The following is a 71106-nucleotide window of genomic DNA, read 5'->3' on the forward strand; positions in this document are numbered from 1 at the left end:
GCACTGGGAGCTTAACATGTGCCCAGGGTCTCTGTGGATCCAAGAGTGAGGATAGTAATCCTCCGCAGGATACTGTGACACAGGTAAGATGTGGAACACAAGCTCAGATCCATATCTTTACAGCCAAGCTACCCACCATTTGGGATATGTATCAGAGCCTTGGATATAGTGGGGGACCAGGTGGACCCTCACGTGTTGGGTAGATGGAGGCTGTTGGTATGGAGAGGGCAGAGCAGTGGGAGTGGAGGACAGTGAGCAGCTCCGAGACTTGGCAATTCATCACCTTCCAGCTGGGCAACTCGTTCCCACTTTACTGTTATCAGGACCACTGAAGAAGACATGAGCTTATCTTTAGACTTTTTTGGTCTAAGATGTCCAGATGAAAATGTCTAGGAAGTAGTTGCCTGTGTGGATGTGGAGGGAAAACCGGAGCTGGTGACAGAAACACAGGCTGAAGAGATTTGTCCTGGGTGGTTGGGTGCATGCAGGTCTGGTGAGGGGGGTTGGTGGGGGTCATTGGGGGTGAGGGGAAGTCCAGGGGCTGAGGGTGTGATGCTGTGATGGAAGGAAGCAACACTAGGTGGCAGAAACGAGGGTGAGACTTTATTCCCTTTGAGGATCAAGGCAAAGATTTACGGATGAGATTGAGTATAAAATACTGAGAAAATGGTAGAGACTGAGTGAGGGAGCTGGTGAAAGTCTGGCTTGCACAATGTTTCCACCTGCATCCCTTGGAAACCTGGCTCTTCAGGAGAATTTCTATCACATCTTTTCTGTCTCCTTCTGACACACACACACTTGTTTTATAATCAATTAATTATGAGGATTGCTGTTAAAATGAAATAGCTCTTTCAACAACATAACTTCTGAAAATATTTATTTAGCATGTCTTTGTTTAGTCACTAAGTCATGTCTGACTCTTTTGCTACCCCACCTGCCAGGCTCCTCTGCCTGTGGGATTCACCAGGCAAGGATACTGGGGTGAGTTGCCATTTTCTTCTCCAGGGATCCTCCCAAGCCAGGGATTGGACCCATGTCTCCTGCATTACAGGCGGATTCTTTACCACTGAGCCACCTGGGAAACCCCCTTATTACTATAGTATGTACCACCCAGCAATTCTTAATGAATCTCAGGACCCAATTCAGTGTTTCCTGGAACCCCACTTGAGAAACACTGGCTGAGCACTGTCAATAGACTTAGCCACAGAAAAGCACATGGTCTCTTTCAACAGCCTCCCCTCCCTCTGCGTACCTGCTCCCACACCTCTCCTCTCTGGGAGCTACAGTTTCTCTCAGGAGTTGGAAGAGCAGCCATCAGTTGCAGGATATGTTGGTTTAGGACTGTGGAGGTCAAAATACTTGGTGATTCCTGGCAGCCAAGAATTCTATCTATTCTGGCCAGTGGTTGAGTGAGAGTTGTGTCTGTGGTGTTAGGTGCCATGAGTCTTGGTGAGTAACAAAGTGAAAACTAGTGAAACTAGTGAGTAATTAGTGAAAGCTTCTAACTTAGCAGCAATAGGTCTAGTTCATCTTTAGGCAGATGGTAAATCATGGGAAAAAGAGATTCTGGTACAAACCTGCAGATAATTGGGGTGGGAGTGGGAAGGGGTATGCAGTCCCTGTGCTGGAGACTGAAACAATTTGGTCTCATGAGACTAGGAGAGGGAGGGCTTGTTATTTGAATGCTTGAAACTTGGAAATTCTTTTATGTGGTTAATTGATATGTGAATGTGTAGTTACATTGTCCATATGTTTGGCCATAAGAATCTATTTCAACAGAAACTGTGGAATGATAGTGAGCTCACTAGCACCTCCTTCATATATAGAAAGAGTTACATGCAGTTTTTTTTTGTTGTTGTTGTTGTTTTGGGGGGGGATTTTTTTCCTTTTATTTTTTTAATTTTAAAATCTTTAATTCTTACATGAGTTCCCAAACCTGAAACCCCCTCCCACCTCCCTCCCCATAACATCTCTGTGGGTCATCCCCATGCACCAGCCCCAAGAATGCTGCATCCTGCGTCAGACATAGACTGGCGATTCAATTCTTACATGATAGTATACATGTTAGAATGCCATTCTCCCAAATCATCCCACCCTCTCCCTCTCCCTCTGAGTCCAAAAGTCCGTTATACACATCTGTGTCTTTTTTGCTGTCTTGCATACAGGGTCGTCATTGCCATCTTTCTAAATTCCATATATATGTGTTAGTATACTGTATTGGTGTTTTTCTTTCTGGCTTACTTCACTCTGTATAATCGGCTCCAGTTTCATCCATCTCATCAGAACTGATTCAAATGAATTCTTTTTAACGGCTGAGTAATACTCCATTGTGTATATGTACCACAGCTTTCTTATCCATTCATCTGCTGATGGACATGCAGTTTTAAAAGCAGTGGAAGATCGCTGTAGCAGGGTTGAGCAAATAAGAATGGTGCTATGAGAAGCACGGAATATTGTGTGGTGGGATTTTCCTTGAACTTGAAGCCCAGTACACTGCTGCTGCTGCTGCTGCTGCTAAGTCACTTTAGTTGTGTCCGACTCTGTGCAACCCCATAGACGGCAGCCCACCAGGCTCCGCCATCCCTGGGATTCTCCAGGCAAGAACACTGGAGTGGGTTGCCATTTTCTTCTCCAATGCATGAAAGTGAAAATTGAAAGTGAGGTCACTGAGTTGTGTCCAACTCTCAGCGACCCCATGGACTGCAGCCCACCAGGCTCCTCCGTTCATGGGATTTTCCAGGCAAGAGTACTGGAGTGGGGTGCCATTGCCTTCTCTGATGCCCAGTATATATATTTATCTCCAGTATCTTGTGTAATGCTTAGTATTTGGTCGGCCTTTGATTGAATGGGTGGATGAATAAATCCCTAATACTCGTCCTTTTAATTTTTTTTTTATTTTTTAACTTTACAATACTGTATTGGTTTTGCCCTACATTGACATGAATCCGCCACAGGCGTACATAAACTGATGGACCAGCGAAGAACCCTTGATACTAACTTCACTTTGGGGGTCAAACAGAGTCAGAATTACCCGGATGGCCTTTAAGTTCTTGTACAGATTGGTAGTCACTAGTCTGACATAGTTGATGGTTGCCAATAAGAAAAAGAATTTGGGGCCTTAACAGGTAAAAAATAACTGACTCTTGTCTTGCAAGTTTTGCACAAGTTTTTCAAGGAGAAAACTAACATTATGGGCTAGAAGAAGCAGTTGGTCTTAGGGTAATGATGAATAGTAAAATTTGTAGATTTGATGAATACTGCTTAAAAATCTATGGTGTTTTAGTGTCGTGTGTGTGCGCGCACACGCGTGCACTCAGTCATGTCTGATTCTTTGCTGCACTGTGGACTGTAGCCTGCCAGGCTTCTTTGTCCATGGAATTTTCCAGGCAAGAACACTGGAGTCGGTTGCCATTTCCTACTTCAGGGGATCTTCCCAACCGAGAGATTGAACCCACGTCTCTTGCATCATCTGCATTGGCAAGCAGGTTCTTCACCACTGTGCCACCTGGGCATCCCTTTTAGTCCTACTCCTTACAGCTTTATACACATATTCCTGCATAACAGGTTGATGATTCCTGCATGAGAGGGTGATGTTGAATGAATATACAGATGAGTGAATTCACAGGTGCTTTTGCTGAGTGTAACTTTCTTGTTTCTTTATCTACTTGTTGGTGTCCTAACACTTGAAATAACTAGTTTTGTCTCATGCATGCTTAGGTGTATATTTTGGATTCACATTACCTCACATGGACTCTCACTGTGCTCTTAAGGTGATAGACAAACAGCTGGCATGTTCTGCATGTCATCGAGTCCCATTTCTTGTATCCAGTGTCCTGTCATTATCTTTCCTCCTTTTGCCTCTGTCTTCTCTCTGGACTTGGAGGCCTTCTTTCTTCTTGTTGGATAACTGATTTAATTTTTCAATGTTTTAAGAATTTACTAACTGCTAAGTAGTATGTCAAGGCTGTATATTGTCACCCTGCTTAGCAGAGTGCATGCATACATGCTAAGTCACTTTAGTCGTGTCCAACTCTGTGTGATCCTGTGGACCGCAGCTTGCCAGGCTTTTCTGTCCATGGGATTCTCCTCTGGCAAGAATACTGGAGTGGGATGCTATGCCCTCCTCCAGGGGATCTTCCCTACCCAGGGATCAAACCCATATCTCTTACATATAACCTGCATTGGCAGGCAGGTTCTTTACCACTAGCACCATCTGGGAAGCCCTCTATGCAGAGTACATCATTCGAAATGCTGGGCTGATTGAATCACAAGTTGGAATCAAGATTGCCAGGAGAAATTCAACAATCTCAAATATGCAGATGATACCACTTTAACGGCAGAAAGCCAAGAGGAACTAAAGAACCTCTTGATGAAGGTGAAAGAGGAGAGTGAAAAAGCTGGCTTAAAACTCAACCTTTAAAAAACAAATATCATGGCATCTGGTCCCATCACTTCATGGCAAATTGATGGGGAAAAAGTGGAAACTGTGACGGATATTCTCTCTTGGGCTCCAAAATCACTGTGGCCAGTGACTGTAGCCATGGAATTCAAAGATGCTTGCTCCTTGGAAGAAAAGCTGTGACAAACCTAGACAGCATATTAGAAAGCAGAGACATCACTTTGCCAACAAAGGTCCATCTAGTCAAAGCAATGGTTTTTCCAGTAGTCATGTATGGATGTGAGAGATGGACCATAAAGAAAGCTGAGTGCAAAAGAACTGAAGCTTTTGAATTGTGGTGCTAGAGAAGACTCTTGAAAATCCCTTGAAATGCAACGAGATCAAACCAGTCAATCATAAGGGAAATCAACCCTGAATATACATTGGAAGGACTGATGCTGAAGCTGAAGCTCTAATACTCTGACCGCTTGATGTGAAGAGCTGACTCTTTTGAAAAGACCCTGATGGTAGGAAAACCTAAGGGCCATAGGTGAAGAGGGTGACATATAATGAGATGGTTGGAAGGTATCACTGACTCAGTGGACATGAGTTTAAGCAAACTCGGGGTGATAGTGAAGGAAGCCTGGCATACTGCAGCCCATGGGTCACAGAGAGGTGGGGACAGTTTAGCAACTGAACAACAGCTTTATAGTCATCCCTGGATATCTGCAGGGAAGGGGACAGGAGGTAGGATTGATACAAAAAAGGTGATGAAGTCCCTTAAATAAAATGACACAGTTCTTGCATGGAACACCCCACCCCCACCCTCTTGTATACTTTTAATCACTTCAATTACTTATAATGCCTAATATGATGGAAATGCTGTGTAAATGATTACTGGAGTGCAGTGAATCCTAGGTTACTTTTGGGAACTTTATGGAATTTTTCCCCAAAATATTTTGGATCTGCATTTGGTTGAATCCTTGAATTCGGAGCCCAGATTGCAGAGGGCTGACCACATTATGAATCATACCGGTTACCAGGACCACAGAGATACACAGGACGTGGCCCTTCTCTTACAGAAATTGTAAACATGCCGGCACATCACCAATAAGACATGGTGGTATGTGTGGCACAATACAGAGCAAATATAAGGTTCTATGTTGGTCTAGAGAGAGACTGGTTAGAGTAGGGGTTGAGATGGGCAAGACAGGCTTTGCAGCAGATGTTGTATCTTTACTTGTCAGTATTCTTCTGTTGCATCATATTCCAAAAGCAAAATTTATCGAACCCTCAAGATTGACCAATCTGTCATCAAATCTTCTTTCCCTGCTAAAAGAAGTTTTCTTGGAGGAACTAGTCTTTGCTCGTTAATCCCATCAACAGAAATACCTGTCTTTCAGAATAATCACTGAGCTCAAAACAGAACCATCATTTCGCCTAAAAGTTGATCAGGTTCTGTCATGTACAGCTGCTATTCTGTGTAAACAACAAATAATCTTGAAGGGATTTTACCTTCTGAGGACTGGATTCAAACCCAAGATAGGGTGATCTACTTAAGTTTCTTCATAAACTTAGAAAATGAAGTATTTAGGCTATTTGAAACATCTTTGTGAATGATAGAGACATTAAAATAAAAAATAAAAATCATCCAGATTCTCCACAAGGCATAAGTTTGTGTTTTGGTCAGCCCATAAAATTATCTACCTTATGTTAAAATGTAGGAAATCCTATCCCATAAAGACACAAATTTAGAATTACAAATGTTTAGCTTGAGATTTTCAAGGGTAAGAAAAGACACTTGGGAAGAAAATAAGCCTGGACCTATTTTTGTATCAGAAAGAAAATTTAGGAGAATCAAAATCTTTTATTTTTGTTCCATGACTTAATAATTCAACTGTATTTTTATTTCTTCCAAAGCAGATAGGCATAGACAATGATTGCAATAGGGTAAATAGGTACTTTTTCTTTTAAAAATCTTATACCAATATTATGAAGTAATTAACATCCAGTTAAAATAAATTTTATATTAAAAATCTTATACCATCTTTAGGATCAAATTTCTTCCAAATTTATTTTTTTTTATTTTTAAAATCTTTAATTCTTACATGCATTCCTAAACATGAACCACCCTCTCACCTCCCTCCACATAACATCTCTCTGGGTCATCCCCATGCACCAGCCCCAAGAATGCTGTATCCTGCGATAGACATAGACTGGCGATTCGATTCTTACATGATAGTATACATGTTAGAATGCCATTCTCCCAAATCATCCCACCCTCTCCCTCTCCCTCTGAGTCCAAAAGTCCGTTATACACATCTGTGTCTTTTTTGCTGTCTTGCATACAGGGTCGTCATTGCCATCTTTCTAAATTCCATCTATATGTGTTAGTATACTGTATTGGTGTTTTTCTTTCTGGCTAACTTCACTCTGTGTAATCGGCTCCAGTTTCATCCATCTCATCAGAACTGATTCAAATGAATACTTTTTAATGGCTGAGTAATACTCCATTGTGTATATGTACCACAGCTTTCTTATCCATTCATCTGCTGATGGACATCTAGGTTGTTTCCATGCCCTGGCTATTATAAACAGTGCTGTGATGAACATTGGGGTACATGTGTCTCTTTCAATTCTGGTTTCCTCGGTGTGTATGCCCAGCAGTGGGATTGCTGGGTCATAAGGCAGTTCTATTTGCAATTTTTAAGGAATCTCCACACTGTTCTCCATAGTGGCTGTACTAGTTTGCATTCCCACCAACAGTGTAGGAGGGTTCCCTTTTCTCCACACTCTCTCCAGCATTTATTGCTTGCAGATTTTTGGATTGCAGCCATTTTGACTGGTGTGAAGTGGTACCTCATTGTGGTTTTGATTTGCATTTCTCTAATAATGAGTGATGTTGAGCATCTTTTCATGTGTTTGTTAGCCATCCGTATGTCTTCTTTGGAGAATTGTCTATTTAGTTCTTTGGCCCATTTTTTGATTGGGTCGTTTATTTTTCTGGAATTGAGCTGCATAAGTTGCTTGTATATTTTGGAGATTAGTTGTTTGTCAGTTGCTTCATTTGCTATTATTTTCTCCCATTCAGAAGGCTGTCTTTTCACCTTGCTTATATTTTCCTTGTTGTGCAGCAGCTTTTAATTTTAATTAGATACCATTTGTTTATTTTTGCTTTTATTTCCAGAATTCTAAGAGGTGGATCATAGAGGATCTTGCTGTGATTTATGTCTGAAAGTGTTTTGCCTATGTTCTCTTCTAGGAGTTTTATAGTTTCTGGTCTTACATTTAGATCTTTAATCCATTTTGAGTTTATTTTTGTGTGTGGTGTAAGAAAGTGATCTAGTTTCATTCTTTTACAAGTGGTTAACCAGTTTTCCCAGCACCACTTGTTAAAGAGATTGTCTTTACTTCATTGCATATTCTTGCCTCCTTTGTCAAAGATAAGGTGTCCATATGTGTGTGGATTTATCTCTGGGCTTTCTATTTTGTTCCATTGATCTATATTTCTGTCTTTGTGCCAGTACCATACTGTTTTGATGACTGTGGCTTTGTAGTAGAGCCTGAAGTCAGGCAAGTTGATTCCTCCAGTTCCATTCTTATTTTTCAAGATTGCTTTGGCAATTCGAGGTTTTTTGTATTTCCATACAAATCTTGAAATTATTTGTTCTAGTTCTATGAAAACTATGGCTGGTAGCTTTATAGGGATTGCATTGAATTTGTAAATTGCTTTGGGTAGTATACTCATTTTCACTATATTGCTTCTTCCGATCCATGAACATGGTATATTTCTCCATCTATTAGTATCCTCTTCGATGTCTTTCATCAGTGTTTTATAGTTTTCTATATATAAGTCTTTAGTTTCTTTAGGTAGATATATTCCTAAGTATTTTATTCTCTTCGTTGCAATGAAGAATTGTTGAATGGAATTGTTTCCTTAATTTCTTCTTCTACTTTCTCATTATTAGTGTATAGGAATGCAAGGGATTTCTGTGTGTTGATTTTATATCCTGCAACTTTACTGTATTCATTGATTAGCTCTAGTAATTTTCTGGTGGAGTATTTAGGGTTTTCTATGTAGAGGATCATGTCATCTGCAAACAGTGAAAGTTTTATTTCTTCTTTTCCAATTTGGATTCCTTTTATTTCTTTTTCTGCTCTGACTGCTGTGGCCAAAACTTCCAGAACTATGTTGAATAGTAGTGGTGAAAGTGGGCACCCTTGTCTTGTTCCTGACTTTAGGGGAAATGCTTTCAGTTTTTCACCATTGAGGATAATGTTTGCTGTGGGTTTGTCATAGATAGCTTTTATTATGTTGAGGTATGTTCCTTCTATTCCTACTTTCCGGAGAGTTTTTATCATAAATGGATGCTGATTTTGTCAAAGCCCTTCTCTGCATCTATTGAGATAATCATATGGTTTTTATTTTTCAATTTGTTAATTTGGTGAATTACATTGATTGATTTGTGGATATTGAGGAATCCTTGCATCCCTGGGATAAAGCCCACTTGGTCATGGTGTATGATCTTTTTAATGTGTTGTTGGATTCTGATTGCTAGAATTTTGTTGAGGATTTTTGCATCTATGTTTATCAGTGATATTGGCCTGTAGTTTTCTTTTTTTGTGACATCTTTGTGAGGTTTTGGTATTAGGGTGATGGTGGCCTCATGGAATGAGTTTGGAAGTTTACCTTCCTCTGCAATATTCTGGAAGAGCTTGAGTAGGATAGGTGTTAGCTCTTCTCAAAATTTTTGGTAGAATTCAGCTGTGAAGCCGTCTGGACCTGGGCTTTTGTTTGCTGGAAGATTTCTGATTACAGTTTCAATTTCCGTGCTTGTGATGGGTCTGTTCAGATTTTCTATTTCTTCCTGGCTCAGTTTTGGAAAATTGTACTTTTCTAAGGATTTGTCCATTTCTTCCACGTTGTCCATTTTATTGGCATACAACTGCTGATAGTAGTCTCATATGATCCTTTGTATTTCTGTGTTGTCTGTTGTGATCTCTCCATTTTCATTTCTAATTTTATTGATTTGATTTTTCTCTCTTTGCTTCTTGATGAGTCTGGCTAATGGTTTGTCAATTTTATTTATCCTTTCAAAGAACCAGCTTTTGGCTTTGTTGATTTTTGCTATGGTCTCTTTTGTTTCTTTTGCATTTATTTCTGCCCTAATTTTTAAGATTTCTTTCCTTCTACTAACTCTGGGGTTCTCCAATTCTTCCTTTTCTAGTTGCTTTAGTTGTAGAGTTAGGTTATTTATTTGACTTTTTTCTTGTTTCTTGAGGTATGCCTGTATTGCTATGAACTTTCTTCTTAGCACTGCTTTTATAGTGTCCCACAGGTTTTGGGTTGTTGTGTTTTCATTTTCATTAGTTTCTATGCATAATTTGATTTCTTTTTTGATTTCTTCTGTGATTTGTTGGTTATTCAGAAGTGTGTTGTTCAACCTCCATATGTTTGCATTTTTAATAGTTTTTCTCCTGTAATTGAGATCTAATCTTAATGCATTATGGTCAGAAAAGATGCTTGGAATGATTTCGATATTTTTGAATTTATCAAGTTTAGATTTATGGCCCAGGATGTGATCTATCCTGGAGAAGGTTCCATGAGCACTTGAAAAAAAGGTGAAATTCATTGTTTTGGGGTGAAATGTCCTATAGATATCAGTTAGGTCTAACTGATTTAATGTATCATTTAAATTTGCATTTCTTTGTTAATTTTCTGTTTAGTTGATCTGTCCATAGGTGTGAGTGGGGTATTAAAGTCTCCCACTCTTATTGTGTTATTGTTGATTTCCCCTTTCATACTTGTTAGCATTTGTCTTACATATTGCGGTGCTCCTATATTGGGTGCATATATATTTATAATTGTTATATCTTCTTCTTGGATTGATCCTTTGATCATTATGTAGTGGCCTTCTTTGTCTCTTTTCACAGCCTTTGTTTTAAAGTCTATTTTATCAGATATGAGTATTGCCACTCCTGCTTTCTTTTGGTCTCTATTTGCGTGATATATCTTTTTCCAGCCCTTCACTTTCAGTCTGTATGTGTCCCTTGCTTTGAGGTGGGTCTCTTGTAAGCAGCATGTAGAGGGGTCTTGTTTTTGTATCCATTCAGCCAGTCTTTGCCTTTTGGTTGGGGCATTCAACCCATTTACGTTTAAGGTAATTATTGATAACTATGATCTTGTTACCATTTACTTGATTGTTTTGGGTTCGGCTTTATACACCCTTTTTGTGTTTCCTGTCTAGAGAATATCCTTTAGCATTTGTTGGAGAGCTGGTTTGGTGGTGCTGAATTCTCTCAGCTTTTGCTTGTCTGTAAAGCTTGTGATTTCTCCTTCGTATTTGAATGAGATCCTTGCTGGGTACAGTAATCTGGGCTGTAGGTTATTTTCTTTCAGCACTTTAAGTATGTCTTGCCATTCCCTCCTGGCTTGAAGAGTTTCTATTGAAAGATCAGCTGTTATCCTTATGGGAATCCCCTTGTGTGTTATTTGTTGTTTTTCCCTCGCTGCTTTTAATATTTGTTCTTTGTGTTTGATCTTTGTTAATTTGATTAATATGTGTCTTGGGGTGTTTTGCCTTGGGTTTACCCTGTTTGGAACTCTGTGTTTCATGGACTTGGGTGATTATTTCCTTCCCATTTTAGGGAAGTTTTCAACTATTATCTCCTCAAGGATTTTCTCATGGTCTTTCTGTCTGTCTTCTTCTTCTGGGACTCCTATAATTCGAATGTTGGAACGTTTCATATTGTCCTGTAGGTCTCTGAGATTGTCCTCATTTCTTTCAATTCATTTTTTCTTGTTTCCTTTCTGATTCATTTATTTCTACCATTCTATCTTCTATTTCACTAATCCTATCTTCAGCCTCCGTTATTCTACTATTTGTTGCCTCCAGAGTGTTTCTGATCTCATTTATTGCGTTATTCATTATATTTTGACTCTTTTTTATTTCTTCTAGGTCCTTGTTAAACCTTTCTTGCATCTTCTCAATCCTTGTCTCTAGGCTATTTATCTGTGATTCCATTTTGATTTCAAGATTTTGGATCATTTTCACTATCAATATTCGGAATTCCTTCTCAGGTAGATTCCCTACTTCTTCCTCTTTTGTTTGGTTTGGTGGGCAACTCTCCTGTTCCTTTACCTGCTGAGTATTCCTCTGTCTCTTCATCTTGGTTATATTGCTGCGTTTGGGGTGGCCTTTTTATATTTTGGTAATTTTGGGGGTTCTCTTTATTATGGAGCTTCCTCACTGTGGGTGGGGTTCTATCAGTGGCTTGCCTAGGTTTCCTTGTTAGGGAGGCTTGTGTTGGAGTTCTGGTGGGTGGAGCTGGGTTTCTTCTCTCTGGAGTGCAATGGAGTGACCAGTAATGGGTTATGAGACATCAAAGGTTTTGGAATAATTTTGAGCTGCGTGTATATTGAAGCTCAGGGGAGTGTTCCTGTGTTGCTGCGAATTTGCGTGGTATGTCTCGTTTTGGAGCTTGTTGGCCCTTGGGTGGAGCTTGGTTTCGGTGTAGGTATGAAGACATTTGATGAGCTCCTATTGCTTAATGTTCCCTGAATTCAAGAGTTCTCTAATGTTTTCAGGCTTTGGATTTAAGCCTCCTGCTTTTGGTTTTCAGTTTTATTTTTACAGTAGCCTCTAGACTTCTCCATCAATACAGCACCAATGATAAAACTTCTAGGTTAAAGATGAAAAGTTTCTCCACATTGAGGGACACTCAGAGAGGTTCACTGAGTTACAAGGAGAAGAGAAGATGGAGGGGGTAGTTAGAGGTAACTGGAATGAGATGCGGTGAGATCAAAAGAGGAGAGAGCAAGCTAGCCAGTAGTCACTTCCTTATGTGCGCTCTATAGTCTGGACCACTCAGAGGTATTTACAGAGTTATACGGGGAAGAGGAGAGGGAGGAAGTAGACAGAGGTGGCCAGGAGGATGAGAGAGGAATGAGAAGGAGAGAGACAAATCCTGCCAGTAACCAGTTCCTTAGGTGTTCTCCACCGTCTGGAACACACAGAGATTCACAGAGTTGGATAGAGAAGAGATGGGGGAGAAAAGAGACAGAGGCCACCTGGTGGAGAAAAAGGAGAGTCCAAAGGAGGAGAGAGTGGTCAAGCCAGTAATCTCGCTCTCAGGTAAACTTGGGTAGTGAAGTTTGGGTTTTTAAATGTACAAAATTGACAACAAAAACCTAAGAGCAAAGATTAAAAATCTAGAGTAGAGGTTGGATTTTCAAAAATACAATATTAAAGAAAAGAAGCAGAAGGAAAAAGGAAGAAAGAAAAAAAAAGAGAGAGAGATAAAAAAGAAAAAACAAAACAAGGATTAATTAAAAATTAAAAAAAAAAAAACCACCATCAACCATCCAAAGACTATATATGGTGTTTGCCTTAAAAGAAAAAAGTCTTTTTTTAAATAGTAATAGTAGGTTATAGAAATAAAAATTAGAGGAGAAATAGAAGACTTAACAATTTAAAAAAAGTTAGAAAAAAAAAGGAATGATTTTAAAAATAGTAAAAATATATCTGGCCCTTCTTTGATGTTGTGGGCCATGTAGGATCACTTCCAAGGTGGTTCCCTCTGTTTAACTTCTCTTTGCTGGTTTTTTAGGCTCACTAGTTCAGTCGCGCTGTGGGGAGGGGGAATGCTGCAAACAAATAGCACTGTTGTGTGCACACAGTGTCTCAGCCCCGCTTGACCTGTCCCTTCTAGCGGCTCACAAACTGCTCCGGCTCTACGGTGTTCAGCCGGGAACCGTCTGGAGCCGGCCCTAAGCTGCGTTCACTTCCCGGGTCCAAGCCACTCAGGTTTGGCGCTCAGGCAGCCCTCAGAGGCACAGATTCAGCTGGGACTGCGCTTTGTGCCCTTCCCAGGTCCGAGTAGCTCAGGAGTTTGGGGAGCACGATCGCCACGACTTGTCACCTTTTTTGCCGCTGCTGCTCAGCTTTCTGGGTAGACCGCTGGCACCCCCCATGAGGCAGATGGTGACTGTCCAGCACCCCCAGAAGTCTTAGCAAAGGAGCCTGCTTGCAGTTAGGTAAGTAAAGTCTCTCCGGGTCTGCAATTGCCCCTTTCCAGTCCTTACGGCTCTGGCTGCCTGTCCCTGGCGGGGGATGGTCTGCAGCCGGCTTATTCCGTTCTGTCCTTTGTTCTGTGCTCGGTCCTGGTGGTGTCTTATGTTCGAGCTTTTCATGCGGTAACTATCCCACAGTCTGGTTTGCTAGCCCAAGTTAGATCGTTCTGGTTGTGCGTGGGGCGTTCCTGCCCGATTCTTACAAAGCACTGCAGCCCGCGACTCCCGCGCTTCCCTGCCCTGCAGCCACTAGGTTGTGGCGGATGCAGGCGTCTGTGCTGCTTTTCTGCTGGGGGAGTTACTGTTGGGCTTGTAATCTCTTGGTTTTAATTATTTCTTTATTTTTCCCTTCCTGTTATGTTGTCCTCTGTGTTTCCAAGGCTCGCCACAGACTCGGCAGGGAGAGTGTTTCCTGGTGTTTGGAAAGCTCTCTTCTTAAAATTCCCTTCCCAGGACGGGCTTCCCTTCCCGGGACAGAGCTCCCTCCCCACCTCCTTTGTCTCCTTTTTTGTCTTTTATATTTTTTCCTACCTGTTTTTGAAGACAATGGTCTGCTTTTCTGGTTGCCTGATGTTCTCTGCCAGCCTACAGAAGTTGTTTTGTGGAGTTTGTTCAGCGTTGAAATGTTCTTTTGAGGAATTTGTGAGGGAGAAAGTGGTCTTCCCATCCTATCCCTCCACCATCTTTACAGATCCCCCCAAATTTAATTTGATTAACTTCTGAATAAGAAATACCAGTTTTAAATAAAATTATTGCATTCCAGAGAGTATTATAGTTTAATTGTCATGTGGGATCTGAGTTCTCTGAGCAAGAATTGAACCTGTGCCCTGCTACAGTGGAAGCTCAGAATCCTAGCTACTGGATTGCCAGAGAAGTATTATAAATAGCTAAAAAACAAGAAAGGGAAATCATATCGATTTAAACCATGCTAGAATAAATATTTTGCACATCACCAATACCCAATAATGGTTTCCCTGATAGCTCAGTTGGTAAAGAATCTGCCTACAATTCAGGAGACCCCGGTTCGATTCCTGGGTCAGGAAGATCGCCTGGAGAAGGGAAAGGCTACCCACTGCAGTATTCTGGCCTAGAGAATTCCATGGACTGTATAGGCCATGGGGTCACAAAGAGTCAGACACGACTGAGAGAGTTTCACTTTCACTTTTGATAGCCAATAATATTTGGAAGATCTGGAGATGATGTGGTTTGCATTACACATATGCACTTTAAAATACCTCATGAATAAAGTCAAGCTTTACCTCAAACAGATGCTAAGAAATATGAAAATATGTAGAGTTTTGCTGTATTTAAGATCATTATCTAAAAACTGCTTGGTTTTTGTTTTTCCAGAGAGCACAGTCAGTTGAACTGGAAAAAACTGAAAATCATATTCAGTCCTCCAAAGACAAGGAAAATGCCAAGTCTCTGGACAAACTTGAGGAGTAAGCGCACTGTTGGCCCCATGGGCAACGTGCAGGCCATAGGGGGCCCTTTCCATTGGAAAATGAAGCATCTTCTGTGCATCAGTGTCATGAATGGTGTGAGGATGAATGTGTTTATGTGCATCATCTTTTTCCTCTTAGATCAGTTCAGTTCAGTTGCTCAGTTGTGTCCAACTCTTTGCGACCCCATGAACCACAGTATGCCAGGCTTCCCTGTCCATCACCAACTCCCAGAGTCCACCCAAACCCATGTCCATTGTGTCTGTGATGCCATCCAACCATCTCATCCTCTGTTGTCCCCTTCTTCTCCTTCCCTCAATCTTTCCCACCATCAGGGTCTTTTCAAATGAGTCAGCACTGCATCAGGTGGCCAAAATATTGGAGTTTCAGCTTCAACATCAGTCCTTCCAATGAACACGCAAGACTGAGCTCCTTTAGGATGGACTGGTTGGACATCCTTGCAGTCCAAGGGACTCTCAAGAGTCTTCCCCAACACCACAGTTCAAAAGCATCAATTCTTCAGCACTCAACTTTCTTCACAGTCCAATCTCATATCCATACATAACCACTGGAAAAACCATAGCCTCGACTAGACGGACCTCTGTTGACAATGTAATGTCTCTGCTTTTTAATATGCTGTCTAGGTTGGTCATAAATTCCAAGGAGCAAGCATCTTTTAACTTCATGGCTACAATCACCATTTGCAGTGAGTTTGGAGTCCAGAAAAATAGTCAGCCCTGGTCTCCACTGTTTCCCCATCTATTTGCCATGAAGTGATGGGACCAGATGCCACATGATCTTAGTTTCTGAATGTTGAGATTTAAGCCAACTTTTTCACTCTCCTCTTTCACTTTCATCAAGAGGCTCTTTAGTTCCTCTTCACTTTCTGTCATAAGGGTGGTGTCATCTGCATATCTGAGATTATTGATATTTCTCCTGGAAATCTTGTTTCCAGCTTTTTCCTCTTAACTTAGCATTATTTCCTTAGGTTCCTTTATGAACTGTCACTAATCCCCAACTTTTCAGAGCGAGTGTTTTGGCATCCTTTTTCAGTCCACATTTTCAGAAAGCATTTGCTCAATTTAGTGCAAACTGGAACTGTTACAGCAGTTGTGTGAGGTGGGTGCTTGGGTTCTGATACTTAATTGTGCTCAGGCATGTTCATATTTCAGACAAGTTGTCTTTAATTTACAGCACATGCTGCCAACTGAGTACCATTTGAATACATTTTCTTTATTTTCCTCCATTTTGCAGTGAGCCCCTCAACAAATTGTTAGTCACTCCAACCAAATGCTTTAGGAATACCTATATGACTCTGCAGAAGAGAAATATTCTTCTGAAAATAAAGAACAAATTCTTGGCAGAAATGACCAATATTAACATCTAAAACAGTTTGTGAAAATTTAATAGTACAATTCATTCTGGTTATGGTAAATTATTTTGAAAAGTAGCGTTATGTCATTAAAGAGATTTTTCAGAGGAAGTGATGCACAAATTCAAGTTAAACTGTATGCTTTGGAAGAAGCGAGTGTGAACTTTTCAGGGAATAATCTAAATTTGAAAATTAAACTTTATATCTGTGTTTTGATTTCCCACACCTTATGCTAAAAATGTTACCCAGAGGCAGGTGCAATTGGACTGATGGCAGTGACATTATACTGTGGTGGTTCTCATGTTTTGGGTGTATTTGGTTTCTTTGCAATTATACCACAGAAGCATCCTCAGCTGGTAACTCTCAGGTGAAGAAGCACAACCTGCATGCTGTTAGTGGTGCAGCTTTTTCAAAGTTACCTTTGGAGATGCTGTTCTGAAATATACCTAAAATGAGCACTGATGAAGTTTGGATATGACCCATAATTATTAGTAGTATATGAATATCTGCCACTGATTTAAGAAAATTCAAATAGTGAGTGAGAAATTGTTCTTTAACCTGTTTTATAGACACTAAAACATGGCTCAGGGTTTATGCAAGTTTGGGGTTTGGTTCTTGCCTTTGGCAACTACATGAATGGTGGAAATAAAACTCAAGGACAGGCAGACGGTTTTGAATTAGATATTCTCCTGAAGCTGAAAAATGCTGCCCGCCAAGCACAGGACCTTCCTGAGAGAACAGACAAGCAACAGGCAGGCACACCGACGGACACACAGACACTCTCATGCACCCACGTCAAGTGAGGCAGCCGGCCGTCGCAAGTTCATCAGCAAGAGCCAGAATCATAGCACCTGTGAGAGGCTGGGGCCAGAGGAAGGGCGGAGGGCCTGGTGTCAGGACACACAGAGCCAGAAAGAAACGAAGGTCCAGAGACAGACACGAAGATGGTGAAAGGGAGAGAGACACGCATGTGCACAGACACGCATGCACACACGTGCACACACACACACACGGAGGCATAGACAGATGGAGACACAGAGCGACTGACAGATGGAAAATGGGAGACAGACACTGGAGAGAGGATGACATCCAATCCGAGACAGACACACTGGCGCAGACCGTGACACACCTCAGAGAGAAGCCATGTGGATGAAGCAACTTCCCCAAGCGATGGGGCATCAGCCTTGGACCAGGCCCTGGATGGACGTGGTGCCCCTGGGCCGGGAGTAACCCGTGGGGTCCCCAAGACCTCTTTGCAGACGAGGTCTCAAAGGTCCCCTTCAGCTTGGCTATCATAGGCAAGACCCAGCCCCCGCCCCCAGGCCAAAAGATGAGTGTGTGAGAGTGTGAGTGAGTGTGTCAGTGGGCGAGGGTGTGATCAGGTCGACTGGGGGCTGGGTGGATACCCAGAATGGAAGGCGGAGTATGTGGAGGTCGGGGGATAGGAAGCCTGTGTGGTCCTCTTGCTGTCTCTCTCTCCCACATTCTCCCTCTCCTTTACCTGGGGTTTCCGGCTCTTGACCTATCTGGGAGGTGGGGTGTGTGCGTTTGTGTGTCTGCATGTGTGTGCATGCACGTGCGTGTGAGGATGCGGCTAGGGCAGGGGCAGCCTCCAGGATTGCCTGAGGCTTGCTAAGGGAACCTCAGAGAGAGACCGGATGGTCATCTGGGTTCCTGAAAACTGAATGTGGAGGGGCTCGCAGGCCACACTAGAGGCAACCCAGGTCTGAGGCGGGAGTCCAGGCCCGGTCACCCACCCAGGGAGAGGCTGGGGCTGCAGGAACCCAAAAGCTGGGACTCCGGTGACTGCAAGGCCTGGCGGCTGGCTGGCCAGCTGGCCAACCTAAAGGCAGGCGATGGCTCTGAGTGTGGTGGGGTGCCAGAGGACAGGGGCAAGTGGGATGTGTGGCGCCAACAGCGCATGGTGGCCGGGGGCTAAAGGAGAGAGGGGGCAAAAAGACAACAGCACCTGGTATTCCCAAGTGGTCTCCCATCCAATTATTAAACAGGCCCGACCCTGCTTCACTTGGGAGATCAGAGGAGATCGGGCGTGGTCAGGGTGGTATGGTTGCAGATAGAGACGGCTGCCGTCAAGCGCCCTAAGACCTCAGCGCTGTGCCTCCCTTTTGCTCTAACCTGCCTGCCAGTCAGGAGAGCCGGGCGCACCTCTCCCCAGACCCCGCGCTGTACATGAGCCACCCGACCCGCGAATGGACTCCATCCAAGCCGCCCCGCCCCTGCACACTTCTACCCCTGGCCAGCACCCGGGCCCGGGGGGCTTCTGGGACACAGAGCGGGAGGCTGGCCGTGCCTGTGGGGGGTAGGGTCTTGGGTGAGGGGCGCAGAGGTCTCCGTGCTCTCCCACCCTGGGCCTCTCCAGGCTGGCCCCCGCTAGGCGGCTCCGCTCCCCACCATCCCATTCCCTGCTCAGGGCCACTTTGCCCCAGAGATATCTGGCTTGGCAGCCTGCAGCTGCCCACGGCCAGCAGTCCTCTGAGCCTCCTGCAGGCCTAGGCGCAGCCCAACCGGGGCCTGGGGTGCCCATCCTGCCCGGCATCTTCCCAGTGCCCAAACGCATGGGGAGCCACCAGCACATCAGCCCCGCCCCATCGCCTTACCGAGGTCCCCCTTGCCCCACACCGCCCGCAAGCACAGGACCTTCCTGAGAGAGCAGACTATCGACCGACAGGCACACAGACAGACAAACAGACCCAGGCACACAGACAGACAAACAGACCCGCGCACACACTCACGCCAAGTGAGATCTACTCGCCCTAAGGGAAGAATTCCTCCCCCAATGGAAGACCAAGCTGGACAAAACAAATCCACTCAAACTCAAGCTACAAAGATGATAAAAGTACTGTTTATACTGTTGTCTCTATGGCTTAGTGCTGTCGCTAACCCTCATCAACCAATGAACCTGACTTGGATGATTCTAAGTGCAACTATGGGAGAAGTAATTAACTCCGCCTTGGCCATTCATCCCCAAAACACCTGGTGGCCAGACTTGGAATTCAACCTTTGTCTTCTGGCCGCGGGATAGTGGGACATTGGCGAATGGGTGGTAAAGACACCTGGCAAGCCCAAATGTGGGGCTGGCATTGATAGGTGTAATACTCGGCCCCCCACTAACTCAGGGCCTGGATGCAGCCACTACATCCAATGGGCAAGCTTACGGGAAACACCCTTCTATGTGTGCCCAGGAAGGAGACGGGACCGGGCAACCATCAATAACTGTGGGGGGGCTGATAAGTTTTATAGCGCTGATTGGGGATGCGAGTCAATGGGGACGGTCGATTGGGAGCCCCCTATTCGTGGTGATTTGATTACCTTGGGTCATGTTCTGGGGTCCACTGAGTCAACTGGGGGATATAGAAGGGGGTCCCTCATAACTGGGCCTTGTATGAACTTTCTTTGCAATCCGGTGAGGCTCAAATTCTCAACTGAAGGAAAAAGTTCCCTAGTTGGGAAGCCGGACAATCCTGGGGCCTCCGGCTATATCAGCCAGGATATGATAATGGGTTGCTGTTCACCGTCAGGTTGAAAGTAAGAACCATACAGATTGGTCCAAATCAGGGCATAGGGCCCAATTCAGTCCTAGTGCCACGAGAGCCTACACATCCCCCATTCGGCCCGCCCACACTCCTGCTCGGGAACCTAACCAAACACCTCCCGGGCCCTACATTACTAATACAAGCAACTCCCCTCAAGTTAGCCTTACGGGACCTAACATTAAGGATGATCAGGACCCATTATTTAATATGATAATCAACTCCTATTGGGTCCTAAATTCCACTCGCCTGGACCTGACTGGCAGTTGCTGGTTATGTTATGACATCAAACCCCCCTATTATGAAGGTATAGCTGTCCCAGGAGTTTACATTCAAACCAAAACCCACAAAGCTTGCTGATGGCAGCAGAAAGGAGATGCCAGATTAACCCTCCAATGAGTAACCGGGCAGGGCCTTTGCATAGGAAATGTCCCCCAAACCTACCAACACCTCTGCAATTCTACAGATTCTATAGCGACAACCGGGTACCTAGTGCCTCCCCAGGAAAATTGGTGGGCCTGCTCCATAGGCTTAGCCCCTTGTATTCACGGGCAGGTGCTAAATGACTCCAAAGATTTCTGCATATTGGTACTATTAGTCCCCTGAATGTTCTATCACTCCAATGATGAAATCCTCCCGAAACTAGAAGCTTCACACCGGTCCAAGAGAGAGCCAGTCTCAGCCTTAACCCTCATAGTCCTACTGGGGTTAGGGGCAGCCGGGGCAGGAACTGGGATATCCTCTTTAATAGTGCAAAACCAACACTATTCTAGCCTAAGAGCAGCCATTGATCTTGATATCAAAAGACTAGGAAGCTCAATCAGCTACCTCCAAGAGTCACTGAGTTCTCTCGCGGAAGTGGTACTGCAAAATAAAAGGGGATTAGATTTGGTTTTTCTCCAATGGGGGGGTCTATGTGCTGCATTAGGAGAAGAATGTTGTTTTTATGTGAATCACTCGGGGGTAGTCAGGGAGCCCCTGGCCAAGATAAGAGAAGGGCCGAGTCAGAGAAAAAGAAAGAGAAATGTCTCAAACCTGGTTTGAATCCTGGTTCAATTCACCCCTCTGGTTTGCAACTCTCATATCCTCCTTGGTGGGACCTCTGATTATCTTGTTACTATTGCTCACCTGCGGGCCATGCTTACTAAACAAATTGGTGGCCTTCATTAAAAGCCGCATCAACATGGTGCAACTCATGGTACTCAGATCCCAATATGCGGCCCTACAAATGGTCCCCTTAGCAGGAAACAATGTAGAGCTGACCCCAGACCCATGATTGTGTCTGTCCTGGATCCTAGAGAAGGGGGGAATGAAGGACCTAAGCTACTCCATTTTGTTAACAGAAAAACCCCATTTTGTAAGGTTCCAGGAAAAGAGCCTTTGAAAATCCAAGAGCCTTTGGAAATCCCCTGACCTCACCCCACCACCCTCGAGCCAGTCAAACCCCAGACCAAAATCTCCTGAATTAACGTAGTCTACCTAGGTAATGGGAACCAATCAGAACCAGTGGCCAGCCCAGGAAATGGGAACCAATCAGAACCTGGGGCCAGACCGGGAAAATAAGAACCAATCAGAAACCAACACCTAACCGTTCCACAGAAGGTAACCAATTAGATGTCTCCCAACCCGGAAACTCCCATTTTTCAAATTTCTAGCGTGAGAATACCCTATATAAGCAATGTAACCCAGAACTCGGGGCTCCTCCCTATAGCCGCTGCGTCAGTATCAGGTGGGAGCCCCAGCTCGAGCTTGGTAATAAAAACTGTCTTGCTTTTGCATCGGATATCGGCTCCCTGGTGGTCACTGGGAGATTTCGCGACTTGGGCACAACAGGACAAACACACACATACGGAGGTAGATTCAGAGAGAGGGAGACACAGAGCGAGTGACAGAGAAACAGAATACGGGAGACAGACACAGGAGAGAGGATGGCATCTGATCTGAGACAGACACACTGACACAGACGGTGACACAATTCAGAGAGAGGCCATGTGGAAGTAGCAGCTTCCCCAAAGGAGGGGGCATCAGCCTCGGGCCAGGCCCCAGCAGGATGTGGTGCCCTGGGGCTGGCAGTCACCTGTGGGGTCCCCAAGACTTCTTAGCAGGCGAGGTCTCCAAGGTCCCCTTCGGCTTGGCTACCTTAGGCAAGACTCAGACCCCGCCCCCAGGCCAGAGTGTGAGTGTGAGTGTGTGTGTGAGTGTGTCAGTGGGCGAGGGTGTGGTCGGGTCGACTGGGGGCCGGGTGGATACCCAGAATGGAGGGGGGAGTGTGTGGAAGTCGGGGGATGGGAAGCCTGTGTGGTCCTCTTGCTGTCTCTCTCTCCCTTTCTCCTTCTCTGTTACATGGGGTTTCCCGCTCTTGACCTATCTCAGAGGCCAGGTGTGTGTGTTTCCACATGTGTGTGCCTGCAAGGATGGGGCTGCTGGTGGGGCTGGGGCTGGGGGTGGGGCTGTGGGTGAGCCTGGGGATGGGGCAGCCTCTGGGATTGCCTGAGGCTTGCCAAGGAAGCCTCAGAGACAAGATGGTCATCTGTGTTCCTGGAAGCTGAATGTGGAGGGGCTCGCTGGCCATGCCTAGGAAACCCAGGTCTGCGGCGGGAGTCCTGGGTGGGTGGCTTGGTCCACCCACCTGGGGAAGGGCTGGAGCTGCAGGGACCCAAGAGTTGGGATGCTGCTGCCTGTGAGGGCCGCCAGCTGGAAGGCAGGCAACCGCTCTGAGCACGATGGGGTGCGAGGGGCCAGGATCAGGTGGGGCTTGAGGCGCCAGCAGCACTGGGGGGCCGGGGGCTGAAGGAGAGGTGAGGCAAAACGCCTGCAGCAGCCGGTATTCTCAGGCGGTCTCCCATCCAAGTACTAACCCGTCCCGACCCTGCTTAGCTTCCAAAATCAGGCGAGATCGGGTGCCTTCAGGGTGGTATGACCATAGACGGAGGCGGCTACCACCAGGCTCCCTAAAAGCCCTGCTCTGCACCTCCCTTTTGCTCAGACCTACCTGCCGGTTGGGCCAGCCAGCCACACCTCTCAACGGGCCTTGCACTGTACCTGAGCCACAAGACCCGCAACAGACTCTGGCTGGCCAGGGTCAGCAGCCCGGTGACCGGCCCATGCCACCCCGCCCCCGCACACCGCCACCCTGGCCAGCACCTGCCAGGCCCAGCCTGTGGCTCGAAGGGCTTCCGGCACCCCAGGCGGGTGCCCGGGCATGCGTGCATGCTGGGGCTTGGGGTTGGGGTGTGGGTCGAGGAGGTCTCAGCACTCTCCCACCCTGGGCCTATACAGGCCTCCCTCGCTCAGCAGCTCCCCAACCCATCCTGTTCTCTGCTAAGGACCACGTGGCCCCAGAGGTGTCTGGCTTTGGGGCCTGCCGCTGCCCACAGCCCATGGTCCTCTGAGCTTCCTGCGGGCCTAGGCACAGCCCATCCAGGGCCTGGAGCGCCCATCCTGCCTGGTATCTGCCTGGTTCCCAAATGCAACCAGAGCTACCAGTGTGGTATACCGGAGAGCATCAGCCCCACCCTTTCGCCCTACCAAGGACCCCCTTGCCCCACACCACCTGTCAAGTACAGGACCTTCCTGAGAGAGCAGATGAGTGACAGGCAGGCACATGGACAGACACAGCCACTCGCACTCACCCACGCCAGGTGAGACAGCCGGCTGAGGCAAGTTCGTCAGCCAGAACCAGAGTCATAGCACCTGTGAGAGGCCAGGGCCAGAGGAAGGGATGGGAGGCCTGGTGTCAGGAGACACAGAGGCAGAAAGAGATGAAGGATCAGAGACAGACTTGAAGACTGTGAGAGGGAGATGCAGGCAGACAGACAGACATGTCCGCATGCACACACATACATGCACACTCACACAGAGAGGCATAGATGGAGAGACAGAGACACAGAGCAACTGACAGAGAGTCAGAAAACTGTATACAGACACGGGAGAGAGGATGGCATCCGATCCGAGACAGACACACTGGCACAGATCTTGACACACCTCAGAGAGAGGCCATGCAGAAGAAGCAGCTTCTTCAAGGGAGGGGGTGTCAGCCTTGGGCCAGGCCCCAGCAGGGCTGGCAGTTACCCGTGGGGTCCCCAAGACTTTTTCACAGTGGATGTCTCAAAGGTTCCCTTCAGCTTTGCTACTTAAGGCAAGACCCAGCCCCTGCCCCTAGGCCAGAGAGTATCGGGGTCCAGCCCCGGTGGATCCAGGGTAATTCGAAGGGGAGATGGAGTCGGCATCTTAGAAAAGAATTATTTAATTAGAGATGTAAGAGAGATTAGGAAAGAAAAGTGTAGTAGGAAAATTAGTGGAGAAAAGATGCTGAATAACTTGGTTTACGTGGAAAGCTAATAAAGTCTCAAGACAAGAAATTTGCACCACCTACGTAGGCCACTGGCGCCCACTTGAATAGCGGAGGGTGCCCTGCCTTGGGCTCCCTCTCACATTGGTCTTAGAAGCCAGGACAAGTAAGTAGACATGCTGAGCCTCCACGCTCCAGATGGGAATTTAGCCAGAAAAAAGAGAAGGAGAAAAGACCACACAGGAGAAACCAGTCTTTCCAGTGACTAGTCCATTCTTTATTGTCCAGGAAAGCTTTTTATACTTTTGGTTGTACATAGGGATCAGTGGATAATACGAAATTATGCAGGGTCAGCAGCCCTGACTCATTGAGACCAGGCTTTCTCTCTGCACACCTAGTGTGCCTCCTCTTAGGTGATTTACATCATCTTCTGGCCAGGAGGCCTAATAGCATTTTATGGCCCTTTTCTGATAAGGGTCCATCAACCAGAAAACTTATTTGCCTTAAAAGTGTTGTTCTTACTGAAGTCTGGTGCCACTCTCAGAAAGCACTAATTAAGGTTACATTCTTATATTGCAAGGACACAACAATTTATAACAAGGAAAGAGGAGTACAGTGATTTATAACAAAGAGAAAGTTCATTAACTCAAAAGTCTAGTGTTGTTAACATCAAAACTACTATATATTTTTTTCTATATCCCAATTACTTTGATTAATATCCTCCAGGTGCCTAAAAGATAAAGAATATGGAGGCCTGGCAGCAGTCATTGACTCAACAGTGAAACCCATCACCAATATAATTCTTAGCTCTTTAAAAAAAGGGGGGGGGGCTCTATATCTTTAAGATGCTTTAAGCTTCCTGCCTCTCACGGTTGGGGGGTCATAAACAATCACATGCGACCTTCAAAAATCCGGACAGACTGGTCAGGTAAGTTAGAAAGCTATCAGAGGGGTTTAAGCCAAGACATTCTTTTTTATGCCCAGGAGACTTACTAACTGGAGCTCTAAGATAATTCCTTTTAGAGGAAGGTGGTGGAGGACAGCCCCCTGTTAATGTCAGAAGCATAGGTGAAAAGCATAATGCAGTACCAGTACGGCAGGAAAACTCTGGTTTGGGGGGTAGATGCTTGAGAAAATTCAGTGAGGCTCCCTTAACGCCTGACTCACATTTGCCTGTCGGACCCCTTAACTTCATGACCTTTGCCACGGGCAGGATTCCTCATGCTGGCTCTCAGCAAAAGGGTGAGTGTGTTGGTGGGTGAGGGTATGGTGGGGCCACCTGGGGGCCAGGTGGATACCCAGAATGGAGGGGGTAGGGTGTGGAGGCCGGGGTTTGGAAGCCTGTGTGGTCCTCTTGCTGTCTCTCTCCCTCTTTCTCCATCTCCCTTACCTGGGGTTTCAGGCTCTTGACATGTCTGGGAGGCAGGATGTGTGTGTGTGTGTGTGTGTGTGTGTGTGTTTGCATGCGAGGGGCTGGGTGTGAGACTGGGGCTGGGCTTGGGCCTGGACTTTGGGCTGGGCGGGCCACAGTTCAAGTTTCTTCTATGGACTCTCTTATTTTTACATTTACTGAGTCTTCTACTTAAGAGTGGCCTCCTCTATGTTTTAGATGCTTGCTCTCCCTTTTCTAGTTTTCTGTCCCTGTTATTTTGTAGGTTAAGTTAGGAATGTTTATAGTCTTGATACCCACTAGATAAATTTTAAAACAACACACAATGATAAAAAGCCAAAAAACCTGAAATTGAAGAGGATCGGAAAATTCTTTATTTTTTTTTAATTTTTATTTTTACTTTATTTTACTTTACAATACTGTATTGGTTTTGGCATACATTGACATGAATCCGCCACGGGTGTACATGAGCTCTCAAACATGAACCCCCCTCCCACCTCGCACCCCACATCATCTCTCCGGATCATCTCCGTGCACCAGCCCCAAGCATCCTGCATCCGCATTGAACATAGACTGGTGATTCGTTTCTTACATGATAGTATACATGTTTCAATGCCATTCTCCCTAATCATGCCACCCTCTCCCTCTCCCTCAGAGTCCAAAAGTCCGCTCTACACATCTGATTGATTACTCAGCCATTAAAAAGAATACATTTGAATCAGTTCTAATGAGATGGATTAAACTGGAGCCGATTATACAGAGTGAAGTAAGCCAGAAAGAAAAAACACCAATACAGTATACTAACACATATATATGGAATTTAGAAAGATGGTAATGATGACCCTGTATGCGGAAAATTCTTTATTTAATTTTTGTGAATTGAATGTTGGTGAGAAATTATTTTCTCCTTATGTAGGTAACACTCATTTCATATATTGTTTTCCTAAAATGAAAGTATCACCATAATTAAGATTATCATTTACTAATATTGTTCTTCCAAGCGGCTTTAGAATTTGGAAATATTCATTTCCAAATGAATATTAAATGAAAAAATATATTTCTTTTATTTAACACACACACACATACACACACACACACACATACACACATACATACACTGGGCAGTCATATTGTGCTAGACAGTATGTTAAGTGCTGAGTGATACAAAGATCATTAAATCCTGTTTCTACCTTTCCATGGCTCACTGACTAAGCACAGGAACACACAGAGATACAGTACTTTGGGTGCATCAAGTGTGCAGTGACTTACCACCTTGGCAAGGGATGAAGAGAGAGAAATTGATAGGAGGATTGATCTGAATCCTGAAGATCATAGGACCCTTCAACCCCAGGTTAAAGTTTTGTTTTCCTTAAGGAAAATAAAAGGGGTATTCTTGGAACTAGAATTTCATTTAAATTTTCTAATTATTTCCAAATTTGAAATTTGAGAGTCTTAGCAGGATTCCTGTTGAGGAGGTAAATGGGTTTTGTTGACTTCCAAGCAGAATCTTTTACTGTGTGCTTAGTTGCTTTAATATGGCCATCATCTTTATTTTTTTAAATTGAAGTATAGTTGGTTTTTAATGCTGTATTTACTTCTGCCATACAGCAAAGTGACTCAGTTATACATATATAAGTATATATATGTGTGTGTGTTTTGTTGTTCAGTCACTCTATACATTCTTTTTAATATTAATTTCCATATAGCTTATACCAGGATATTGAATCTAGTTCTCTGTGCTATGTAGTAGGACCTTTTTATTTATCCATTCTGTATGTAATAGCTTACACCTGCCAACCCCAACCTCTCACTCCATCTCAACCCTTCCTGCTTGGCAACCTCAAATCTGTTTTCCGTATCTGTGAGTCTGTTCCGGTTTCATAGATAAATTCGTCTGTGTCATATATTAGATTCCACAGAAGGTGATACATATGGGGCAGTGCTTAATATTTGATGCTTGGATGTAGTTGGTCAGTAACCACTTGTTATTTGTATAGGAGTTTCTGTATATTTATCTCACCCATTCACTTTCTTAAAAGGAAAAAAAACCAAAAAGAATTGGTAGTTTTAACCTCATCTTGTAGCTAGTGGCCACATGGAGGTAAACAAAGAGATGAAACTTTTTCAAGGTCACACTGTAATTCTTTCAGAGGCTGAGCTAAAAATAACTGAGTCTACTGATTCAAGTCTGAATGTTCTTGCTTATTAGTCATGCTTTTTTGATGTTTAGCACTGTAAGGCGTCATATAGAGAAAAAAAAACTTTACAATATTTTCCAGTTTCTGTTATTAACATGTGAACTTTCATTGTTGAGCATCTGGCCTTCCTGGGCTAGATGCAGGGTGATTGCTGGTCAGTGAAGCAGGCTTTCTCCATACAGCTCTCCTGGAAGCTTTCCTGTGATGAATCCAGGGAATCCAGAGGGACACAGGCCTCTGTTTCTCAGCTGTTGTCTGTTTTCTTGTCATCTGTTTTCTTTGATTCTTTACCATCCTCTAGTACTTTATGGGTGTCTTGGAAATTACTAGAGCCCTGGTGAGAGCTAGCATTGTCCTCAGGGAAATTGTCTTCTGGCTTTAATGTACATGTATTTGGATCAATGAATTGCCATCTGTCTTTGAAGCAGGTGATAGTTAGATCTATAAGCCTCCATAAACATCTATTATTTTTAAACCATAGAATGAGGTTTGTCAGCTCTACAGAAAGGAAAAGATGTTTTTCTTCTTACTGCCTTCCAAATGTGGGGAGCAAATTCAAGTGAAGTGAGAGCTGCATGGCACATGTTTGTGTTTTGTTGCTGATATAACAGCATTTAGCAATAAAGGGGACCAAGACTTTATCTTGTTTTAGCTATTCAGGAGCTGATGATGTCTTAAGTCATTGGACTGAAATTTCACAGTTAATTTGAAAAAACATCTTTTTCAGTGTTTAGTTGAAAAATTGCCATGAAATTTAAGAGATTCCTTTGCACATGCTATACTTAAGCAGAAGCTTGTGAATAGAATTTTGCAGTTAAAATTTAGAAATATGAAATGTTAAGTTGGTGATGCTAAATCACTTTTGATAGAAATCTTTCTAAAGTCACTTAATTATGTGTTTATCTGTCTTTAAAAAAAAAAACATGTGGACTTAATGGTTCATGTGTTTTAAATGGCTTAATGTCACCTTTAGGCCATCATGGTTTCATCCTGTGAAATCATTGGTGTTGCCCTCAGCTGCTATTGAAGTGTAATTGTCTGGTTACTCTAGTTGCCATTTCTGAGATTTTATATCTACGTGGTTTTCTTAACTTTTTACTTCCTGTTAGCTATTGATTCATAGAGCTATCTTTGGTCCGTGCCCCCCACCCCTCATTGCTTCTAATTTGATGTTTCTGGTCAGTTTGCTATTGGTTTATACATCTTGTGATTATGATGTTTGCTATATTTGTTGCACTTCTACTAAATGCAAGGCTCTGTGTTGGTGCATTGTGTAATTATTTCTAATCCTAATGACAGTATTTTCCCAATTAGCAAACCAGGGTCAGGCATGTGAATGCATGTGAATGCTTTAGGGCATTAAGCTGATCAGTGACCCAACCAGGATCTGTACTTAGAAAATCAAATCTGTTATTAATATGAATAAAATAAAATGAAGTGTGTCAGTGAGCTTTTGGAGCACTAGCTAGTCAATTAAGGGCCTGGGCTTTACAATTTAGATTGCATGACTCTCACTGTAGCTTTTCTAAAGGCTATCTTGATTTTTACAACAAAGTTGGAGGACCCACTCTAGGAGTACAGACTTTCTCATGCAGCTTGTTAAGTTATTAGAATGTGAATGTTTAGGGCCAGGAGCAGTCTTATATCCAGCAGTAGTATCTGACAGAGTGTAGACATCCAGTCATTGTCCAATAAATATGCGATGGTCAGGAATCACCCCATCTGTATATAATGCATCAGTGTTACTACAACAGGGAAGGGTTTTACAAGAATGCTGTCCTTTCCCCTAGTATCTTGCCTTACTGGGTCTCATGTCTCTGAATACGATTCAGCAGTGTAAGCTGGGACTGGGAATACTATTCTCAAGTCATTTTAGTTTGGCTTAAAATACACTTTCTAGTTGTTCCTTTAAGATCATGGTTTGTATTGAAGTTAAGCACCCCAGTAGCTTCAGTGATGGGTTTTAATGACTGGCCTGGCTTTTCATGCATTTTGGCATTTGGATACAAACCATGTGTATTTGACCTTGAGCAGGTGCATCTACAGCCATATTTCCCTCTGGTCCTATTAAAAAGGTGCTGAACACACATCTTGGGTGATGGCAACAGTAGTTACTAATTACTGTTACTCCAGGTAAATCTGCATCATAGCTTGATGTACAGTTAGGTTCCTCTTAAGTAACTTTTTCTGATATATATGAAAGTGGAAGAATAATTCCAAATGAATAATATTAGGATTTAATGGAATAGTGTTTGTCAATTCCCTACAATTCTGCCTGGCACATAGAAGGCAGATAGTTGGTGCTATTTCCTTTCCTGTCCTAGTTTATTGCCTTAATGGCTATGTGGCTCAAAGTAGTCAAGGCCAAATTTGTGAAATCAAAACCACTCTGAAATCATATACAAACTCTGGTAAGGATATAATCAGTTACTAGTTGAAAATTAATATTTCTAGTCAATGTTTTTTTTTCCCAAAATTGTTTATATATCAGTTTTTTTCCTCTCTCATTCATTTTCTGTGTCTCTTATTCATTTTCATGTCACTTTATCAGAAATTTTGGTTTTCTTAGGTTTGGAGAAGGAAAGCATATGATGCGGATATAGCTGTGTGATTAGCAGGAGGTACTGATGTTTAAAGTGGGGAGTGGGTAGAGGAGACACAGTATTTCCCCGCCTCGCTTTGCAGCCTTATCTTCCCATGGTTTCCTTCAGAAACTCTCTACTTTAGTCAAGTTAATCAGCTTACTGTTCTATGAACGTGCATTTCATTTTTCTTACTTTGTGCCTTGGTCTGGTAGTGTTTACCCTCTTGTAGCACACTATTGTCTCTCTTTACTTAGTATCTGTAAAAGCTATTTGAGTTCCCATTTCCTCTTTTGTGTCTGTCCCAGCTGGTGTGACTGAAAGTCATCTCCATGTCTCTAATTCTGCCTATATCATATCACATATACTTCTTGGATTTAAGGAATCTTTGGAGCTTCTTTTTCACTTCTTTCTGCTTTTCCTTTCTCCTTGCCTGCTTGCCTGATTCCATCCATTGATCATCCTCTTCTATCCATCGAATACCCATGCCACATCTGCTCTCTGCCAGTCAGTAAGATGGGCACTGAGCATACTGAGGCCTTTATGGATACCAGTTGATTGATTTATCTATTTATTTATTTATTTATTTATTTTTTGGTGTCTAGACCTCCTAATGGTAAATAGTTGAATTTAGCCTGGAAGACTACTAACATTTTTGGGTGGTTGAAAATAAATCATTTTCTCTGAGGTATACTTAGGCTTCCTTGGTGGCTCAATGGGTAAAGAATCTGCCTACAATGCAGGAGACACAGGAGACACAGATTCAATCCCTGAGTCAGGTAGATCGCTTGTAGGAGGAAATAGGAAATAGCAACCCACTTCAGTATTCTTGTCTGAAAAATCCCATGGACAGAGGAGCCTGGTGGGCTACAGTCCAGAGGGTTCCAAAGAGTTGCACATGACTGAGCACTCATACATATGATGGAATCAGTAGTGAAGATAGAATGATACTTCTATAGAATTTGTGTTGAGAGAACATCTATTCCTATTTTTGTAGGTTGATAATTAAAATCAACCCACAAATAACTATTGTTGCTATCAATGATAATGTAGTAATTATATGCTTCCAAATATAAATTTTATTGGTAGTGGAAAAAGAGGAAAACTTTATTATTTTGTTCATTTTTGCTTTTGCATTTTAAGTAATAATCTAATGTTAATGAAATTTAGCATTAAGGGGCCTTCTGTTCAGTTAAGTTCAGTCACTCACTGGTGTCCGACTCTTTGAGACCCCATGAATTGCAGCACACCAGGCCTTCTTGTCCATTAACAACTCCCGGAGTTCACTCAAACTCAGGTCCACCGAATCAGTGATGCCATCCAGCCACTTCATCCTCTGTTTTCCCCTTCTCCTCCAGCCCCCAATCCCTCCCAGCATCAGAGTCTTCTCCAATGAGTCAACTCTTCCCATGAGGTGGCCAAAGTATTGGAGTTTCAGCTTTAGCATCAGTCCTTCCAAAGAACACTCAGGACTGATCTCCTTTAGAATGGGTTGGTTGGATCTCCTTGCAGCCCAAGGGACTCTCAAGAGTCTTCTCCAACACTGCAGTTCAAAAGCATCAATTCTTCGGTGCTCAGCTTTCTTCACAATACAACTCTCATAACCATACATGACCACAGGAAAAACCATAGCCTTGACTAGACGGACCTTAGTCGGCAAACTAATGTCTCTGCTTTTTAATATGCTATCTAGGTTGGTCATAACTTTCCTTCCAAGGAGCAAGTATCTGTTAATTTCATGGCTGCAGTCACCATCTGCAGTGATTTTGGAGCCCCAAAAAATAAAATCTCACACTGTTTCCACTGTTTCCCCATCTATTTCACATGAAGTGATGGGACCAGATGCCATGATCTTAGTTTTCTGAATGTTGAGCTTTAAGCTAAGTTTTTCACTCTCCATTTTCACTTTCATCAAGAGGCTTTTTAGTTCCTCTTCACTTTCTGCCATAAGGGTGGTGTCATCTGCATATCTGAGGTTATTGATATTTCTCATGGCAATCTTGATTCCAGCTTGTGCTTCTTCCAGCCCAGCATTTTTCATGATGTACTCTGCAGATAATTTAAATAAGCAGGGTGACAATATACAGCCTTGACGTACTCCTTTTCCTATTTGGAACCAGTCTGTTGTTCCATGTCCAGTTCTAACTGTTGCTTCCTGACTTCCATATAGGTTTCTCAAGAGACAGGTCAGGTGGTCCTCTTCCTATATCCCCTTGCTTTAGACTGATAGTCACACAGGCTCAAACATGTTCTAAAAAAAGAAAAAGAATATGCATATTCTTATTCTCCTTACTCACATTTTATGATTTTGATGTCCCTTTTTTACATCTTCATGTTTGTCCTTTTGCTGGTCCTTGTGTTATCATTGCTTTCACAATTTTTTTTTAAATCTGTGTGTGTGTGTGTGTGTGTGTGCGTGCGCGTGCGCACATGTGCGCATGTGCGCTAAGTTGCTTCAACCATGTTCAACTTTATGACCCTATAGACTGCAGCCTGCCAGTCTCCTCTGTCCATGGGATTCTCCAGGCATGAATTCTGGAGTGGGTTGCCATGCCCTCCAAGGGAATTTTCCAACTCAGGGTTTGACCCCAGATCTTATATCTCTTGCACTGGCAGGCAGGTTTTTTTACCACTAGCACCAGCTGGGAAGCCCTTTTGATCTGTATACTGGCTTATTTAAGTGATTTCCTTCCCAATTGTGATTTCCTTTTTCAAATAGCATCTTGCTTCTTTTTTCTGTCGAGATGACCTTTCGATATTTCTTTTAGAATAGGCTTAGTATTCTTTTAGTTGTTGCTTGTCTGAGAAATTATTATTTCTCTTCCTGTTCTAAATGATAATCTTGCTGGCTAGAATATTCTAGGTTGCAGATTTTTCTCTGAATGCTTTGAATATATTTTGCTGCTCCCTTTTCTCTAGAAAACTTTATCAGTGTTTCCATAGAGAAATCAGCTGATAGCCTTATGAAGATTCCCTTGTAATTAGCTGTTTGCTTGTCTCTTGCTAGATTTCAAATTCTCTCTTTGACTTTTGCGAGTTTTATTATGTTCTGATGTCTGTTTGGGACCCTCTGTGCTTCCTGTTCTGGATATCTGTTTCCTTCTTTAGGTTTGGGAAGTTTTCAGCCAGAATTTCTTCAAATATGTTTTCAATTTCCTTTTCTCTTTCTTCTCCTTTTGGAATGCCTGTTAGGTGTAGATTTCCCTGTTTTATATTATCCCAGGTGCTTTGCTGTACTTAGTCACTCGGTCATGCCCAGATCTTTGTGACACCATGGACTGTATCCCACCAGGCTCCTCTGTCCATGGGGATTCTCCAGGCAAGAATACTGGAGTGTGTTGCCATGCCATTCTCCAGGGGTCCTTGAACCCAGGGATCAAATCCAGATCTTCTGCATTGCAGATGGATTCTTTACTGTCTGAGCCACCAGGGAAGGTAGGGGCAGTGGTTGGCTCCCAGTTGGCAGTCCCTTGGTGAAGGTGGCTGGCTGCACCAGGGGGATGAGAACAGTGATCTGGGCTGTGTCACAGGACCCTTGTTGGTGGGCTGCTCATGCTCCCAGGAATATGGGGGCAGCAACCCATATCTGCTCTCAGGACCCTCTGCAGTGGCAGAGGGAAGCCCATATCATCCTGTAGGTTTCTTATATTTCTTTTTTTTTTTTAATTTTCATTTGAATTTCTGTCTGATATTTTGATTGGGTAACTGTCTGCTATTTTGATTGGGTAATTTCCATTATTCTATCTTCCAGATCACTTATTCTTTCTTCTGTATTTGTCATCCTGCTATTCATTCTCATGAGCTCAGTTTTCATCTCAGCAAATAAGTTGTCTAATTTTTCTTGGCTCCTCCTTATAGTTTCTAGTTCCTTTTTACAGTTATCTGCATTTCTGTTCATAGCCTTTCTTAATTCTTTCAGTATTTCATTTCTTCCATTATTAGACTGAAGAAGTCTGTTTCATTGTTCTTTCAGGGGAATTCTCTTGATCTTTTAACTAAGAGTGGTTCCTCTGCTTCTTCATTTTTATATTTCACTTACTCTGTGAGTTTAGGAAAAACCAATCTACTCTAGTCTTGGAGGACTGTGTGTGTGTGGGAGCATCCATTGGTAGTGTGTGGGGGTTTAATTTTTTGGAGGGGTGAGGGCTTTTTTGTTATGGATGCTTGCTGTCTCTTTTTTCAGCATGTGCTGGCTGTTATCCTCTTGATAAGGGGTGCGCAGGTGCATGGACTATGCACATGCCCCTGGTAAGGTTGGGGCAGCAGCTGGCTCCCAGTTGGCTGTCCCTTGGTGCAGGCGGCTGGCTGCACTAGGGAGATGAGGACAGTTATTAGTGCTGTATCATGGGAACTTTGTTGGTGATGGGCTGCTCATGCTCTCAGGAATGTGGGGACAGCAACTTGTATCTTCTCTCAGGACCCTCTGCAGTGGCAGTGGTCCATTCCTCTGGAACCCTACATGGCCGTGGTGGCTCAAGCCTGCCCGTGCAACTCATGTAGGTGGCCCCCTGATTCCTGAGAGCATGTGCAGAGATAGAGGCTCCTATGGTGGGCCTGACCCTCTCTTCACATGCCCCCCAGCAGTGGCTCCTTGCCTCTTTGGTGGTCCCAGACTTCTTCTTGAGCTCCCTTGGTTGTAGCGCATCACACCCTCATGCCCTTGGGCTGGCTTGCTGTCTTCGTGCAGCCAACCGTAGTCCTCTCCCCAAGCCTGACCTTAGGCTTGAGCCTCAGTACCCAGCCCCCTTAGTACGAGCATGTGAGGCTAGGGTGTGCCGCTCAGTACTGACCGACTGTGCAGGACTCTCTCTGCTTTGCCCTCTGCACACCTGTCACCATGCTCTTCCCTGAGGCTCCAAAGCTCCCGCTCTGTCCCAGCTGATCTCCCTGCCAGCAAGGAGACCTTTCCTCTTTCACAACTCCATCCCAGGGCCACAGGTCCTGTCCTGATTCCTTCCTCTCTGTTTTTCTTTTGCCTTACCCAGTTGCAGGGAGATTTTCTTTCCCTTTTGGAGGTCTGAGGTCCACTGCCAGCATTTAGTAGATGTTCTGTGAGAATCATCCCACATGTAGATGCATTTTTGATGTATCTCTGGGGAGATGGTGAGCTCCATGTCTTGTTCCTCTGCCATCTTCATTCACTCCCAACTGACTTGTTGGATATAATTTATATCCAATATAAGTTATTGGATATAATATCAGTGACTGAAACCTTTGAGATTTTTTGAATGTTAAATGTATAAATGCACAGATAATAAAACTTCTAGTCAATTTGAAATGGTAGTAATGCAGGATACTGTAACATCAGAAAGATAAGAACAAGAGATAACAGTTATTGGATGCTAGCAGAGGATGCCAGGGAGTGTTGTTCTTAGACACCTGCTTCACTGTGGGTGAGAGAGAGGGAAGCTTTTGTGTCTTCCCTTCAAGGATGTCTCTTGAGGCATTGATTGCATGAGAAATGACTGCCATTATTCTGTGATTGAGTCAGTGTCTGGCATACCCTACCTATTGGTAGCTTTGTTATCTGTTATGCCAGAGCTGCAATGGGTCAGAAATTGTCCTTTTAAATTTTCACAGGGAATAGAGTAATTTCTTGAGAAAATTAAGCTTTTGTTGTGTTTTAAGAATATGCTTAAAAATATTTAACCTTGCTCCTTTCAGTCTCTTTTATACTTCAGGCAGAATGGTCCTTGATGGTAGTTCTCTGGGATCAAGTGCATGTGTGGAGAAGAATTCTGTGACACTTAAATTGTTTCTTTACACACAGTAGCAGCCCTGCAGCAAGAGTGCTGGCTGAGAAGTCTTTCCATTGGCATCCCCTTTTAAGTGTCCCACCTATTTCCTGTAAGATGGGGCAAAGGTTTATTTTTTAATTTAATCTAGTTTATTTATTTACTTATTTATGGCTGTGCTGGTTCTTCATCGCTTTGTGTAGTCTTTCTCTAGTGGTGGCAAGCAGGGGCTGCTCTTCACTGCGATGCTCGGACTTCTCACTGTGGTGGCTTTCTCATTGCAGAGCATAGGCTTTACACATGTGGGCTTCAGTAGTTGCAACTCTCGGACTCTAGAAGTGGGGCTCAGTAGTTGTGGCACACAGGCATGGTTGCTCTATGTCATGTGGAATCTTCCCAGACCAGGGACTGAACCAGTGTTCCCTCTTTTGGCAGGCAGATTCTTACCCACTGAACCACCAGAGAAGTCCCCAGTGATAATTTCCTCCCTCTTAGGTTTCCCAGGTTGCAAAAGTGAATGTAATTCTGCTGGGAAGCTTCTTCTTCCATGTCTCATCCAATCCTTCCATTCATATGAGTTGTGGTTTTAAGAGTTAACTTTATTTTTTTTCTAGTAATGATTCTTTGTATATTTAGAACTTCACTAACTTTAGAGTGGAAGAAAATCCCTATGCTGGAGGATCCCTGTACCATGGAGTAAAGATGCTTTTGGCACTCGTTGGTGGTAAAACCTTGATGGTTTTGATCAAATGTTAAATGTTACTAAAGGGGATTTGAGTTGGAATGCTGCTATCTGATGTGTACTCAGGACCTTGTGTTTTGAACACCAAGATGGTAAATGTGGGTGTGGTGGGTGGTGGACCTGTTTCATGAAAATCTCCAGGAGAGAAGGCTGTGTTGTACAATGTTATAACCCAGGGATTTACAGTGTATGGGGTATTTTTTAATATTGGTGAAAATACATTTTGTAAATCCTTTAATTGTCTACAATAAGTCTTTGATTCTTGAATGCTTTATAGGCTTTGCAGTTTTTTAGTTTTAAACTCTCAATAAAAGTACTACTACTGAATGGTTGTTGTTGAATCATGCAAAGACACCAGGATTTTTGGCCCCCAGAGGAGAAGAATTCAATCCGGGGCCAGAGACGAGTGGTGATGGACTGTCACTAACTAGATGTATCCTGGTGATCACTGTGTCATGCACTACACTAAAAAATCATCTGTACCTGGTGGAATCACACTTTCACCCAGGAGCAAGTGTCTAAGAAATGTATTTGGTTCCTGACTTTGCAGCCACTATTCAGTGATAACTCTATACCATCAAAATGGACATTGGACTGTCTCTGCCACCGATGGCAATCTTCCTTTGCCTCAGTCAAATACACAGCTTCTACCCTGAGAAAAAATGAATATGTAACAATGTTACAATATCATTCTTCAGATAGACTAAATTGTGAATAAAAAGCCTTATGTAAAACAGGAATTGGAAAAGTGATTTGCAATTTCTCTGAGTATTTTGTAACATCCCTTCCTCTATATATGTAACAGTATGCAACACAGTCTATACATTTTTTTCAATATATTGTAGCTAACATGGATGATTGAGACATAACAGCATGTAACTAGCTTCTTAACCGCCTATAGCTAACCACACCTAGTTGAAATAAAGTAAACCTAAGGGATATCTGAGAGCTTTCTCATTTCTGTTATTGCAGATAAGGTAAAAGCAGAGGTATATTATTCTAAGAATATTCGCTAAGCAGATTTATTCATTCAACATACGTTGTGTGTCTACTATGTCTCGGTCATTAGTTTGGACAGTAGAAACATCAGAATTATAAGCAGGGGCCCTGCTCTCAATAATAGATCCTGGGGTGAAAAAGCACATGTCACAGTAGTTCCATTTTTGAGATTAGTTAATGCTGCTGAGGCTGAGTGCTCCCAGTCCTGGGGCCGGCACTGGGGCCATGGTCCTGCCTGGGGCCGGCTGTATCTCAGGGACTGGGGTCTTCTCGAAGACAGTGACTTTCTCAGACACCGGTCTCTTCTCTGAGTTGCTGGCTTTGCCTGGAACTGCCCTCTTTCCTGAGTCAGCTCTCTCCTCCAGCACAGAGATCTTCTGGGACACAGAGCATTTACTGGGGCTGGGGGTCTCATGTCCAGGCTTGCTTCTGGCTCAAGTGTCTTCCCTGCAGCAGACGGCTTCTAGGAGCCTGTATGTGACCTGCCCACCAGGCCCCCCTGCCAGGCGTGCAGTGGGGGAATGGGTACCTGCCAGGCAACATTCTCCAAGGAGAGCTGCCACAATCCCTGGGCCCCCACTCACCTCAGCACCCAGCAGGGCCTCTGGCTTCTTCCTCCACTGGGGCTTGCTGCGAGCTGCCAAATCCCTCTGTGTCTCCTGGTTCTGGGCATTGGGACAGAGACCAGGCCCAGGCTGCTGAAGAGCCCCCTGGCCCGCCCCTTCCCAGGGGAGGACCCCAGGCACTCCTTCCACCCTCTGAGCCACAGGCTTCCACACGGCCGTCCCGCATACAGAGCATCTCCACTGCACTCGGGGCTGTCCCTCCTCTGATGGGTCATCCCACTAAGAGAGGCTTGCAGGGAGACTGGGGCCAGAGGGGTGCACACGGTACCTGTGGGCCCTGCTGTGCTGACTCCTGGGTCCTGCTGATCCACAGGCTGAGCTGCGACTTCAACCCTGAGAGCTCCAAGTTCTCCTGAGGAGAGAGCTCCCACCTTGGGGCTGGGCTGGCATCCCCAGAGGGCCCCCCCCTCACCACATCTACATGGCCAGGCCATGGGACCCTCCCCCGGAGCTGTGTGCACAGCTGGGCTGGGGGCTCAGCAACAGGCATGGCCGGGCCCTTGAGTCTGCCAGACAGACACAGGAAAGCATGGAGCTGTCCCAAAGTGCCCAGGCTCCAGCTCTGCAGACCCCAGGTGGGCCAGTGCACTCACCTTGCAGCTGATGGCTGGGCCCTCTCGGCTCTGGCCTACCAGCTTCTTCTCAAAGAGGTGGCGCTTGCTGGTGACATCCACAGGAGCCACGGGGAACTCAGCGTGGAATCGGTTTGCATCCCTGATGAACTCTGATCTCTGGGAGCAGAGAGCACAGGCCACTGACTCTGGAGGCTGAGGCCCCTGGCATGCCCAGCACACTCCAGGACTCAGCCCACTCACTTCTAGGGCTGAGAGGTATTGCTCCACCTTCAGGTCTATTTTGACCGATCTGGCCAGGAGCCTCACAATGGTGCTGCAGGGCAGGAAGACAGGGCGAGACAAAGCAGGTGAGTCCTTCCCACCCACGGACACTGGGCCTGCCCCTGTGCTCCACCTCACTCTGGCAAAGAGAATGCAGCCTCTGTATACAGAAGGTGGGGGTGCCCTGTCCTCCCGAGACACGGTCCTTTTGGCAGGATCCCCCAGGCCAGAAACAGCTGCTGTCCCTGCCCTGTGGAGTCAGTCCCGCCTCAGACGCTGCTCCCCTCTCTACACCTTCCACCTTCCACCTTCCCAGACCCCAGGCTCCCAATTCCATATCAACCCCATCCTGCCCTCAGGCACAGGCAGCATGAAAGGCTCATGACCTGGGTCTGATGCCCTCCTGAACCTGGTGACCCACCCTGCTCCCCATGCTGCCGCACAAGCTGGTTGGCCTCCATGTGGACTCCGCTCCAAGCCTCTCCGCTTGCCGACCCTCTGTCCAGAGCTGCCTGCAGTGCTCTCCCCACCTCACATCCCCTGATGCCCTCTGCCCCCTGCCATTGCCCTGCTGTCTCACAGAGCTCTCCCCTCCTCACAGGGACTGACACTCACTATCTTGACACTCACTATCTTCTGCCCTCACCCCACTCTCATAGGCTGAGCTTCCGTGACTGCAAGGAGCTCCAGTCTTCGGTTCCCATCGTGACCCCTGGAACCTCCATGCCCTGTAGTTCCTGCACATCTCACACTGAAGCGAGGGCAGCAACTCCTTCATCCACTGTGTGCCCCAGGTCCCCCAGCCTCGCCCCGGACCACTGGCCTCAGAGACAGTCTCAGGGCAGTTGGTGCAGCCTGCGTGCATGAATCCCAAATGCTTGACTCAAATGACCCCAGCACACCCACTCACCCCCACCCCGCCCCCGGCAACCCATGGCCCAGGACGTCCCCTCCTGCCTGCCCCCTCCAGGCAGCAGGACCCTCCCCTTGCTGTACCTCACGACTCAGCCCCACATCAGATGTGTCCCGGGGCCCCCAGGCCCTGACCTGTGGGATAAGGCCACCTTGGAGCTGTCCCTCCGGGGTCTCATCTGGAAAGAGAAGGAATGTGCCAGTGAGCAGAGTCTGTGGCAGCCACAGGCTCCACAAGGGAGGACTTGCCTCTCAGAACACAGCCCACCCTGGGTTCTCCCCAACACACCCCTATATGTAGACCCCAGCCACACCCCCATGAAAGGCCTGCCTTGGGCCTGGGGCATGACCCCTCCCATCAAGCCAGGTCATCAGCCCCCCTTGATGCCCCCAGGTCTTTTCAGGGTGCCTCCTGCCTGCTCCCCACTGCCCTGAGCCCTGCAGGGAGGGGCCCACAGTATCCAGGCTCATCCTGGCATGGGGGCTGGAGCACTGCAGGGTGCTGCTGAAGGTGGGCAAGGACCGTGTCAGCGAGGGGGCCTTGGCCTTAGCATCCGTGCTGGGGGTCCTCACCTGGACGGAGCATGGGATGAGTCATGTGGGAGGAGGGGCAGCCTGGAGCACCCGCAGGCCTGGCTCACCCCAGCAGCCATGGAGCAGTGGCAGCAGGCCAGTCCTCTGACCCCGCCTGCTGCCTCGGTTGTGGGGGTGCAGCCATAGGCCCAGGGCCAGGCCAGTGGACAGGGCTTCCAGGGATGGGGGAGCTTCTAGAAGCATCTGAGGCTTCCATGGAGTCTGGGCCTGGGATGAGGGTGTGGTGTGGGTGCCAGGTGAGACCCCATCCCAGTCCCCTGTCCCTGCAGAGCAGGCAGGGAGGGGAGACACAGCTGGGGCCGGCCTGGAGGAAGGAGGACAGGAGAAAGGGAGGAAGCCAGAGACACCAGGAGGACAGCAGATGGGAGGACAGGAGACAGGGAGGCTGCCAGAGATGCCAGGAGGACGGGGAGGCTGCCAGAGATGCTGGAAGGACAGGGAGGTAGGGGGCACCGCACACCTGCAACGTGAGGGGCAGGAGGCCACCAGCCCTGGGCAGAGGCCCCGGCGAAGACTCGTGTTCCATCTCAGGCCCAGTGCCCCGCTGCCTCCTAGGGTGAGTGCTCCCAGTCCTGGGGCCACACTGAGGCCATGGCCCTGCCTGGGGCCGGCTGCATCTCGGGGAATGGAGTCTTCTCTAACGGTGACTTTCTCAGACACGTGTCTCTTCTCTGAGTTGCTGGCTTTGCCTGGAACTGCCCTCTTTCCTGAGTCAGCTCTCTCCTCCAGCACAGAGATCTTCTGGGACATGGAGCATTTACTGGAGTTGAGGGTCTCATGTCCAGGCTTGCTTTTGGCTCAAGTGTCTTCCCTGCAGCAGACGGCTTCTAGGAGCCCGTATGTGCCATTTCCCCCAGGCCTCCCTGCTAGGACTGCAGTGGAGGAATGGGTGCCTGCCAGGCAACATTCTCCAGGGAGAGCTGCCACAACCCCTGGGGCCCCACTCACCTCAGCACCCAGCAGGGCCTCTGGCTTCTTCCTCCACTGGGGCTTGCTGCGAGCTGCCAAATCCCTCTGTGTCTCCTGGTTCTGGGCATTGGGACAGAGACCAGGCCCAGGCTGCTGCAGAGCCCCCTGGCCCGCCCCTTCCCAGGGGAGGACCCCAGGCACTCCTCCTTCCACCCTCTGAGCCACAGGCTTCCACACGGCCGTCCCACATACAGAGTATCTCCACTGCACTCAGGGCTGTCCCTCCCCTGACGGGCCATCCCACTATGAGAGGCCTGCAGGGAGCCCAGGGCCAGAGGGTTGCACGTGGTACCTGTGGGCCCTGCTGTGCTGACTCCTGGGTCCTGCTGATCCACAGGTTGAGCCGTGACTTCACTACCCCTGAGAGCTCCAAGTTCTCCTGAGAAGAGAGCTCCCACCTTAGGGCCAGGCTGGTATCTCCAGAGGGTCCCCCTCACCACGTCTACATGGCCAGGCCACGGGACCTTTACCCAGAGCTGTGCACACAGCTGAGCTGGGGACTCAGCAGCAGGTATGGCCGGGCCCTTGAGTCCACAAGATGGACACAGGAATGCATGGAGCTGTCCCACAGTGCCCAGGCTCCAGCTTTGCAGACCCCAGGCTCAGTGGCCTTCAGAAACCTGGTGGGCCAGAGCCACTCACCTTGCGGCTGGTGGCTGGGCCCTCTCAGCTCTGGCCCACCAGCTCCTTCTCGAAGAGGTGGCGCTTGCTGGTGACATCCACGGGAGCCACGGAAAACTCAGTGTGGAATGGGTTTGCATCCCTGATGGACTCTGATCTCTGGGAACAGAGAGCACAGGCTGCTGATCCTAGAGGCTGAGGCCCCTGGCACGCCTAGCACACTCCAGGGACTGGCCCACTCACCTGTATGGCTGAGAGGTATTGCTCCAGCTTCAGGCCTAATTTGACTGAGCTGGCCGGGAGCCTCATGCTGGTGCTGCAGGGCAGGAAGACAGGGTGAGACAAAGCAGGTGAGGCCCTGCCCACCCTCTGTACACCGGGCCTGCCCCTGTGCTCCACCTCACTCTGGCAAAGATAATGTGGCCTCCGTATACAGACCGTAGGGGCTCCCTGTCCTCCTGAGACATGGTCCATTCGGCAAAAACCCCCAGGCCAGAAACAGCTGCTGTCCCTGCCCCATAGAATCAGTCCTGCCTCAGACACTGCTCCCTTCTCTCCATCTTCCACCACCTGGCCCCCAGGAACCCCATCCTGCCCTCAGGCACAGGCAGCATGAAAGGCTCATGACCTGGGTCTGATGCCCTCCTGAACCTGCTACTCCCCATGCTGCTGCACTGGCTGGCTGGCCTCCACGTAGACTCCACTCCAAGCCCCTCCGCTTGCCAACTCTCCATCCAGAGCTGCCTGCATAGCTCTCCCCACCTCAAGCCTGTAAGGTACAACCACTCCATTTTCAACAAACACCTCTCCTGTGTCAGGCCCTGCTGCTTACAGATGAGGAGCAAAGACAGGCAGGGAGCTGGCCTGAATCACACAGCAATGGGTGCGAAAGCCGGGAGTGGTGCCCAGGCCCCACGCCTCCATGGCCGCGTGGGTGCAGCGCAGGCCAAATGCCCTGCAGCCCCCTCTCCAGGAGTCGGGGAGCTGCACACAATGCTGCCCCAAACCTGGCCTGCACAAGAGGGGCCCCTCCTGTGCCTCCACCTGCCTGCCCCAGCTCAGGTGAGTTCACTTGATGGCTGAGCCTCCTGCCAGATCTGCGAACTGGGCTTGTTCAGAAGTGAGAGGAGATGTGTCCCCCGAGTGGGTCCAGTCCCCGTGAGAGGCATGTCAGGGAGCTCAGCCTCGGGGCTGGTGGTCAGACCAGCAGCACCTCGTTACCATCAGAGACCATGGGGGTCCCCTAGCAGAAGGGGGCCTGGCTGAAGGCATATGATTGGGCCAGGGCCTGACAACCCCCAGGTCCTGCCCCTGGTGCACGAGCTGTGCACCCACTGGAGAGGCAGGTTAGCACCCTCTCAGGAGCATGGAAGGATGAGCTATGCTTATAAAATGCCCAGCAAGAGGGGCCCAGCTCACCCACACTGGTCCTGACTGCTGTCCTGACCAGCCTGGGGCCCACAGAAGGTCAGCCCACTCCCCAGGCAAGGGCAGCTGGTCCATCCTCACTGGGGTCCCACCTCCCACCCACACCTCTCGGGGGCCGGCAGGTCCTCGTCCATGGTGAATCTCAGGTTCCAGAGTCGCTGCCGGCGTTCTTGCTCCTGTTCCTCCTCGTCCTCCAAGGCCCACTGCTGGGTCTGGCTGAGGGGAACGGAGGGTCAGCGTAGCCTCAGGGTGACGTCCAGAGCATCCCCGCTGCCAATATCGTGGGGGAGGGTAGCAGTGGGCCGGACTTCACCCTGAACCCCCACTGGAATGGAGGTCCACCCGCCTGGCCAACCCCGCACCCTCACTAGAATGGGGGTCCACCCTGCCTGGATGCCCAGGGAAGTGGCAGGGTGGTCACTGCTCAGCCCGAAGGAGGCAGGTGAACCTGGCAGAGCCCAGCTTTGATCTGAGGCTCTCAGATGAACAGTGACTGAGAAACATCCCAGCTCCCCAGCTCCCCTGGGATGTCCCAGCCCCACGGACAGAGATCCCAGATGAACCAGCCATCCCCAAAGGGGAACCCAGCATTGCTTCCCTCACTGTCTAGGTGCTCCAGCCTCCTTCACCTCCGAAAACCAGCCTTCCCGTGGGCAGGAGTGAGGGGCACAGCCTGCCTCTGGCCCCTAGTCACTTAGTCACTCACAGTCACTCATAACGGTCACGCTCCCAGCCATAGTCACTCACAGTCATTCATAGTCATTCTCAGAGCCATAGTCATTCTCATACTGGTCCCCCTCAGAGCCACCCCCCAGACCCCGCCTTCCACCATCCTGGCCTCCAGCCCCGTGTCCCTACCTCCCCTGCCCCAGCCTCCCACAAGTCATCCTCACCCACCTGCCCGCGCACCTACCTCCCCCCAGTGCCCCACTCCCATTCTAGCCAAAGAGCAAAGAATTTCTGAGGAACCAAGCTGGGCTAGCCTCCCACTGGGAACTACAGGGTCACAGATTCACCAGCCAAATACTGAGAAAGAGAAATGAGCCCCGCTCTGCACCGGGAGGGAAAGGGCTGGACTTCAGATGGGGGACAGGACGGCCTGGAGGCCAGAGGCTGGGCCCACTGGGAGGGAGGCCAGGGGCGGGGCCCGTGGAGAGGGAGGCGGGGCCCACGGAGAGGGAGGCGGGGCCCACGGAGAGGGAGGCGGGGCCCACGGAGAGGGAGGCGGGGCCCGCAGGGAGGGAGGCGGGGTCCGCAGGGAGGGAGGCGGGGCCTGCAGGGAGGGAGGCCGGGGGCAGGTCGCGGGGAGGGAGGCCAAGCTTCCCCAGGGGCCACAGGGGAAGCTCCAGGCCATGTGGGCCGGGGCTCCCATCCAGCACTGTCTGGGCCCCGATCGGAAGGGTCCGGGAAGGCCACCCTCTCGCCTCCCAGCATCACTGCAGGGTAGTAAGGCTCCCGCCTGGTTAGCGCCCAAACCTGTTCCCCAGCCTCTCCGCTGCTGTATTCCTACCGTGGCCTCGCCTGCCTCTACAGAGCCTCACATGCAACCACGGAAGAAGTATCATAGGAGCAGCAGACATGTTACCTGGAGGAAACCCACAAGTTTTACCAACTGAATGACATATAAAACCTATCTAAGAAGCTTCCTAAAGGAAAGAGCCCCCGGACCCTGGGGAGACTTCTGTAGGGCCAGGTCAGACAGCCTGCTTAATCCTCCCACCTAAGGGGGGGTCACTTCCCTGCACCTCCCCAGTCCTCCTTCCTAAAAGGGGCAGGAGCCACACCACCACCCTGACCTCTTCGTTCAGGCCCAGCGTCATGTTCGCTGACCTGGTGTTTAGTAAACTCACGTTTTTTGAGCAGGGCTCCCCGCCTCGTGAACAAAAGGACAGGAGGGACAAAAGACAAGGGGCAGCAGCACTGGAGGGGACAGAGCTGTGAGGAGCAGGGGTGCTGGTGGAGCTGGGATGTGCGGCATTGGGGGTGGGGGATGCTGAACTCAGCAGAAGGGGCGCCAGAGCAGGTGCTTGGGGACCAAGGGAGACGCGGGTTCACTCCGTGTGTGGGGAGCCACTAGCAGACTTAAGTGATGGATTTGGGACACAATTTGAAGGCACAGTCTACTGGGTTTGCTGGGGGGCTAGATGGGGATGGGGGGCCAGCGAGGCAATGAGAAAAATGAAGGAAAGTGGGCTTGAGCAGCTCCTGGTGGTGTTTTTAGAAGGCTGGGGGCCATCCGGGAGGGAAGGTTTCAGTGAGATGTCTCAGCAGTGGTGGGTGGTGGGGGCGGCGGGAGGATGTGAAGGGTGAGGAGACACTCAGTGGAGGAGAGAGGAGCCAGCCTGGTGGACCACAGGAAGGGGATGTGCTGAGACAGCAGGAAGGGGCCCAGCAGGACAGTGCTGGGCAAAGAGGCTCCCAGACCCTTAGAAAGAGCCCGATTGGACAAGAGACAACCAGGTGGCTCCAGAAGGAGGAGCTTGTAACGCCCAGCCTCTGAGAAGGTTTAACAAGCAGCAGTATCAGAGATTTGCAAACAAAGTGTGGAGAGCTTGTCCCATGGGGAGAGAAAAGGCCATGGGACAGGGTGCATCCACCACGGTGCCTAGAACATGCATGCCACCAAACGTGGTGTCAGGTACAGAGGGCAGGGCTCTCCTTCTTGTGAGGTCACCAGATCTCTCTCTAACATGTGGGAGCACAAAGGGGCAGCAAACCCTAGGCCCTACAATGGTACCTGCCCACACCTGGCTGTCAGCCTTGCTGGTGGTGCAGACCTCAGCACCCCTGCCTGTCAGGGATCGACTCCCCCTGAGTGGGTGGGAAGGGCTCCAGCCCAGGCACCATGGCCTTGATCATGGGATGGAAACTGGACCACTCCAGGCCTCTGCCGTCACTCACCTTACAGGAATCCATGGCCCCTCAACCAGGCCCTGATGCTCTTCTCCAGGTGAGAAAGGCCCCCTGCACGTGGCTTCCCCTGGGTCCACAAGGTCAGCCCTCCCCCTGTGGACCCTCCCTCGAGTCCACAGTTTGGGGTCAGCAATGTGCTGCAGAGATGAGAGTCCACCCCCCACAGGGAGACTGGCCCAAAGAGCTGGGACTCCCCTGCACACCTGTGGCCAGGTAGGGATGGAATGCCCAGGATTCCTAGGGCCTGAGCAAGCCTGTTCCCACACAGGCCACTCAGCACTCAGGGAAACTGCTGGTTTGTAGGTGGAACCTGGGTCAGACAACGTGTGACCTGTCGGAGTCTAGTCTTGGGGAAGTGACTCATACCAGACAGCTTCTTGCCCAGAGGGTGTCAGCCCAGGCATCCTGGAGTGACCCCCAGCTGTACACCAAGACCCCACTGCTCACCTGGGTGATGTGGTCACCCCCAGCCCAACAGAAACGTTATCTCCAAACAAAGAGCTACCCCTCTTAAGAGAAGGAAAGGGAGAGAAGGACCAGGAGGGGTGGAGATCAGACTCCCAGGGGGGGGCGGGTGAAGCCCCAGGAATGAGTATAAGGTACCCAAAGGCCCAGGGCAGTGCCAAAGAATGTTCAAATGTCTGGACAGTTGTATTCATTCCACATGCTGCTAAGGTTATGCTCAAAATCCTTCAAGTTAGGCTTCAACAGGATGTGAATTGTGAGCTTCCAGATTGCAAAACTGGGTTTAGAAAAGTCAGAGGAACCAGAGATCAAATTGTCAACATCTGCTGGATCATAGAGAAAGAAAGGGAATTACAGAAAAACATCTACTTCTGTTTCATTGACAATGCTAAAGCCTTTGACTGTGTGGATCACAACAAACTGTGGAAAATTCTTTAAGAGATGGGAATACCAGGCCACGTTACCTGCCTCCTGAGAAATCTGGATGCAGGTTAGGAAGCAACAGTTAGAACTGGACATTGAACAATGGACTGGTTCAAAATTGGGAAAGGAGTACAACAAGCCTGTATATTATCACCCTTATAACTTATATGCAGACTCTAATAACTTATATGTCTATAACTTATATGCAGACTACATCATGCGAAATGCAGCTGGATGAGTCCCAAGCTGGAATCAAGATTGCCAGGAGAAATATCAACAACCTCAAATATGCAGATGATACCATCCTTATGGCAGAAAGTGAAGAGGAACTAAAGAGCCTCTTGATGAGGATGAAAGAGGAGAGTGAAAAACTGGCTTAAAACTCACCATTCAAAAAACGAAACTCATGGCATACAGTCCCATCACTTCATGGCAAATAGATGAAGAAAAGTTGGAAGGAGTGACAGATTTTGTTTTCTTGGGCTCCAAAATCACTGTGGACGGTGACTGCAGCCAGGAAATTAAAAGATGCTTGCTCATTAGAAAGAAAGCTATAACAGCCCTAGATAGTGCATTGAAAGACACTACTTTGCCAACGAAGGTCCACATAGTCAAAGTAATGATTTTTCCAGTAGTCATGTATGGATGTGAGAGCTGGACCATAAGGAAGGCTGGGCACCAAAAATTGATGCCTTTGAAATATGGTGCTGGAGAAGACTCTTGAGAATCTCTTGGACAGCAAGGAAATCAAACCAGTCTATCCTGAAGGGAATCAACCCTGAATATTGGAAGGGCCAATGTTGAAGCTGAAGCTCCAATACTTTGTCCACCTGTTGGGAAGAGCCAACTTATTGAAAAATATTCTGATGCTTGGAAAGATTGAAGGCAGGAGGAGAAGGGAATGAGAGGATGAGATGGTTGGATGGCATCACCGACTCAACGGACATGAGTTTGAGTAAGCTCTGGAGTTGGTGATGGGCAGGGAAGCCTGGCCTGCTGTGGTCCATGGGGTTGCAAAGACATGACTGAGGGACTGAACAACAACAAAGGGCCCAGAGCAGTGCTCAGCACTCAGAAGCACACGTGTTTGGTGAATACAGTGACCAGTAAACCAATAAACAAAGGAAGCAGTGAGGGCTCTGACATGTGCCTAGACAGCACCGGGTGCTCACAAGTGCCACTGACAAGAGGCCGCCACAACCTTGAGGAATGCAGGGGGGGTCACCTCCATTCTGCAGATGAGGCTTCCAAGGCTCACAGGATCAACAAGGTACCCACGGCAGGATGGCCAGTAAAAGAAGGAGCCGAGGTTCCTGGCCAGGGCAGCCTGTTAACCACAGGCCCAGTGCCAGGAAGGATGCCCAGGGAGGCTCCACCTTCTCAGGAGCCCAGGAGCTGAGCAGTCAGAGGGAGTGGGGTGCCTGGGATTCACCAAGTCAGCTTGAGCTCCGGTGCAGACTGGGGAAGCGGGTTTGGGGAGACCCAGCGGCCAACAGCTTGTCCTTTAGAGCGCCAGGGTCAGTGCACGCCAACACCCGGGGGTTTCGAGCCATGGCCACCAACTGAAGCCCCAGCAGCCACCCCCGCTGCCCTCACCACCTAGCTGGCACTTGGACACGCAACCCTCTCCGCTCCAGGCAGGCCCGCCAGTACCCATGCTCCATCCTTAGAGAAAGGGATCTCCTGTTCCCTTCTGTGGTTTGGGAAACTCCCTGCCCACTGTGCAGGGGAGAGTCAGTTTGGCTCCCTCCCCAGGCCCTTCTTCCTGAGTCTGTCGTGCCCATGGTCAGCAGCTGAGGGCAGGGGTGTCCCTGTGGGCAGGTTGATCAGCAGAACCTTTCTTTCCTAAGGGAATTGGCACACAGAAATCTGCTGTGTGACAGGTCAAGGCTCAGCTGCCTGGGAAGGGTTAGCAGGGGAGGGCACAGAGGCTGCCCCAGGGCATTCCATGGAGGCCCAGGTTCAAAGGGCAGGTCATGAAACCCTTGGGAGGGGAAGAGCAGGTGCAGGCCTGACACTAGGCCCTCTGACCCAGGGCCAGTGTGCTGCTGGAGGGGAGCCGGCCTCCTCATGCAAGGGGCCACTGTTGATGGTCAGTGAGGTCCCCTCCAGCCCTGATGGTCTAGGGAGAGGTGCCAGGGAGAACCAGGCATCTTGGGAGGTGGCAGGGCTGCAGGAGGCCAGATGGGGAAATGATTAACCCCTCGCTCTGTCCTGGGCACCCGACCCACCATCCAGGGCTGGGCATCTGCATTTTGATCTGGCGCCAAGGATGGGGGCCCACTGGCCCTCCACTGCCCACCTGGGCCCTGCCTGGAGCCACACTCCTCACCCCCTCCTCAACACCCCCCACCATCTCCTAGGAATCTCGTTTGACAGTGACTCACAGCCCTTCCCTCTGCCAGCTGGGGCTTGTTCCCAGGAGCGGGGCGGAGGGTCCTGGCTCCAACTGCCTCCTGGGCGAGCATTGGCAACAGCTGTGGCAGCCCAGGGCCGTGGGGAGGCAGGGCAGCTTCCCCAGGGCACTCGAGCCCGCCCATGCAGCCACTGGAGCCCAGGGCCTCTGAGCAGAGGGCCAGCAAAGACCAGCCCTGCACCATCAGCCTCAATGTAGGTCTGAGAGGACACGAACGCCCAAGGCGCAAATGGCGACGTCAGAACCTCCCACCCACCCAGACTTCTCCGCACTATGCATGACCCACACACACCCGAACACAGACAGGCCCTGCTTGGAAACACAGACACTCACGCATCAGACCCACACACAGAGTCCAAGACCTTGACTACCAGCCCCAACTTCTGCACAGACCCTCCCTGGGTGTGACTGGGCTCTGAGATGCTGGGCCTGCGTCCAGAGCACCAAGCACCTCCTTTCTTGGGGCATATCCTCCCCTCTCCAGACCCCAAAGGCCTCTGCTGTAGAGAAGTGAGGACAGAGAGTCCAGGGGGAACCCAGCCCTGGTGGGGGAGGTGCTGCCATGCGGGGGGGGGGGGGTCCCTGGAGGGTGGGGGGGGGGGAGGATCAAGGTCCAGATGGGAGGGTCTGCCCACACCTGCAGAGTCAGCCTGGCCTCACCACCCAAACGCCCTCCTGGGGCCAATTTCTATCAGCGAGAGCCTTTGGGTCAAGGAGTAGGGGCCTACGCAGCTCCTGCCCATCCACTACATGGGCCTCAGGTTTCTGGGGGTGGTGTGAGGGGGTCAGGAGATGCTCTTAGGGGTACGCCAAGCAGAGTTCAGGAGTCACCAATCACATGAAGGTGCTGCCTCCTGGACACCCACCCCCCAGGCTTCTCTGACCCTGACTAGATGTTCAGCAGACAAAGATGAGACACCCAGTCCCTGGACCCTTTGAAGGCCCCACTCGTGAGTGAAGACTGAAGCACAGAGAGGGAGAGTGCCAAGCGTGAAGTTCCCCAGCGCTGACAGCACCCCAAAACGCTGCGCCCAGAACCTGAGCCCCATCCCGGGGAGGGCACCTGCCGGCTCGGCCTACTCACTGACTCTACTAGGCAGTGTGGCCGCCTCTTCCCAGGAGGGGCCTCTCAGACTTTTCAGAGAAAGACAAGCAGTCAGGGGCAGCTCAGAAGCTGAAAATTGACCGTTTACCTCCTGAACGCCTCCCCACCGCCCAGAGCGGCCTCTCCGGGCTAGACAGCCCTCTGCAGGCAGCCTGCTCGGGCCAGCGTCCACAAGGAGTAAGGAGAGCCAGAACCTCGGGGGCTACACGGTGTGACCCCGAGCCTGTGGCCCCCGGAGCAGTCAGGACCCCGGCTCACCTGGACAAGAGGGGCCGAGCTCTTCCTTCTATCTGACATGCCGCCAGACAGCCGCGCGTCCAGTCCGCTCCGCGCCGCCCCGCGTCCCGCCTACAGCGCAGGTAGGCTCACCTGGCCTCTTATCTTGGACCGCGCGCGCGCGCAGCCGCCCCGCCTGCCGCCTCAGATTGGCCCGCGGGTGGGGGCGTCGCGGACGGAGCCTCCCCGGTCCCCATCCTGGCCTCCCGGGGTCGCCGCACCGAGGGACAGACGGATGGATGGACGCGTACAGGTGCCCAGGCCGCGTGGAGTGGGTCGGCCGCCCAGGGTGGGCACCAAGACTTCCTGCTTGGATCCTGTCTAATCAGGTCCCGCGTGTGCCCGACCGGGAGTGGGGTGCTCCGGGTTAAGCCTTCTTTCTGCCCGCCGACAGGCTGGACCATGGGAAACCCAGCTGAGAAGCGGGCGGGCAGGCGCGCATCTTGGGTCCGGAGCCACAGCTCTCCCCAGGAGCTTGCGGGCGCGGAAAACTGCGGGCACGCCCCGTGCAAAGCCCGCCCCTCCAGAAAGAAGAGCCGGGATCTCTTCTGCACACACAGCGCTCAGGGCTCCAAAGAAACCAAAGCTTCAGAGGCGCGCTCGGACTTAGGGCTGGCGGGGCAGGGGGTTGAACCCGGCCGGCTTCCCCACGGGGAACAGCGAACAGGGGAGTAGCGCGGGAACTCTGGAGCGAGTGAGGTACCACCTGGTTCCCTTTAGGTGCACGTCCGACTGCCAGCGCCTCCCATCCAGCAGGACCTCAGGGGACCAGGGAGGGTCAGTGCCTACCAGAGAAATCTTGTCTTCCCTGCGCACCAGAGCTGTTGCCGCTCCCAGAGGAAGGAGGTGCAACCCCCGACACCAGTAGGAGAAGACAGGTGCAGGAGGGCTGGAAATGACACGGTCTGCTGGGTCTCGCTGGCCAGCCTGGCCGCCTTGGGGCGCTGATCCAGAGCTAGTGGTCTCTACAGTGCCTCCCAGCTCTGAGATACCCAGTGAAGGGCTAGCCTGCTGCTGAGCAAAAAGCCTGGGCACACAAGGCAGCCCCTGCCCCGGACACCTGCTCATCCAGGGAGTCCTCCTTCTTGGCTAGAGAAGCTGAACGACTTTCAAGGAATGAGAGCTGGAGACCAGGCTTTGGGCGCTGGCATGAATGGGCCATGTGACCTGGGGCCAGTCACCTGTTTCCTCTTCCGGGTAGTAGAAATGACACTTTACCCAGCTTCCTTCCAGGTTGTGGAGGTCAAATGAATCTGCCGCTGAATGCGGGTGAACCTGGGGTGAGCAGTGAGAGCTACCCAAGGCCATGCAGAGGCCAAGGCAGGCCGGGCCACTGGCTCCTCCAGGGAGACAGGAGGAGGGGGTGGCAACAACCTGGCCCCTGCATGCTGGGACACGGGGCCACCACTTCTGGGGTGCCTGCTGTCCCCAGGGACCCAGAAAATGTCCTTTCCTTGGTTTGTCAACTGAGAAAGAAAAATATCCCTTGTCTTTGGAATCCCAGCCCTTCCAGGGACACTCCGTGAAGCCAGCAGTTGGGAGTGTCTCGAAAAGTTCAAACTCCAACACTGGCACTATGGACACAAAACCGAAAGACACAGAAGGCTGGTGTGCAGACCCCTCCGGAGGTGCAGGAAAGTAAGCTTTGTGCGTGTGTGTACAGGTCTATTCCAAATTCCCTAACTATCCCTTCCCCTGACACATCCCCTGTGATAACCTTAAGTTCATTCTCTAAGGCTGTGAGTCTCTTTCTGTTTCATGAATAAGTTCATTTGTTTCAATTCTTTTTAAATTTAGCATATAAGTGATATTTCTTTCTCTGTCTGGCTTATTTCACACAGAATGATAATTTCTAGCTCCATCTATGTTGCTGCAAATGGGATTAGTATCTTAATGTGAGGACTCAGGCAGAAGGCACCAACCAATAGTCAGGAAGAAGAGGGCTCTCACCAGATAAGGAGCCCATGCTGGCACCTTGAACTTTAGTGTCCAGAACTAAACAGAACTGAAAAAAAGTATTTGTTTCTAAGACATATTTTGTAAGAACACCAAGATATCTACTGATTTTCTGTTCTAATTTATTAATTTTTATTGAGATATAATTGATATATAATATTTAATTGATTTCAAGTGTACAACATAGTGGTGTACAGTTTTTAAAGGTTATATTCCATTTATAGTTATTATAAAGTGTTGGCTATATGCCTTGCATTGATCATTATATCCTTGTAGCTTATTTATTTTATACATGGATCCTCTTCATTTACGTCAGGGTCTTGATATAAAACTAGGACTTCCATTTGTTTTTTCAGCTTCTCCTGTTTTCTCTTACCCCATCCCTAGTTACCAGGGACACACAGATTAAAAGAAAGCCTCTATTCTCAACTAACTTGAACTGACTTAAGTAAAACATGCTGCTGCTGCTAAGTCACTTCAGTCGTGTCCGACTCTGTGTGACCCCATAGATGGTAGCCCACCAGGCTACCCCTTCCCTGGGATTCTCCAGGCAAGAACACTGGAGTGGGTTGTCATTTCTTTCTCCAGTGCATGAAAGTGAAAAGTGAAAGGGAAGTTGCTCAGTCGTGTCCAACTATTAGCAACCCCATGGACTGCAGCCTACCAGGCTCCTCCATCCATGGGATTTGCCAGGCAAGAGTACTGGAGTGCAGTGCCATTGACTTCTCCAAGTAAAACATAGAAACAAATTATTAGAGCTTAGTGGTTGAAGTAGCTGCTAATCAGACTACCCTAGCGTTAAACCCTGAATTTTCCACTTAACTATGAAGACTTTGCTGTGTAAATGGCTTCATTTCTCAGAGTTTGTCCCTTCTGTAAAATGAGGAATAATATAGTATTAGGAGTAAGAAGAAAGCATGAAAACAAGTAAACTATTTTGCACAATATGTACATATTCGACATATGCCATTGTTGTATTTGGGATCCCCAATCGAGGCATGCACAGTAGGGGAGCAAGAGGGAGAGTTGACTGAGTCTCCTTGTAGCTCAGGAGATAGTGCTCGGGTCTGGACCTGAGGGTCCCCAAGGAGTTGACCACAGGGACTGTCTGTAAAAGGAGAAGTGTGTGGATGCTCTGCATGGAGATGCAGGTTGACCATGCATCCAGAACAGGTGGTTCTGGACTGTAGCTGGGGGACTAATGGGTAGAAAGGAGTCCAGATGTGTAAACAAGGACATTTGTGTAATCCTGCTGATGCTTTTAAATAATTTTGAGTAGTTAACCCATAAACAGATTGGCATTTATTTTAAAAAAATATTCTGATGGCAGAATGGAGAATGGACTGAAGAAATTTAAAATCAGTGCCTGTCCAGGTTCGATGCATGATACAAGATGCTTGGGGCTGGTGCACTGGGATGACCCAGAGGGATGGTACAGGGAGGGAGGTGGGAGGGGGGTTCAGGATGGGGAAAAGGTGTACACCCATGGCGGATTCATGTTGATGTATCACAAAACCAATAGAGTAATGTAAAGAAAATGAATCCTAAAAATAAATAAATATTTCAAAAAATAAATAAATAGACACTGGTGGGTGATGCGGGTTTGAGAGGTGGAGAGGAGTTTGCACAAGGTGCGCTTGGAGCATTCTGTGTGGAACTGGATGCCTAGGTTGTGCAGCCACATTACATGAGAGGAATCAGGAAGAATCACCTTTCAGCTCAGCTGTCACTCGCTTACTTATCACATCCACCTTGTCGATTATAGTCTTGGGTCTTCAGCCTTGGCTCCTGATCTGTGGTTCTCAGTTCAGTGTATGACTGGCAGTGTCTGAGGACACATTTGGTCACCACATTGTGGGGAGGGGTGCAGCTGGCATCTAGTGAGTGGAGACAGTCAAGCACTTCACGGGTCCCCTCCCCCAACAGAGTATCCAGTACCAGTGCTGGCAGTTGAGAGACCCGTGATGTGCATTTGACTGTATCGTTTTCCTACATAAAACTTCTCAGTGATTTTTCTGTCAGAGTGAAAACCAGATTGCTTGGACTTCCCTGACCTGCCTCCTGTTTCAACACGCTCATGCTTCTCCCTTTTTGGTCCTCCATATCCCATTCTTCACATGCAGAAGTGCTTCTCCATTTCTATGACGGTCCCTGGGGCTGAGTGTGTGCTCCTGCTTCTGCTCCTGAACTGTTACTTCCTAGTTCGTTTTACTCTCTTCCAGAATAAGATGTCACTCCTCAGAAACCTTCCTTTACCATCAGTTTCTGCATTTTCTCTCTCAGAGGACCTAATCTGTATCATAATAGGCTGCTCACTTTGCATGCCCCCAATGCACATTAAACCTTCCATGGATGTGCCCTCCTGATGTTGCAGTACTGTGCCCCTGTGTTTATGACGAATGCAGGAATCCTGTCTCCGTGAGTGGTCAGAGCAGACTCTAGTCCTAGACTGTGGATTCCGGTCCATCTCCTCCATTAACTGGAGGTTGGGACTCTTACCCTGACTCACAGGTTAAGATTTCTCAGGTAGGATAGTAATATCTATCTTTGATGGCTATGCACATTGGCTCATGTAGGTGAGTCCATCATGCCCACTTGCTGTTGAGTTCATGGCCACTTCATAGTGCCTACATGCATCCCTGGGAAAGTATGCAGATATTGGCACATCTCTTACTTATTTGTAGTGTCAACCTAATAAAGGAAGTAAACTGAGGCAAGCTCAAATGACCAGAAATTGAATTTATTGGGGAATAGCAGAAGACTTGCAATTCAGGAAGTCAGTTGAGGATTTGGGGAGGTTCTATTTATGGACAGAGAGTAGGAAGAGGGGGCATCTAGTCAGCTTCCAGGCAGTGAGTTCATTGGCCATCTGGTAAAGCAGGCATTTAGGGAAGCAGCCTCTCGGCACCTCAGCTTACTTCCTGGGGGCATGTGTGCAAGAGTCTCCATTCCCTCCCCCAGTTCCATTTCAGGCTGAAACTTCTGTGATCACTTTCCCATGCTCTGTGGCATGTGCGTCCAGCTCACTTTGTAGGTAATATGGCCTGAATGAATGAAAGTGCTGCTATCTATAAGGACCTCTGCTTTACTCAGAATTCCTGAGGCAGAGGAACCCAAGGGCTGGAGTCTGTTTTTACTCTTCTCTCTCAAGGGCTGTACCACATGGATATGCCTAGTTTTCCTGGCTGGATAATCCTTATAGGGTAAAATTTTTGAAGGGAATGGTCAATAAATATTAACAGGAAGAAATCTGCTTACTATTCTTAGTTTTCTTCAAAGGCCTTTTTTGGGGTCCAGTTTCAGTTTTAGTTAAAAAATCTGTATTTCCTAAAAGATGTAATAAGTGGATATATGTCAAGAGGTTCTAATTTGGTTTCTTTCCTTGCTGGCTGTACTCCTGCATATTTTCTTTAATTTATACTCCTTTTTAATTTTTTTTTAATTTTTATTCTTACTTTATTTTGCTTTATAATACAGTGTTGGTTTTGCCATACATTGACATGAATCAGCCATGGGTGTACATGAGTTCACAATCCTGAACCCCCCTCCCACCTCCCACCCCATATCATCTCTGGATCCTCCCCGTGCACCAGCCCCAAGCATCCTGTATCCTGTATCAAACATAGACTGGTGATTCATTTCTTACGTGATAATATACATGTTTCAATGCCATTCTCCCAAATCATCCAACCCTTTCCCTCTCCCTCAGAGTCCAAAAGTTTGTTCTACACATCTGTGTCTCTTTTGCTGTCTCGCATACAGGGTTATCATCACCATCTTTCTAAATTCCATATATATGTGTTAGTATACTGTATTGGTGTTTTTCTTTCTGGCTTACTTCACTCTGTATAATAGGCTCCAGTTTTATCCATCTCATTAGAACTGAGGCAAATGTATTCTTTTTAATGGCTGAGTAATACTCCATTGTGTATATGTATCACAGCTTTCTTATCCATTCATCTGCTGATGGACATCTAGGTTGTTTCCATGTCCTGGCTATTATAAACAATGCTGCGATGAACATTGGGGTACATGTGTCTCTTTCACTTCTGGTTTCCTTGGTGTGTATGCCCAGCGGTAGGATTGCTGGGTCATAAGGCAGTTCTATTTGAAATTTTTTAAGGAATCTCCACACTGTTCTCCATAGTAGCTGTACTAGTTTGCATTCCCACCAACTGTGTAAGAGTGTCCCCTTTTCTCCACATCCTCTCCAGCATTTATTCCTTGTAGACTTTTGGATCACAGCCATTCTGACTGGTGTGAAATGGTACCTCACTATGGTTTTGATTTGCATTTCTCTGACAATGAGTGATGTTGAGCATCTTTTCATGTGTTTCTTAGCCATCCGTATGTCTTCTTTGGAGAAATGTCTATTTAGTTCTTTGGCCCATTTTTTGATTGGGTCGTTTATTTTTCTGGAGTTGAGCTACATGAGTTGCTTGTATATTTTTGAGATTAGTTGTTTGTCAGTTGCTTCATTTGCTATTATTTTCTCCCATTCAGAAGGCTGTCTTTCCACCTTGCTTATATTTTCCTTTGTTGTGCAGAAGCTTTTAAATTTAATTAGATCCCATTTGTTTATTTTTGCTTTTATTTCCAGTATTCTGGGAGGTGTGTGGTTATCTCAATAGATGCAGATAAGGCCTTTAACAAAATTCAACATCCAATTATGATAAAAAATCTCCATAAAGCAGGAATAGAAGGAACATACCTCAACATAATAAAAGCTATATATGACAAACCCACAGCAAACATTATCCTCAATGGTGAAAAATTGAAAGCATTTCCCCTAAAGTCAGGAACAAGACAAGGGTGCACACTTTCACTGCTACTATTCAACATAGTTCTGGAAGTTTTGGCCACAGCAGTCAGAGCAGAAAAAGAAATAAAAGGAATCCAAATTGGAAAAGAAGTAAAACTCTCACTGTTTGCAGATGACATGATCCTCTATATAGAAAACCCTAAAGATTCCAGCAGAAAATTACTGGAGCTAATCAATGAATATAGTAAAGTTTCAGGATATAAAATCAACGCACAGAAATCCCTTTCATTCCTATACACTAATAATGAGAGAGTAGAAAAAGAAATTAAGAAAACAATTCCACTCACCATTGCAATGAAAAGAATAAAATACTTAGGAATATACCTACCTAAAGAAACTAAAGACCTATATATAAAAAATTACAAAACACTGATGAAAGAAATCAAACAGGACACAAATAGATGGAGAAATATACCATGTTCATGGATTGGAAGAATCAATATAGTGAAAATGAGTATACTACCCAAAGCAATCCCTATCAAGCGGTATTTTTCACAGAGCTAGAACGAATAATTTCATAATTTGTATGGAAATACAAAAAAACCTCAAATAGCCAAAGAATTTGAGAAAGAAGAATGGAACTGGAGGAATCAACCTGCCTGACTTAAAGCTCTACTACAAAGCCACAGTCATCAAGACAGTATGGTACTGGCACAAAGACAGAAATATAGATCAATGGAACAAAATAGAAAGCCCAGAGATAAATCCACACACCTATGGACACCTTATCTTCAACAAAGGAGGCAAGAACATACAATGGATTAAATCTCTTTAACAAGTTGTGCTGAGAAAACTGGTCAAACACTTGTAAAAGAATGAAAAAATAAAATCCTTTTTAATTTTTAATTGTGAAAATATAATATATTTACAGGAGCCTTATAAAATACAGAGCAAAGTTATATGTAGTTCCACTGTACATTACAATTATTCTTTTTAAAGGGACTTCCCTGTGGCTCACAAGGTAAGAAATCTGCCTGCAATGCAGGCAGATCCAGCTTTGATCCTGGGTCCAGAAGACCCTCTGGAGAAGGAATTTCTTTTTAAGTAGATAAATTAAGATTTTTCATTGACTTTCAATATCAAGCTCTCAAAAATTAATAGAATGACTATATAGAGAACTGAACTGAACTGATATATATAATTATACTATATTATATATAATATAGTTATATTATGTTAATATATTATCACCTATATTAAAAAATATATAATATATATTACAGATTAATGTATATATAATACATTATCCGTTCAGTTCAGTTCAGTCACTCAGTCATGTCCGACTCTTTGCGACCCCATGAATCGCAGCACGCCAGGCCTCCCTGTCCATCACCATCTCCCAGCACTCACTCAGATTCACATCCATCGTGTCTGTGATGCCATCCAGCCATCTCATCCTCAGCTGTCCCCTTCTTCTCCTGCCCCCAATCCCTCCCAGCATCAGAGTCTTTTCCAATGAGTCAACTCTTCCCATGAGGTGGCCAAAGTGTTGGAGCTTCAGCTTTAACATCATTCCTTCCAAAGTAATCACAGGGTTGATCTCCTTTATAATGGACTGGTTAGATCTCCTTGCAGTCCAAGGGACTCTCAAAGTCTTCTCCAACACCAGAGTTCAAAAGCATCAATTCTTTGGCACTTATCCTTCTTTACAGTCCAACTCTCTCATCCATACATGACCACAGGAAAAACCATAGCCTGACTAGACGGACCTTAGTCGGCAAAGTAATGTCTCTGCTTTTGAATATACTATCTAGGTTAGTCATAACTTTTCTTCCAAGGAGTAAGTGTCTTTTAATTTCATGGCTACAGTCACCATCTCCAATGATTTTGGAGCCCAAAAGAATAAAGTCTGACACTGTTTCCACTGGTTCCCCATCTATTTTCCATGAAGTGATGGGACTGGATGCCATGATCTCCGTTTTCTGAATGTTCAGCCTTAAGCCAACTTTTTCGCTCTCCTCTTTCAATTTCATCAAGAGGCTTTTGATTTCCTCTTCACTTTCTGCCATAAGGGTGGTGTCATCTGCATATATGAGGTTATCGATATTTCTCCCAGCAATCTTGATTCCAGCTGTGCTTCTTCTAGTCCAGCGTTTCTCATGATGTACTCTGCATATAAGTTAAATAAGCAGGGTGACAATATACAGCCTTGATGTACTCCTTTTCCTATTTGTAACCAGTCTGTTGTTCCATGTCCAGTTCTAACTGTTGCTTCCTGGCCTGCATACAGATTTCTCAAGAGGCAGGTTAGGTGGTCTGGTATTCCCATCTCTTTCAGAATTTTCCACAGTTTCTTGTGATCCACACAGTCAAAGGCTTTGGCATAGTCAATAAAGTAGAAATAGATGTTTTTCTGGAACTCTCTTGCTTTTTCCATGATCCAGCAGATGTTGGCAATTTGATCTCTGGTTCCTCTGCCTTTTCTAAAACCAGCTTGAAATCTGGAAGTTCACAGTTCACGTATTGCTGAAACCTGACTTGGAGAATTTTGAGCATTACTTTACTAGCGTGTGAGATGAGTGAAATTGTGCGGTAGTTTGAACATTCTTTGGCATTGCCTTCATAGAGGAATGCAAGGGATTTGCATGTTAAATCATGCAACTTTAGTATATTCCATGATTAACTCTAGTAATTTTCTGGTGGTGTCTTTAGGGTTTTCTATGTAGAGGATCATGTCATCTGCAAACAGAGTTTTACTTCTTTTCCAATCTGGATTCCTCTTATTTCTTTCTCTTCTCTGATTGCTGTGGCTAAAATTTGAAAACTGTGTTGAAGAGTAGTGGTTAGAGTGGGCACCCTTATCTTATTTCTGAATTTAGGGGAAATGGTTTCAATTTTTGCCATTGAGGATAATGTTTGCTGTGGTTTTATCATACATGGCTTTCATTCTGTTGAGGTATGGTCCTTCTATGCTTGCTTTCTGGAGGGTTTTTTTTTTTTTTTTCCATAAATGGATGTTGGATTTTGTCAAAGGCTTTCTCTACATCTATTTAGGTAATCATATGGTTTTTATCTTTCAATTTGTTAATGTGGTATGTCACATTGATTGATTTATGGATATTGAAGAATCTTTGCATCCCTAGGATAAAGCCTACGTGGTCATGATGCATGATCTTTTTAATATGTTGTTGGGTTCTGTTTGCTAGAATTTTGCTGAGGATTTTTGTATGTTTGTTCATTAGTGATATTGGCCTGTAGTTTTCTTTTTCTGTGGCATCTTTGTCTGGTGATGATGGCCTCATAGAATGAGTTTGGCAGTTTACCTTCCTCTACAATTTTCTGGAGGATTTTGGGGATGATAAGTGTTAGCTCTCTAAATTTTTCGTAGGATTCACCTGTGAAGCCATCTTGTTCTGGGCTTTTGTTTGTTGGCAGATTTTTGGTTACAGTTTTGATTTCTAAGCTTGTGATGGGTCTGTGGAGATTTTCTATTTCTTCCTGGTTCAGTTTTGGAAGGTTATACTCTCCTAAGAATTCGTCCCTTTCTTCCAAGTTGTCCATTTTATTGGCATATAGTTGCTGATAGTAGTCTCTTATGATCCTTTGTATTTCTGTGTTGTCTGTTGTGATGTCTCCATTTTCATTTCTAATTTTGTGGATTTAATTCTTCTTTTTTTTTTATTCTTAATGAGTCTGGCTGATGGTTTGTCTATTTTATTTATCTTCTCAAAGAACTAGCTGTTAGTTTTGTTGAATTTTGCTATAGCCTCCTTTGCTTCTTTTTCATTTATTTCTGCCCTAATTTTTAATGATTTCTTTCCTTCTACTAACCCTGGGGTTCTTCGTTTCTTCTTTTTTCTAGTTGCTTTAGATGTCAAGTTAGGTTATTTATTTTTTTTCTTGTTTCTTGAGGTAAGCTTATATTGCTATGAACATTTCCCTTAGCCTGCTTTTACTGAATCCTATAAGTTTTGGGTTGTCATGTTTTCATTTTCATTTGTTTCTATGCATATTTTTATTTCTTCTGTGATTTGTTGGTTATTCAGAGCATGTTGTTTAGCTTCCGTATGTTTGCATTTTTAATTTTTTTCCAGTACTGACATCTAATCTTACTGCATTGTGATCAGAAAAGATGCTTGAAATGATTTCTATTTTTTTGAATTTACCAAGGCTAGATTTATGACCAAGGATGTGATCTACCCTGAAGAATGTTCCATGTGCACTTGAGAAAAAAACCTGAAATTCATTGTTTTGGGGTGAAATGTCCTATAGATATCAATTAGGTCTAACTGGCCCTTTGTATCATTTAAAGTTTATGTGTCCTTGCTGATTTTCAGTTGGTTGATCTTTCCACAGGTGTGAGTGGGGTATTAAAGTCTCCCACTATTACTGTGTTACTGTTAACTTCCCCTTTCATACTTGTTAGCATTTGCCTTACATATTGCAGTGCTCCTATGTTGGGTGCACATATATTCATAATTGTTATTATCTTCTTGGATTGATCCTTTTATCATTATGTACTGTACTTGTCAGTTTTCACAGCCTTTATTTCAAAGTCTATTTTATCTGATATGAGTATTGCTACTCCTGCTTTCTTTTCATCTCCATTTGCATAAAATATCTTTTACAGCCTTTCACTTTCATTCTGTATATGTCTCTCAGCTTGAGACGGTCTCTTGTAGACAGCATATACAGGGATCTTGTTTTGGTATCCATTCAGCCAGTCATTGTCTTTTGGTTGTGGCATTCAACTCATTTACGTTTAAGGTAATTATTGATAAGTGTGATCCCATTGCCACTTACTTTGTTGTTTTGGGTTCAAGTTTACAAACGTGTGTTTCCTGTCTAGAGAAGATCCTTTAGCATTTGTTGAGCTGGTTTGCTGGTGCTGAATTCTTCAGCTTTTGCTTGTCTGTGAAGCTTTTGATTTCTCCTTCATATTTGAATGAGATCCATGCTGGGTACAGTAATCTGGGTAGTAGGTTTTTCTCTTTCATCACTTTAAGTATGTCCTGCCATTCCCTTCTGGCTTGAAGAATTTCTATTCAACGATCAGCTGTTATCCTTATGCAGATTCCCTTGTGTATTATTTGTTGCTTTTCCCTTGCTGCTTTTAAAATATTTTCTTTGTGTTTGGGCTTCATTAATTTGGTTAATATATGTCTTAAGATGTTTTTGTCTTGGGTTTATCCTGTTTGGGACTATCTGGGTTTCTTGGACTTTAGTGGCTATTTCCTTCCCCATTTTAGGGAAATTTTCAACTATTATCTCCTCACATATTTCCTCATGCCCTTTCCTTTTGTCTTCTTCTGCTGGGACTCCTATGATTCGAATGTTGGGATATTTAACATTGTTGCATAGGTCTCTGAGGTTATCCTCATTTGTTTTAATTATTTCTTCTTTTTTTTTCCTCTCTGCTCCATTTATTTCCACCATTCTTTCACCTCACCTATCCTCTCTTCTGCCTCAGCTATTCTACTGTTGTTTCCCTCCAGAGTGCTTTTGATCTCAGTTATTGCATTATTCATTGTTGATCAACTCTTCTTTATTTCTTCTAGGTCCTTGTTTAACACTTCTTGCATCTTCTCAGTCCTTGTCTCAAGACTATTTATCTGAAACTCCATTTGGTTTTCAAGATTTTGGATCATCTTTACTATCATTATTCTGAATTATTTTTCAGGTAGACTCCCTATCTTCTCCTCTTTTGATTGGTTTGGTGGGCATTTATCATGTTCCTTTACCTGCTGAATATTTCTCTGCCTTTGCATTTTGTTTAGATTGCTGTATTTGGGGTGATCTTTCTGTAGGCTGGAAATCTGCAGTTCCTTTTTGTTGTGGAGGTTGCTCCCTGTGGGTTAGTTTGGACTAGTGGGTTGTCAAGCTTTCCTGGTTAGGGAAGCTTACATCTGTATTCTGGTTGGTGGAGCTGGATCTCTTCTCTCTGGAGTGCAATGAAGTGTCCAGGAGTGAGTTTTTGGGGTGTCTATCGGTTTGACATGACTTTGGTCAGCCTGTGTTTTAGTGTTCAGGGCTGTGTTCCTATGTTGGAGAATTAACATGGTATGTCTTGCTCTGGAACTTGTTGGCTCTTGGATGGAGCTTGGTTTCCATGTAGGTATGGAGGCTTTTGGATGAGCTCTTGTCGATTAATGGTTCTGGAGTTAGGAGTTTCCTAATGTTCTCAAGTTTTGGATTTAATCCTCCTGTCGCTGGCTTTCAGTCTTATTCTACAGTAGCCTTAAGACTTCTCCATCCATACAGCACAGATCATAAAAGATCTAGGTTAATGGTGAAACAATTCTCCACAGTAAGGGACAGCCAGAGAGGTTCACAGAGTTACATGGAAATGGGAAGAAGGATGAGGGAGATAGAGGTGACCAGGAGGAGAGGAGGAGCAGTCAAAAGACTAGACAGCAATCTAGCCAGTAATTACTTCCCTATGTGCTCACCACAGTCTGGAACACCCAGAGAGGTTCACAGAGTTACACAGAGACGAGAAGAGGGAGGAGGGAGACAGAGGTGACCAGGAGGAGAAGAGGGGCAGTCAAAAGGGGAGAGACTGATCTAGCCAGTAATCAGTTCCCTAAGTGTTCTCCACAGCCTGGAACACCCAGAGAGATTCACAGAGTTAAGCAGAGAAGAGAAGGGGGTCGGAGGAGATAGAGATGACTGGGGGGAGAAAAGGGAAAGTCAAAAGGGGAGAGAGCAATCAAGCCAGTAATCACACCCCTTAGAGAAAGTGGATACTGAAGATTATATTCGTAAAGGTACAAAATTGATAACAAATACCAAAAATTAAAGATTAAAAATCTAGAGTAGAGGTTACACTCTCAAAAATACAGTATTAAAAATACAAAATAAAATCAATCATAAAAATTATGAAAAAATATATATGGAATTTGCTTTAAATGTAGGGTCTGTTTTTGGAAGGTAATAGTAGGTTATAAAAATGAAAATTAAAGGGCTAAGAAATAACTTAAAAATGTAAAAAATTAAAAAGTGATAATAGTAAAAATATATCTAGGAATTTCTCCTGAGCTGTTGTGGGCACTGTGGGGTCAGTTCAGTTTCAGATAGTTCCTTGTTCCACCTTGAGAAGACTCAAGGTCTATAGACCCCTTCCAATACTTAGTCAATGTTAACTACAGGGTTTTAATTTGTTGCATCTGTCACTTCCAGAGTGGTTTCCTCTTCTTTATTTATTTTGGCTTCCTCTCTTTCCAAGTCTCTTCAGTGTCTAATTTCCACCCTGACACAAGGGGGCAAAGATGGTCACTTAGTTAGGTTCACTTGTTAATTGTGTTGTGGGGAGGGAGGAACACAGCAAACAAATATCGCTGGTGTGTTTGGGGAGTGTTTGCAGTGCATGGACCACAGTGGGTCTGCCCCAGCTCAAGGCAGCATGTGCTTTCCTGGTCTAAACTGCTCAGGTTTCAGGTTGCTCAGCAGGGGCACTGTTCCAAGCAGACGCTGTGGTTTGTGCCCTTCCCAGGTCCAAGAAGCTCAGGCAACCAGCTGCTTGGCGAACACACTGTCCCAGGTGGGCTGTGCATCTTAATCACCTTCCCGGTCCCAGCCACTTGGTTTCCAGGGTGCACTGTGAGAGCACTCTCTCCGGTGTGCCATGTGTCCCCTCTGGGTAGTTGATCTCAGGCTGCGACCCTCTTGCGGATGTCAACCGTTCAGGATCCCAGGAAGGCTTATATAGCACCTGGGAGCCTGCTCTCAGTTTGTTGGAGGATGCTGGTCTCTGGGGCTGAGAATGGAATAGCCCTTGGTCTTCCAGCTCTGGCTGTTACCTGCCTGCCTCTCTGCCTCCTGCAGTCGGGGAGGGACCTGTGTGCATCTGGCTAGCTCTCCGTTGGTATCACTCAGTCCTTTGTTCTGTGAGAGGGCCAGGCTCTGCATTAGGTTAGAGCCTTTTGCAGGAAGGTGTTTTTTTTTTTTTTTTTTTTTTTTTTCCCTCTCCCTGGCTATCTTATAGTTTGGATTGCTATCTCAGGTAAGCTCCCTCAGATTGTTCTCAAGGCATTCAGGCCCGGTCCTTACCCTAAGCATTCAAGCCACTCCTCCCTGTTCAGCCCCTGCTCACTAGTGGCCAACGCGAGCATCTGGGCTACTTCTCTGCTGGTAGTTGCAGTTAGGTGCGTATTCTGAGGTTTTTTGTTGTTGTTTTTGTTGTTGTTGTTTGTTTATTTGTTTTTTCCTGCCAGTTATGTTGCCCTCTGAGATTCCAAAACTCCCCACAGACCTGCCAGTGAGAGGGTTTCCTACTGTTTTGAAACTTCTCCTCCTTCACAACTCCCTCCCCACAGCGGGTCTCTGTCCCTAACTCTTTTAACTCTCTTTTTCTCTTTTATATTTTGTCCTACCGCTTTTCAAAAAGCATGGGCTGCCTTTCTGGGTGCCCGGTGTCTTCCACCAGCGTTCAGAAGTTGTTTTGTGGAAGTTGCTCAGCATTCAAATGATCTTTTGATGAATTTGTAGGGGAGAAAGTGATTTCCTTGTCCTATTCCTCCACCGTCTTGCTTTTTAACCTTTTGTATTTACCACAGGATTGACTGTGTGGTGGTTTATGTTATAACCTCCATGTTTGTAGTCATATGGTTCACTATGAAGGAGAAGGGTTTTAATACATATTTTGTTAAATACCTTTTTCAAAAGTTATTTCTCTGGATCCCATCATTCTAAAGAACACTCTGTCACTTTTATTTTCATTCTTATAATTTTTTGCAATTTGTCCCTGGTTACTTCAGTGAGTGGTTGAATTATGACTCTTGTAGGGATCAGTATTTTAACTTCCATACTTCTGAATTGAAGCACATCTGTTTTGAGGATATTTTATTTTTCCAATCTGGGGTTTAGTAAATTTCTAATATGTGCTACTTTTTGTGTATTCTATTTTAGAAGGCAAAACAGTTGATTCCCCCACCCCCTCAACCCTCCAACTATGCTTAACTCGAGAGTATTGTTGTGAAAGTAGCAAAGGCACTGACGTTACTACCCCCTCACAGCATTCTGAGTTTAGAAGAGATGCTGCCAGGACGTCTATAGATTTCATAATAATCCCCAGACGTGAAGCTCATTGAGGTTTAGAAAAATCAACTTTTCAAAGCTCATTTGTGCCAGTCACACTTTTGAAGTCAATGACATACTTTATTCTCTGCAGTTTCTTTTTGCTCATTTAAGGATCTTGCTGTATCAGGGCCTGCTTTACTTTGACAACTAGTGCTTCTTCTCACACCTTTGGAAAACAGGGTGGGTGATGAAGAATTGGTTGAGAATGTTTGTGATGGACTTCTACTAAAATGGATGATTTAGCCCAGCCTTTTTTGTCATGGTTTTCTTCTCTTTCTTGTGGATTTGTCCTGAGTAGTAATCGGTTCTGTGGATATAACTCACATTTTTGTGGCCTCCCTTTTGAATCTTGAGAGCCAGGAGAAGTGTGGAACTTGAGGATCCAGAGGACACAGCCAACAAGGGACTAGGTGGGATTTTCCTCCAGATTTGTAGTGCACAAAGTTGTTTCATTCTGACTCTTTGTGACCCCATGGACTGTAGTCCACCAGACTCTTCAGTTCTTCAGATTATCAGAGCAAGAATACTAGAGTGTGTTGCCATGTCCTCCTCCAGGGGATCTTCCTGACCCAGGGATCAAACCAATGCCTTTTTTGTCCACGTGCATTGGCAGGGGGGTTCTTTACCACTAGCACCTCCTGGGAGGCCCCCAGATTTGTACTAGACTTTGGAAATCTGAAAGGTGATTTACTTCCTTTCTATTATCTTTATTGTCTAGCTGAGGGATTGTCCAGAGAGAAGGCCTTAGTAAGTGCTTTTCAGCCTCTGTCACTGAACCCAGGTATGCTGCTGTCATGTGTGCACCACAGACAACATTCAGGGGATAGATTTGGCTGTTATTTCTTAACAAGAGTTCATTTACAAACACTGGCTGCAGTTAGGCAGCCCCAGGTCTATACTTAGGTAATACATAACAGGTATTTATTGTGTCAGTTTGACTTTCTTTCCATCTCTAACCATGTGTGGTCATCAGCCAGTCATATAATATAGTACTGATATATGATAAAAACTGAATCACTCTCCTGAAAAATACAGGTCCTCTCCCTATGCTGTGTTGCTCACTGTCCAAGGGGCTGCCAGGTGGGTGGGTACAGTGGCACAGTATTTCATGGGGGGCCGATAATTGAGTGGTCTATGTGACTGGAGCATACTGTCCAGTGTGAGGGCTAGGGGTGGGAGAGGCATCTGTAAAGAGTGTGGTTGGTACCCAGAGCCGTTGGTGGAGTCTTCTGGTAGATGGATTTAGGAATTGGAACTGAATCCCAAAAGCAGTGGGGAACCGCTGGAGGGTTTTAGGCAGAGGAGAGAGCATTCCAGGTGCTTGTGGAGTCTTGACCTAGGGTTGCTCTGTGGGTCTGACTTGTAGGCTGGAAGATTCTGTGGAAGATGGTGTGGGAATCCAAGAGTGTGGAGGTGCTGTTCTTAGCTATGGGAGCAGTGCTGGGGATGATGAAGGGGTAGATGATACTGGTATACCAGTGGTGCTCAAGTGTGAGCAGGCATTAGAATCACCTGGAGGACTTGGGAGCATACTTGTTGTTCAGTTTAGGTCTTATGGAATTTGAGGATAATATACTGAAAGATATGCAAAAGTAATCGATTATTTGAGCCTAGGGGGAGAGAGATGGAGTCTCTGTGCAGATGATCCCTGAAGCTGTTAAGCATTGAAGAGTGCCCACAGGATGAGAATCCAGCAGGGCCTGACATGCAGATGAACCTTTATGCAATGGGCAGGGGAAAGCTGCATGGGACAGGTGAAGAGCAGTTAGAGAGGTGGGGCAGAGAGACAGATAAAAGACAGATGGAGGAGTAAGTCATACCAAACCATACTAAGAGGTCAAGGAAGAGTGAGATTGAAAAGTAGTCATTGAATTTGCCAAAGTTATTGTTAGTAACCTTGCAGATGTAGAGAGCAGTCTAGGTTGGATGTATGTGTGTTTTTTGAGGGGACGCTGGCCATGTCTCTGCATGTTGAGCTGGATGAAGGGTCACGGTGAGCTGGGGAGAAAGGAAAGGGTCAGTGCAGGAGTGTGGTGAGCAACAGAGGCCTTGTGTCAGGGTTGTGATGAGAGTGGAAGGAGAAATACCTTTTTTAATAAAAGCTTGGGCGTGTTTAGAGCATGTGCAGATGCTGACAGGGGGGACCCTATAGAGAAGGAGAATTGATGGATAGCATGTTGTCCTCAGAGTGTCAGAGGGATAGGAAGTGTAGCTCAGCTCAGGGTTGGCCTTGGACACGAGTAGCAACACCTGTGTGTGAAAAGAGACCGTGAAAGGGGGATGCAGTGCAGGTGGGCTTTCTTTATCTGTGGCTCACCAGAAGGTGAGGGGATGCTGGCAACGTCCGTGTTTGCTGTGCGTTAGGAGACTTTGACCTCTGCACTGAGTGAGTAGGTGTGTGTAAGGGCAAATGTTTGAAAATAGTGTGGAAATGTTTCGTGTGGATGCACAGAACCATCACTGAAGACTGGCAGGGGGAAAGGGGGTACTCCTGGGGACTGATGGGGGTACAGGGTAGGGATAATGTTGATTTCGCCCCAGCACTGGGTGCAGCAAAGGTAAAACAGTGCACACCTCTCTGGCTGGTGCTTTGCAGGACGGGTGATACATCTGAAGGTCAGTGATGATGGGAATTGGGAGTGGAGTTGAGAGGTGAGGTCACTTGAGCTCAGAAAGAAGTGACTTACCTGCAGCTGAAGTACTTTGGACAGCCAGAAGTCTGTCTCCTGACAGTCAGGTCAGTTGCTTTTCTCCACACTACCCTGCCTTCGTGAGAACAAGAACTTCTGACTGAAACAGATTCTCAATTTCCCTGTGTTCTTGGTGGTTAATAGTCCCAGCACACTCATTAATGAGGTTGGGTATGAGTGTTTCCTTTAACAAAGTAATACTGTGACCTCTGTGAATTTTCTGTAAAGAATTTTGGACATTTTTAAAGCTGTTTGAGAAAGATGCTGGGGATCCTTGTAGTAAATACTAGGGGTTCAAAAATCGGAGACAGCCTAGGAAGAGTGGAGCAAGTATTAGTAGCCTGAGAAATCTGTGTGAAAAATAAGGACCTCAAGATGTACTTTAAATACTGCCCTCAGAGGAGGACTTTTAAAATGAGAATTTTTCCATGATGATTCATGTAAAAATGTTGGTGTCACTGGTTCACTTGGAACAATCGCCTGGAAGAAGATCAGTTTTGATCAGAGACTGAAGGGATGGGCTAAGGGTGCTGCGCAGAAATGTGTTGACATGTCCAGATATCCATTAGTTTAGAGAGACCATACTTGAGCCTGCAGGTAGGAGTAGGTTGCTTGGGTGTCATCACCATTGTTTTCAAAGGCCAAACTTCTTGAGGCACCTGATGGTCCATAGAGAAGGTCTTACTGATCCTGTGAGAGGCATGAGAATAGGCTAGCCTTGAAAGCAAAGTCAAAATATAACTGAAATTAGGGATTGGTGTGAATGGAATCTAAAAATGGCCTCATTTTGTAGTAAATATTGGTTGTATGTTGTCTGTATATCTATTGAAGGTGGATAGGGAAGAGGACAGTTAGGCACGTGGAGTCCTTGAGTCACAGGACACAGTGGAGAAAACCTTTCTTTCTAGTTTTCTATTACAAATGCAGCCAATATTTACTAAAATGGGAAGGGAGGTTCAGATTACAAATAGATGGCAGCAGAAGCCAAGGCAAGATCCGAGGAGTAATCCTGCCTGACGTAGCTTAGATGCCAATCTTGACTTAATGCTTTGCAAAAGAGCTGTTTGGGAGACAAGCTCTGTGATTCCTGTACCTAGTGGCATAGGGTCTTTGAGTGACCCTGTTGGTGCATCCACCACCCTTCTGCCCTGGTGTCAGTTGCAAAACTGAAATACAGTGGTCTTCGTATGCTGACTGATTTCACAGTATTTGGGAAAAATATGTGCTGAAGTTTGCTGTCTAATAAGACATAATGTACTCCCACAGAGGATATATTGATTTGA

At 46.5% G+C, this 71106-nt stretch overlaps 1 protein-coding gene, 1 long non-coding RNA gene and 2 pseudogenes across 2 annotated transcripts; all 4 read right to left on the reverse strand.

Moving 5' to 3' along the window:
- Nucleotides 1-18222: 18222 nt before the first annotated feature.
- On the reverse strand, nt 18223-18341 carry LOC138431707 (5S ribosomal RNA; annotated as a pseudogene).
- Nucleotides 18342-22625: 4284 nt separating this feature from the next.
- LOC138430997 (5S ribosomal RNA) lies at nt 22626-22744 on the reverse strand (annotated as a pseudogene).
- A 15073-nt stretch (nt 22745-37817) lies between these two features.
- On the reverse strand, nt 37818-41471 carry LOC138439054 (ladinin-1-like). Its single transcript, XM_069587311.1, has 7 exons — nt 41334-41471; nt 40584-40700; nt 40263-40306; nt 39195-39267; nt 38973-39110; nt 38648-38731; nt 37818-38418 (listed from the first exon to the last, which is right to left on the reverse strand). The coding sequence occupies exons 1-7, from the start codon at nt 41469-41471 to the stop codon at nt 38188-38190; spliced, it is 825 nt and encodes a 274-aa protein (XP_069443412.1). The 3' UTR covers nt 37818-38187.
- Nucleotides 41472-41988: 517 nt separating this feature from the next.
- Nucleotides 41989-42615, reverse strand: LOC138430183 (uncharacterized). Its single transcript, XR_011253039.1, has 3 exons — nt 42555-42615; nt 42333-42470; nt 41989-42069 (listed from the first exon to the last, which is right to left on the reverse strand). It is a non-coding gene; the product is annotated as an uncharacterized lncRNA (long non-coding RNA).
- Nucleotides 42616-71106: the final 28491 nt, after the last annotated feature.

This window comes from Ovis canadensis, chromosome 1, assembly GCF_042477335.2.
Source record: "Ovis canadensis isolate MfBH-ARS-UI-01 breed Bighorn chromosome 1, ARS-UI_OviCan_v2, whole genome shotgun sequence".
NCBI lineage: Eukaryota > Metazoa > Chordata > Mammalia > Artiodactyla > Bovidae > Ovis > Ovis canadensis.

Bases quoted from the DNA above. Each gene is read 5' to 3' on its own strand.
- LOC138439054 (XM_069587311.1), bottom strand. From the start codon at position 41,471: ATGTCCCAGAAGATCTCTGTGCTGGAGGAGAGAGCTGACTCAGGAAAG. The intron at 40,307-40,583 runs GTGGGCCCCTCC...TTCTCTTTCCAG, and splicing joins CCAGGATGAGCCTGGATACT to ATGAGACCCCGGAGGGACAG. The intron at 39,111-39,194 runs GTGAGTGGGCTG...CTCTGCTCCCAG, and splicing joins AATACCTCTCAGCCCTAGAA to AGATCAGAGTTCATCAGGGA.